Source organism: Lissotriton vulgaris, chromosome 6 (genome assembly GCF_964263255.1).
Source record: "Lissotriton vulgaris chromosome 6, aLisVul1.2, whole genome shotgun sequence".
Classification (NCBI taxonomy): Eukaryota; Metazoa; Chordata; class Amphibia; order Caudata; family Salamandridae; genus Lissotriton; species Lissotriton vulgaris.
Window position 1 is genome coordinate 692,181,345 of NC_141694.1, and position 72,089 is coordinate 692,253,433.

Here is a 72,089-nt window from a genome sequence, read left to right on the forward strand (position 1 = left end):
GCTTCTTGGCGGGTGTGTTGGCGGGTCTTGGGGCATTCCTGGCAAGGTCTAATACCGGGTAGAAGTGGTTGGGACAAAATCCAGGCCGATTTTTTATTTGCTATTTCTGACATTTTGCTCAATGTAGCGTTTTCGGGGGCCTGTTTGTGGGGCTTCCTGGTGTTTGTGGGTGAGTTTCGGGGTCTGGGAGCACTGCTGGGACACTCTAATCTTGATTGCATTTGCTTTTCAGGAAATCCGTGGTGGCAACCCCGACTTATGGCCTAGCTACGCAGCGCGTTTGGACCGAAGGCCGAGAAATATTGCAAGTATGAGATTTTGCTTTTGGCCTGTTTGGGGGTGTTAAGCTTCTTGGCGGGTGTGTTGGCGGGTCTTGGGGCATTCCTGGGAAGGTCTAATACCGGGTAGAAGTGGTTGGGACAAAATCCAGGCCAATTTTTTTTGTTGCTATTTCTGACATTTTGCTCAATGTAGCGTTTTCGGGGGCCTGTTTGTGGGGCTTCCTGGTGTTTGTGGGTGAGTTTCGGGGTCTGGGAGCACTGCTGGGACACTCTAATCTTGATTGCATTTGCTTTTCAGGAAATCCGTGGTGGCAACCCTGACTTATGGCCTAGCTACGCAGCGCGTTAGGACCGAAGGCCGAGAAATATTGCAAGTATGAGATTTTGCTTTTGGCCTGTTTGGGGGTGTTATGCTTCTTGGCGGGTGTGTTGGCGGGTCTTGGGGCATTCCTGGGAAGGTCTAATACCGGGTAGAAGTGGTTGGGATAAAATCCAGGCCGATTTTTTTTTTGCTATTTCTGACATTTTGCTCAATGTAGCGTTTTCGGGGGCCTGTTTGTGGGGCTTCCTGGTGTTTGTGGGTGAGTTTCAGGGTCTGGGAGCACTGCTGGCTATGGATACTTTACTTTGCAAGAGGTTTGAAGCAAATCCATGGTGGCAGAGGGGAGTTAGGGCCTAGTTGCAGAGCGCGCGCAGAGTGTTTTGGGAAATTGGAAAGAAAATGACTAAGTCCCCATTTTTGTACTTTTGCTTTTTGGCTGTTTGGGGGTCTTTTACTAGTTTTCTCCTGGGTTGACGGCTCTGGGGCCATTCCTGGGAAGGTCTAATACCGGGTAGAAGTGGTTGGGACAAAATCCAGGCCGATTTTTTTTTTGGCTATTTCTGATATTTTGCTCAATGTAGCGTTTTCGGGGGCCTGTTTGGGGGGCTTCCTGGTGTTTATGGGTGGGTTTCGGGGTCTGGGCGCACTGCTGGCTATATATACTTTACTTTGCAAGAGGTTTGAAGCAAATCCATGGTGGCAGAGGGGAGTTAGGGCCTAGCTGCAGAGCGCGCGCGGAGTGATTTGGGAAATTTGTGAAAAACTGACAAAGTCCCCATTTTTGTACTTTTGCTCTTTGGCTGTTTGGGGGTCTTCTACTCGTTTTCTCCTGGGTTGACGGCTCTGGGGCCATTGCTGGGAAGCTCTAATACCGGATAAAAGTGGTTTGGACCAAATCCCAGGCGGAATTCTTTTTGTGTTTTTGATGACTTGCTTGCCTTTGAGGTGCTCTTAGGGGGGGTTCCGTCTGTTTGTGGGTGAGTTTCGTGGTCTGGGAGCACTGCTGGGACACTCTAATCTTGATTGCATTTGCTTTTCAGGAAATCCGTTGTGGCAACCCCGACTTATGGCCTAGCTACGCAGCGCGTTTGGACCGAAGGCAGAGAAATATTGCAAGTATGAGATTTTGCTTTTGGCCTGTTTGGGGGTGTTATGCTTCTTGGCGGGTGGGTTGGCGGGTCTTGGGGCATTCCTGGGAAGGTCTAATACCGGGTAGAAGTGGTTGGGACAAAATCCTCGCGGAAAAGCCTTTTGGCACTTTTTGTAACTTAGGGTTCGTTAGGGTTCGCCCTAGCAGCAGGATTGCATGTGTTTCGGGGTGTTCTAGATTTTTGCAACTGAGTTCTGGGGTCTTAGAGCACTCGTGAGAATGTGTAATTTTGGTTGCAAGTCATTTGAAGAAAATCCATGGTGGGAAAGGGGGGATTTGGCATAGTTAAAGAAAGCCTTTGCCACTATTCTTAACTTAGGGTTCGTTAGGGTTAGCAGTATTTCTATTGCATGTGTTTGAGTGGGGGGGATTTCGAGTCTTGGAGCGATGCTGGCTATGGATACTTTTGCTTGGTTGCTTGCAAGTGGTTTGAATGCAATCCACGGTGGGTAAGGGGTAATTAGGAAGGGGGTACTTCGGCCTACTTTTACTTTCAAAGTAAGTTTTGTCACCAGTTTTCTGCTAGGCCTCGTTTTTTGAGATTTGATTGGGGGTCTTCTACATTTTTGCGACTGGCTTTAGTAAGGGTCTGGGTGGGAGCACTGCTAGGAAGATCTAATTTTGTTCTAAAACACAGTTTACAGTACACCTAGCTTGAGGGGAAAGATCCGCTACATTAATTTGCCCCTACTTATTTATCCTTCAAAAGGTGACTCAGACAGAGTACGCACTTTCAAAAATATTGTACTGTCTACTAGGAAAATCAAATTGTGACTTTTTGCACTCCACAGCCTACATACCTTATATTTATTTATCAGTGGTGTTGTAATATTATATCACTTCCTGTTTTTCGTTGAATAATTACAGGCCGGGTTTCAGTCTCTGCAATGGGGAAAAAAGGATGGAGTCAGGCTTCACATTAGCGAGCCACAATTCAGCATCAGGCAGGCAGTGGACAGGGTGTCTTCTGGTGACCAACATCGATGGACGAAGCGTCGGCTGCAATGGAGGAGTGACGCTAATAAGAGGATTTTTTTTCTGCAGGCAACTTACTTACCACTTCCAACAGGACAACTACAACAACATAGATACAGTATCCCTTGCCTTTTTCTCTGACTGTGACTGCATTTCTTGGATCTCTCTCTGCTTCTAAATTGATCCCTTAACACATCACTTAGTCCATTCCACTATCACATCTGCACCACACATAGTCATTTGTAAGTGCTCCTACGTAATTCGCAAGTCGCAGCACGCCCCAGCCCGTAGAGGACTGGGATGGCCCCAATGATGAAGCATGTCACCAAGGGGCAACCCTGGTGAGTGAGGGGACACCTAGAAAAAAAGCAATTTCTCCTTTTCTATCTACTATACCTTCCAGACCAACCCCATTGAGTGTTGTTGTGAATGGATTTATAGTGACCAGCAAGGCTCTCAGGTATCTGGCTACAGAGACCATATGTTGAATATAGTTATCAATAATTCCACACACGCCCTGTACTGTCGCATTCTTTCTTCCACAGTTGTCGAAAGTACTACTTACTTTTCACTGACATGCATGCAGTAGTGCATGCACTTTCAAAGATTGATGGATAGGTTTTTACCCAAATAATTGTTTTTGTTCAATTGTTTGTCTATGCTGTGCTTTTTTTACAGGGTGTCTTCTGGTGACCAACATCGATGGACGAAGCGTCGGCTGCAATGGAGGAGTGCCGCTAATAAGAGGATTTTTTTTCTGCAGGCAACTTACTTACCACTTCCAACAGGACAACTACAACAACATAGATACAGTATCCCTTGCCTTTTTCTCTGACTGTGACTGCATTTCTTGGATCTCTCTCTGCTTCTAAATTGATCCCTTAACACATCACTTAGTCCACTCCACTATTACATCTGCACCACACATAGTCATTTGTAAGTGCTCCTACGTAATTCGCAAGTCGCAGCACGCCCCAGCCCGTAGAGGACTGGGATGGCCCCAATGATGAAGCATGTCACCAAGGGGCAACCCTGGTGAGTGAGGGGACACCTAGAAAAAAAGCAATTTCTCCTTTTCTATCTACTATACCTTCCAGACCAACCCCATTGAGTGTTGTTGTGAATGGATTTATAGTGACCAGCAAGGCTCTCTGGTATCTGGCTACAGAGACCTTATGTTGAATATAGTTATCAATAATTCCACACAGGCCCTGTACTGTCGCATTCTTTCTTCCACAGTTGTCAAAAGTACTACTTACTTTTCACTGACATGCATGCAGTAGTGCATGCACTTTCAAAGATTGATGGATAGGTTTGTACCCAAAGATTTGTTTATGTTCACAATTGTTTGTCCATGCTGTGCTATTTTTTCTTGTCTCCCAAAACCTTTCCCAAAAACCCCCGTACCCATCCATTTTTCCAACCCTAACCCTCTTCCCCCGGGCTGTGTGGTTTTGATTGATGTGTGACTAAATTACAGCAATAAATCCACACACTTGCTGGGGAGGATAAGGTGATAGCAACAGGCTGGTGAAGAAATCCGAGGATATATTCTTACTCTGCTTGACAAAGACCCATGGCTAATGTCAAAGAACTTCAACCGAATTAGTAGTTATACTTTACCATTTGTTAGGCTACAATGTGGCACTGTTCTAGTGTACTTCTGTCACCTGCTATATTCTCTATTGTACCGTTGAATTGCTCAGGAGGACAAACCAGATTTAATTTTCTTTTTTTTCATAGGCATGCAACTGCCACTGTGTCACACCACTAGTACCACCGCTATGAGGAAATTTTATCCGACCAAGATTGCCAACCTTATTCGCTGTTTCCCGTGGAGCCAGCCCTGGGTCTAGCCCTACTTTCAAACACAAATTACAGGTAAGATAAGCGTTTGGTGGTTTGGGGGGATAATGGAGTATTAGTAGGAGAGACGAGAGACTGACGGTAGTACTACTAAAGTCCTAGGACTCTTGGATTCACTTCACTTACTCTGTGAGAGGTACTTAGTGTTGAAAACATTTGGGCATTTACACTTAAAGGAAGAAAATGGAACTAAACTTTCAGGAAAACAAAGTCACTGTTAAACCCCCACCCACCAGTCAAGCAGTAAGAAACGGGTATGCTCAGATAAAGTTTGAAAAGTATATTTATATCCCTAACAAAATAATCTCCCTCAAGACCCTCCCTAACCCCAACGATTGTCCTTCAAAAGTCCCCAAAAACCCAACTCCCAATTCCCACCCCCCAAAAGTCTCTAAAAAAGGGGCAAGGGACACTATGGGTGGATGCTGTCTACTTTTTGGGCCAGGGCATCATGCTCCTGGCGGAGCAAGGCGTGCTCTACACGGAGCCCCTCCAACACGTTTGAAAAGTGGTGGAGCTCCTGCTGGAGGCGGGACACCATCAGGGTACTGCGGCGCAGGCGTGCCTTCACTGCCTTGCAGGTGCAACGGCTGTGAGAGGAAGCAGTTGTCCTTGCTACTCGGCGGTGGCGTTTGGCTTTGGCAGCCCGGCTCAGTCTGGGTGGACCACTGTGCTGGGTGGCAGCCCGTGGGGGCACGGAGGCCGATGCAGACGACGTTGTTGTTGTGGTCGACTGCACACTTTCTTCATCCTCCAGGGCCACCAGCCACCGATATTCGGCCACAGGGGCAGCGATCCTCCGTTGCCGGGCCGCTCTAGCCAGCTCCTTCCTCCTTGTTCGTTTGGAAGGAGAACCTATATGAAGAAAGAAAGACATAGTCTGTAACCAATGCTCTTTAAGATTAACTCAATCATTCAGCAGAAATTTGTGTTGCAGTACAACTAGCAACTTGCAAGCGCATTACATAACTATTGAGGCCAGTATCTATCTAACCTCACACTTCTTCATCCTTGCTCTAACATTAGTGGGAGTTTAAGGAACAAATTCTACGAGCACTATGGACTTCCATTGGAGTCGACTATGAAAGTACACCAGTCTTATTCTTCTTCTTGTCTCTTGTTTAGGAAAATTGGTACGTTATCTTCTGCAAGCCGGCATAATGCCAGCGCAGTAAACTTGCACCCGAGAAAAAGAGACGCACGCCATGATGAGTGACCTAGACTTGCGTTGCGTTACTGTACCCGTCCAGTACATGCAGGTGGTGAAGCTCTTACTTTTCTATTACAGGTGGCACTGAGAATACTCTGTTACAACTCAAGGGCTACTGCTTAATTAATTTAACTTTCACCCTACAGTGGAAATGAGTACTAGAAATGGAAAATTGAAGAAGATAAATAATCGGATTATCTATCACTTCACATGGGATGTTTTTGCTTATATATGGGATGACTTTAGGTGCTTTGCTTTTTATTGAGTGACCAGTGATACATCCACACATGAATGACTGAGTACTACTAAACTTATTAAGAGAGGTAGGGAGTGGCCACCGTAATAACCGGATCTATGCTGTGCTTGCAATACAAACTACTGCTACTATTGATGGTAGTATTTGGACAAAATTAAAACTTCTTTTCCTTGCCTTTCCTACACTGGAACGGACGTGCGGGTGCAGTGTTACATGCTCTTCAAAGTTACACTTAGTTCATCCACTGACCGTCTACTCTCTCTAGATCATGGGTACTCACAAACTTTCTCTCAGGGGCTAAATTTACAGTGTAGTTTGTGGCCGAGGGCTGCACTGGTGGGGGCGGAGTCAGAGGGGGCGGGGCTAAAGCAAAACGAAAACTTGTGACCATGAGGTTGCACACAGGTCCCTGCAGCAGATGCCTTCATCCACTGAGCCACCAGACCCAGCATTTACATACATCTCTCTCACTCATGCTCTCCCTCCTGCCCTCCCTCTCCATCTCTCTCTCCCTCCTGCCCTCCCTCTCCCTCCCCCTCTGTCATCTCACTGTGTGTGTGTCTGTCTGTGTCAGCCTTCAGCCCGGGCTGAGACAGCTTCCTCAACGCGCACACACAGACAGCCACACCAAAGTACTTAACAGGTCTTTAAAAGACCATTAACATATTATTGAGGCTTTGTTTGTTGTAGCGCCCCTGCATCTCCACCCTGACAATCACTGCTTGCCCGGCCCCACAGAGCAGAGGCTTTGTTCTATTTCACCTCTTTGTGGCCCTGCATCTCCACTCTGCTCTGTGGGGGCCGGGGGAGCAGTAATTGTCTGCAAGGTCGGCACACCGCCAAGGAAGGCTTGCCGGGCCGCCACCGGCCCGCGGGCCGTACTATGAGTACCCCTGCTCTAGATACACATATGCTATCTAAGAGTCAGATAGTAGCATGATCCAGGTATATGGACACATACAGTTTCTGTGTCACCCACCCAGGCTGTTGTCCTTCCACCAATCATTGCTTCATCATTCACCCAGCCATGCATCTCATATTCTTTCCTTCCCAGCCACGTCTTCAATCTCAATAAGTAAGGAATATATAAGAGCTTACCTCTGCCCGCCACCACCACTGTCTGAACTCTCACAGCCGGCACTGGAACCGCCGCATCCTCCCCTGAGGAATTGCCCTCCGCCTCCATGTCGAGCACCACCACCTCCGCATTGGCCCCGCCACCAGATGTTCCACCTACAAAGTACATTTAAGAATGTTAGAATAAACCACTCACTAGTATTTGGTCAAGGAATGAAGACATGTGAAAACAATGTAATGCAGCACTTTTTGGCACAACTGATGAAGGCTGGCTTTTTAACACGCACCATTTTTTTCCACACAGACAGAAGATGGACTTCTAACAACAAGATCAAGTTGAAACAAGGTGAGAGCTCGGCTCGACCACAAGAAATGTCTTCAATTAATCGTCAGCACTAACCACTTTTACATTCTCAGTTAAACGTTTCTTTTTTTTATTATGACTTCATTTTAATAAATGTGTTTACTTTTAATAAAGCTTTTAAACTTAGAGAGACTCTGTGTTTTTTGGTCCAGAGTGATTAGAGTGACTGAGCGAAAGGTTTTGCAATTTTTGCAAGCATGAGTCCGTGCCTCTGACACTTCTTGACTCTGACTCCGTACTCTTCAGCTACGTTGGATAATAATCATCATTGGCGATCAATGATCGATGAATTCGGGAGGTAAATGACTGTGCCACACTATGTAGTCAGTCAGTAAGGACATTGGGGGTTCAAAGTCTGTTATCACAGAGGTATGTGGAAACTCTAACAGCGCCTATTATAATTGATAAGCAATGCACTATTTATTGTCCATAGTTCTGTTTCTGCAGAAGAATTGTCCGCGCCACTGTAGTGGTATGGATTGTTCTCCTATCCAAACCAAAAGGTAGTATCTTATTCTTTCTTGGTGGTCATTCACATTTTATAGTTGGGAATTTTCAAAGCAGATAGAACACTTCAAAAGACATTATGGACAATCCCAGAGGACTGCACTAAGTTGATAGAGCTATTGCTGACTAGAATGGGAGTTTCGCCAACCGTGCAATCTTAGTTAGCTACACAGACAGACTAATAAGAATAATCTAGTAATACCACAGGGAGTCATAGTAGAGGCAGGATAAGAATTTAGATACAGTCTACAAGAAGATCAAAGACGATTTTGAAAAAATCAAATGAGGAACGCTAGGGAAAATAGGTACTAGTCTAAAATGAAAACTTACTGGGGCCAGCAAAAGAGCCCTCGCCTGCCCGATTCTGGCCCTGTTCAACAGCATCCGCCGCCTGCTGCTCCTGTGTCCTCCCCTCGCCCCTGGGGGGAGCTGACGTACAACATGAAAGAAAGAACAGAAAACATGGATGATTGTTGCTTGTCAATGTCAACCAAATCAAACATTTCAAAAGAACAATAACAAAATATTTCCGCGAAATTATATTGATTAGGGTTAGTTTTCATTTATTTGCGGACCTGTGACTTCAAAAGTCACGTAACTCACTAAACAAAGTACTGAAAGGTTCACCTAGGACTGGCAGGCAGCAGTCCGCAGGCAAGACGCAAAGTGACAGACAAACTCCATTGTGATTTCAGTCAGATCAGTGACAACACTAACAGTTGCCTGCTACATTACCAGTCATTTAAATAGTCAAACTATCAATCCACCGCCGCTATTTTTCTTATTGTAAGGGGTACAAAGGAAGGGGCAGATTTAAGCCCCTTGCGGCTCTTTTGCTCCGTTCTTGCGTGACTTTTGTGACGCAGCAGCTAAACAAAAAAGGGCGCCATGGTGCGGCGTATAATATTATAACAACGTGACGCATTTGGGATATGCATCCCGTTATAAAGCCCTGCGCCATCAGGGGGCGTTCCGGCGCAAGGGAGGGGATTCCTGCGCTGGAACACATCCTAAAAGTGGCTGAGGGAAATCTACAAAATTTCAATCAGTCACCTTTAGGACAATGATGCGTCACACAAACCCTGCACCTGCTTGAAGCAGACGTACGGCTTGACCCAGCATTGAGGAGATAGGGTACCCCAGAGCATTGCTGGAGCTGCGCCATCGTAGCGACGCAACTCCAGCAGTAAAGCTTCGGTGACGTTTTGGGCCCATGGTGCGCCGCATTGCAAATACGGCGCACCATGTTTGGTGGTGGTAGCGGGCCGCACAATTAATGGCGCATCCCTGCTACTTTGCAGGGATGCAACGGTAATTGCAATTCTGCCCCTTAGGGGCATACTTACTTACGCGTTCTGGCGCATCTCCAGAGATGCGCCAGATCAAATGCGTCACGCAAAACTACCGTTGCGGCACGGCAGATGCGCCTCATTTACAATGCCGCGTGCCCTGGCGCAAGGGTAGGCACTTGCGTGACGCATCTCGTCACGTAAGAGCGGCGCATCTCTGGAGTCACGTCGCCAATGCAATGCAACTCCAGTAATGCTCAGGGCCACCCAATACTTAACATGCTGTGTCAGTCCTTTCGCCTGCTTCAAGCAGGCATAAGGAATTGAATTGACGTAGCAGCGTCGCAGAAGTGCCTGCGTTAAATCTTGTAGATTTCACGCAGGCAATTTTGCGAGGCGCACAGCCGCCGGTCCGCCCACCCTGCGTACTAGGAACGCACCCATTGTGGTGCAGGCCCATGGCTTTATAACGTGACGCATCTCCCTAGATGCGTCATGCTGTAAATGGCTCGCAGGGATGCGGCACGTTTACGCCGCTGTTGCGTCACGCAAGGCAACGTAAACGTGGCGCAAGGGGCTTGTAAATGTAATCTGCCCCCTAGTGTCTAGCATTACGCAGTTCTGTAAAGTACACTCATACATAATAGTTACTCAGGCCAATGAGACCACAAAATAGAAAACAAATAAGCATAGTAGCAACGCCACTGAGAAGGAGAGCAGTGCACCTGAAATGCACAGAAGATTTTGAAATATAATTTAACTACAATGTAATCGTCATCAGCGGCATTATTGGCTTGCTCCATGTAAAAAACAAATATTTGCAATACAACAACACAGAGCAGGAGAAAACATCATAGTAGTGAGTGATGAAATGGCTACTACTACTCACCAAGCCCGGGGATCTCCAAGCCGAGCTGGTCCAGCAGGTCGCGCTCCCGGTCCAGGAGGTCCGTCCAGCGATGGGTGACCTGGCTGTAGGTGCGCTGGACCCCGTAGAGGTGGGATATGGCCCAGCACACCTTCTCCCACCGCTTCCGGCGCTCCCGCATGTTGTAGCCGCCGGCCGCGATCCTGCCGCCTCCCGCGATGGTCCTGGGCAGGCGGCGCTGGACGAAGTAGACCAGCGCGCCCACTTCCTCCGGGCTGAAGATCTCCCGTCGCATCACCTGCTCCCCCCTCAATCGACCGCATGGTGTCCTGGCACGGGGTCCAGGACTCCTCCTCCCCGCCGCCGCTGCCGCCCTCAAGTGCCTTCACGGCGCCTGGCTTCACCATGGTCTTGGCAGGTAAGGTAGGAAGTAGAAAATTAAGAAGGAATAGGATAGGGAAGAAGAAAAGAAAAGAGTTTAAAAAAGTAGTTTAAAAGTAAAGAAAAATAGCAGAAAAGACAAAAATATACAGCTAGGAAAAGAGAGGGATAGATAAGAAGCAAAATCGTTAAAAAAAAAACTGAAAACAAGCAAAGGATGGCAAAGATAGCAAGAGGATTAAACACCATGCCCAGACACAGGAAATGAATGAAAAACAAGATGGCCGGCGCCCGTTCACGAGCGCGAAAGTAAGTTTGCGCGAGATTTCCCTCGCGATCTCGTGCGAACTTCTACTCGCAATGCCCTTACTGCGCGAGATTATACATAGCGGGCGGAAACGGAAATACGTCACGCAAACAGAATGGCCGCGCCCGTACTCGACCTTGGGGTAAATTCGCGTGTTGCGCTGCAAGAGGCTCGCGAATACTGCAAAAAAACTCGCGAAACAACAAGCCGCAAAAAAATAAAAAGCTCATTCGCACGAATTGGCGGCTTCCGCGGTCGGTTTCGCACGACGCCGCGCCCCGCGAATAGCGCGAAAAAACCGAAAAACGATTTTTGCAAAAGCAAAAGCAATGAGCAGGTGCAAAAGGTCAACCTCATGATTTGTAACGATTCCCTGTAGTGCTTCCTGAGGGGGCCCTCCAGAATTCGGTTGCCTGCTTGCAACTATTGTGTGACCCTGCTCTGACCTTAACTGTATGCCACAAAGGTCCTGATTTACAGCTAAGGGAGCAGACAAGCAGGTGCCAGGCTGGAACTTCAAATTCAGTGACACATTAATTAGCCCCTAATTCATTATTGTCAGTTGGGGCAGGGCAGGTGTTGTTAATAAACTAACCCCAAATTAATTCATGTCAGTTCAAGCAGGGCAGGTGGGCTTGCTTTTCCCCCCCATCTTCTACAGTGATGATGAACCAGAGGGTGGCATTGATGTAACAGAGGGTGGCATGGGTCAAAGAGAGGGTGCCAGTGGTGAAACAGAGGGTGCTGGGAGGCTGTGATGATGAACCAGACGTAGAAACAACATAGTCGCGACCGTTGCGAGCCGACAAGTAAGTTCGCAATTGCGAACTAGTACCAAATCCTCGCGAACTGGCAGAAACACTTGCGAACACAAAAAAAAAATCCGCAAATTCGCGAGAATTCGCGGATTTTGCGGATTGCGAATTCGCAAATCCGCAAAATTCGCGAACGCGAGATTCGCAAAATTCGCCCATGCTTACCTTCTATATTGTGTCATGGCATGGGCTCTTCGGGTGTTTGGAGGACTTTCCTCAATCATTTTCTTAGTCCAATTCCTATGTATTGACTGGGCTTAATTCATTTTTGGCCAGATTTTCCATTATCACGCGGCAAAGTTCTTCTACGTCCTTTGCAGTGGCCCCTTTCCAATTTAATTTCTTCTGCCCACTACATGTTTGCCATAGTCCCAGACAGGGACTACAACTGCATGATCACTGTTGGCCTGGCCAGTGCTGAACCTATCATCTGCCTGACTGGGACTTCAACTGCTATGGCCACCCTTGGCCTAGCATGGTCCACTTCTCTCCTCAGCCCAGGAGGGGCTGCATTACAGCAGCCCTGGGAGACTGCCATGACGGATCTGAAATTTCACTGGCATTGTGGGTTCTACAGATTAAGGCTGGGCAGATATGCAGCCACATACCGGCTGTGTCTGGCCAACTAGGTGACTGTTCAGACTATGAGCTCACCGTGGCTTCAGAAGACACATGGGAGGGCTGCCAGACAACGCACCACCCCAAGCACTACAGCAAAGCTCTGCAGCCACAAAATACTACAGTGTAACAGTACAAAAAATAACGAGCCCGAGAATTTAGTTTAATTTCGAAACTCAGGAGCTTGTTGAGAAGGTTGAATGGCACGCCAAGCACGCAGCTACGAAACGCGCCGCGATGTGCCTCACAGTCACGCCCTACTACTATGCTACGTATTAGTATGAGAGCCGTATTCCTTTAAAAACCGTCATCAGGAATGTGTGCACCCTTTGACAAACCAGGCATTAAGTCACATAACACGCCACCTCAAGCTCCGTAGCCAAGTTCTATAGCTATGTAAATATTGAAAATTACTGGCACTAAACGAGAAGATCTTTGTTGACTAAGAAGTAACATTAGTCACCAGGATCTTTACAAGATATAGCGGAGCAAATAACAGTTAAATTGCGACCCACATATGAAAATAAACACAGTAGAATTCACAGACAACTGTAGAACTTAAAGAGAGAATTTGCCATCTACATACCGATTTCTGTGCAATGATTTAGAATGAGAGAGAATTATTCTGCCTAACGGACGGTGGTCCCACGATAAAGAATTGCCTTATTAATGTTGTTGCTTTATATAAATTCACGCACTACAGAAAGCACTGATAGAAAGCTGACCAATATCACCCTTCTCTTCCTAGCTGTGCTTCTTATTTCCCACCCTCTATTATTATTTATACAGGTACTACTGGACCCCACCGGATACCGATTAATATATCTAAAATACTCACATTTCCTCAAGAAACATAATTCCAGAGGAAAACCAATGACAGAGACACCCCCAGTGTCAATCACACTTAACCACCTTGGTCCTGAAGAAAGCCCACCTGACCCATAGAGGCAACACAAGGGCTGAAACATGTGGACTATTCTTTTTTAATGCAATTTTTAAGCACAAGAGATCTGCAACTCAATCTCAGTACGCACTTTATACAACCTTTTAATCAATATCTCGAATCCAGATCTATTAAAATTCAAACTTGGCTGTACGAGTATTTTATAACCTCAGACACTAGTATTCCTGATCACTACTGCACTAACCAGGGATATACCTCTGGGTGGAGGAAGCATGAACACTAACCCGAACCAACACCGGACAACTTGACCACCCTCAAGCATGCCACTCGGAAGCACCACCAAATGATCCGCGCCGCCAAGAAAACTGCTTCAAAGACCGGCAGGACAACAACGCACACAACTGCAAGGAACTCTTCAACATCGTGAAAGAGCTCTCCAACCCCAACGCCGGAAACAACAACATCACCCCTTCGCAAGACCTCTGCAACTCCCTCGCCTCCTACTTCCACAACAAGATCGCGGACATACACAACAGCTTCAGCATTCAACCGACGCACGCCACGACCACAGCAACGCCGCCCACCACCACCCTCCGAGCCTGGACTCCAATCAGCACCGAAGACACCGTCCGCATGATGAACTCCGTCCACTCCGGATCTCCGACCGACCCCTGCCCTCACCACGTCTTCAACAAGGCCGACGCTGTCATAGCACCCCACCTGCGGGACATTATCAACACCTCCTTCGACACCGCCACCTTCCCTGAGAGCTGGAAGCACGCCGAACTCAGCGCTCTACTCAAGAAACCTACAGCAGACCCCACCGAACTCAAGAATTACCGCCCCATCTCGCTCCTCCCGTTTCCAGCCAAAGTCATCGAGAAGACCGTCAACAAACAGCTGGCCGCCTTCCTCGAGACGAACGGATCCCTCGACCCCTCACAGTGTGGCTTCCGAGCCAACCACAGCACCGAGACCGCCCTCATCGCCACCACCGACGGCATCCGAGCCCTGATGGACAACGGAGAAACAGCGGACCTCATCCTCCTAGACCTCTCCGCGGCATTCGACACTGTCTGCCACCGCACCCTAGTGCAGCGCCTCAGCACCGTCTGAATCCAGGAGAAGGCACTGGAATGGATCGTCTCCTTCCTCGACGGAAGAACACAGAGAGTCCGCCTACCACCGTACAAGTCAGAGGCAACCGAAGTCATCTGCGGCATCCCTCAAGGATCCTCGCTGAGCCCTACCCTCTTCAACGTCTACATGAGCCCCCTCGTGGCCATCGCACGCCAACACAACCTCAACATAATCTCCTACGCCGACGACACCCAGCTGATCCTCTCCCTGACCAACGACCCCGCCGCCGCCAGAGCCAACCTGCACGAAGGGATGAAAGATGTAGCCGAGTGGATGACGACCAGCCGCCTGAAACTGAACTCAGACAAGACGGAGGTCCTCATCCTGGGCTCCTCGCCCTCCGCCTGGGACGACTCCTGGTGGCCCCCCGCCCTGGGCACCGCACCCAAACCGACGGACCACGCACGCAACCTGGGCTTCATCCTGGACTCCTCCCTCTCCATTACCAGACAAGTCAACGCCGTCTCCTCGTCATGCTTCAACATCCTGCGCATGCTACGGAAGATCTTCTGGTGGATCCCCACGGAGACCAGGAAGACCGTCACCAAGGCCCTCGTCACCAGCCGACTGGACTACGGCAACGCCCTCTACGCCGGAACCACCGCCAAGCTCCAGAAGAGACTCCAGCGGATCCAGAACGCCTCAGCAAGACTCATCCTCGACATCCCACGAAACAGCCACATCTCCGGACACCTGAGAGACCTGCATTGGCTCCCCGTCAACAAAAGAATCACCTTCCGTCTCCTCACCCACGCACACAAAGCCCTACACGATCAAGGCCTGAGCTACCTCAACAACCGAATCAACTTCTACGCTCCCAAACGCCACCTCCGATCAGCCAGCCACGCTCTCGCCGCCGTCCCACGCATCCGAAGAGCGACAACAGGAGGAAGGTCCTTCTCCTACCTGGCCGCCAAGACCTGGAACTCCCTCCCGGCCGACCTGCGCCTGACCCAAGACCACCTCTCCTTCAGGAAGAAGCTCAAGACCTGGCTGTTCGAGCAGTAACGGCACCCCCCCACCCCCAAGCGCCTTGAGACCCTACGGGTAAGTAGTGCGCTCTATAAATGTCTTTGATTGATTGATTGATTGATGATGATGCTGTAACGTGATGAACAGTAGGGTGGGGAATCAAGATATACCACCACATCTACCATCTGCACGTGAATGAGGGTTTTTTATTGGGACACGAACCACAAAGAAATGCTAACCCAAGTTATGCAGGACAAGTGATCCATTGTCCACTTGAAATTTTGGTACTGATTTAGGAAACTGGATGGATCACAGCTTCTTCTTTTTCCCCCTTGTTGACTTTTTGGGCTGCCTCCTCTACAAGAGATGAACAAGGATTTAACAGTTAGTATGCATGAAAATTTGGAACGTTATTTCTGTGACGTGACGGATTAATATGAATAGAACATTGAATACAAATTGGATGAACACAAGTTTACTACTGAATACGTGTTTAAATTGGATACAAATGTGCATAGGGCTGTGCAACTCCTTTGTGACATTCAAGTTTCGTGTCACAACTTCGCAAATGAAATTGCCAGAATCGTGCACTAAAAGGAACAGAGTGCACTTGGAGTGTATGCACGCCGAAATTGAGTAAAATGGTGTGGTTCACATCAAGGAGAAAACAAAGGGTGTGCTGCAGACTTTTTGCAATTAATCAAGGATTCAACAATGCCACCTGCATCAAGAGGGGTATGACTAAAAGACAATGGGCCTGACTCACAAAGTTTACGCTTTTGAGTAGGTTTGCCACTTTTGTGCATTCATAAACTGCACTTTTGTAATAGCTTACCCTTGTTATAGTAACTTGCCCTTTTGTAGTACTACACACATCCAACCATTGGTACTGAAACACCATCCTGTAGGATTATTGGGGTAGACACTTACGACAAAAGAGTATGTTATCATAAAAGTGTAAGTTACTACCAAAGTTCAATTTGTGAATAGCACTTTTTAGTACATTTTGTAGTATGTTTGGTAGTACTACTGTAGTAATACAAAATGTAACATGAAGTGCAGTTTGTGAATAAGGCCCTTAGTGTGCATTTGACATTGGGCCTGAAATCTGCACCCATGCTTGATTCATGCTATCTTTTGACGTCTGGTGCAGAGGGGTGGGTGACATAAGAGAGCCTATAAAAGGGAGTGGGTAGGGTGTAGTGCCTTGAAAAATAATTGCACTCAAGGAGACTGACCAATGTGATTATTAGGATTGTGTAGTATTTAGTCCAACTATGTGATTACAGTACTTTCTTTTTTTTAAAGAGAAGCACTGGGCTAAGCTTTGGAATTACTGTGTCTGTTAATTGTTTGTTACATTCTGAGCTCAAACACCCCACACTTTCACCCTGGACAGCCTGTGGCTTCTAGCCCACCCTTCGCTGAGGTTCCAGTGCAAAAGGTGGGGCACTCAGCAATGGATATCTTTCAGCGGTCTTGTTTTTCAACTCTTGGCACTGCCTTTTCAGCCCAAGTCCTCAGAGGTAACACAATCAGGGCCAAGAACACAACTTGGCTCCACATTCCTTTTTTTTGCCCACTTTTCATTATACTAATAGTGAATAATATTTTACGTGTCACTATTAGTGTAATAAAAAATGGAACACACAGCTGAAAAGGTACCTTCGGTGGCAGCTTTCATAAGAAAAATCATGTTATATGGTTTTAAAAGTATGTGAGGGGTGACAGTGTATTTATGTGAAAACGTGTGTATGTGTGAGCATGTTTGTCTGTATGTGTATGCATGTCAGCGAAAGTGAGTGGGAGCCAGTGACAGATAGTGAGCGACATTGCATGAGACTAATTGCAACATTGTGTCGAAGGGAGAGAGAAAAATGTGCCGAATCTATTCTAATCCCGAGTGTGAGGGAGTGCAAAAGGTTAGACTGAGAATGAATGATTGAGCATGAGAGAGAGAATATGTGTCAGTGAGTGAATGTAAGTACGAATAAGAAGGGAATGTGATGCTTGCAATCTTGTCATTGGCCTTGGCATACTGAAGATCATTATTGTCTTTTAGAGAAACACAGGGCAAAATATTCGGTCTGGCATACTTGCAGCAATTCCTAGCATGAGAGACACCAGTGACAAAATACTAGCACTGGTACACTGTGGGTAATCCTTACCATAGAGGGCACCAATTCTAAAATCCTGGTAGAGGTAATTCATGGCATACAGAGTACTCGTGGAAACATACTAGAATATTTCAGGAAATTCTTGGCATATGAAAACCAGTGGCTAAATGCTGGTACTAGCTCAATGGAGGTAATTGGTACATACACATGGATGATTTTGTATATGGCAGGGTGTCAAACAAGACAAAATGCTGGCCCTAAAATGCTGACGTCATTTTTGACATAAGGGTCACCTAAGGTATATGGGTGTATACATTGCAAAATTCTGGCATTAAAAGATTTTATGTAATTTTTGATATAAGGGGGCACCCATGGAATATGGAGTCACCCACTACACAATGCTGGCCCTGGCACAATGGAGGTTATTTGTGACATAAGGGGGTGACCCGTGCCACATTTTGGAACAATTGGGATCAATTCATAGAGAATGTCGGATTTCACTGGCTTGGCAACCTAAAGTTTATGGAAATTTAATGAGTACCCTTCCAGTGCTTAGAGCCTTTTAGCAAATTTATGTGAAACGTGTGCTTTAAAATACACCATCGGTACAAAAGGGGGTGGTGATGGACGGAGCATCTGAATCAATCAAACACTCACACCCAGTCAAAAGATCTGGGTTTAATCCATCACCGTTCTGTAGCCCACTCTGCCACCCCAGTTCAGATATGGCTATATGCAAATCAGTCTGACCCTGTGCCTCATGGGAACAGTCCAGCCCGAACTGCCAAGTCATGTCTTCCCTGGACCGGAAACAAGCTTCCGAAGACCGGTTTTTGGCATTCCAGCTGTCTTCAGCCCGGCTTTCTTGAATCCAGTGGCAAAGAGGGCAAGGGACTCACAACTGAGCATACCCTGCCACACCTATGGCGGCCAAAAGGGGTATAAAAGGGGGTGGTGATGGACGAAGCATCTTAATCAATCAAACACTCACACCCAGTCAAAAGATCTGGGTTTAATCCATCACCGTTCTTTAGCCCACTCTGCGACCCCAGTTCAGACATGGCTATATGCAAATCAGTCTGACCCTGTGCCTCATGGGAACAGTCCAGCCCGAACTGCCAAGACATGTCTTCCCTGGACCGGATACAAGCTTCCGAGGTCCGGTTTCTGGCATTCCAGCCGTCTTCAGCCTGGCTTGCTTGAATCCAGTGGCAAAGTGAGCAAGGGACTCACGTCTGAGCATACCCTGTGGAGTTCTGGACTTTTTGGTACTGTCCAGAGGTGTCAGGGACAACACCCGAAGACCCCTGAGTTCTACCTGTCTCGGTGCACAAATAAACAGAAACACAGGCTTCTCGATGGTGGCGTCAAAGACCAAAAGTTTATTACTGCAGGGACACAGAAGTCACAGAAACTACACATGGGCAGAATCTAGGAGCCTGTTCGATTTGGACAAAGTGGGTTGCTCCTTAAATACAAAATTTTTAGCTTGGGGCAACATTCTTCACATGCTAGTACATTTCTAAATCTTCATGTCCTAAACAATAAATATTTGGTGTTACACAAGAATCGTCAACAATATCTGATGTCAAAACATTACGAACGAGGGGTTCCCACTGTTCCATCATAATCCCATGTCAACTTTTCATTCAAGAGCCGGACCGCCTCATCGTACATTTCGTTACCTCCCCCTAATAAAGGCCCAGAAGGAAAGGAGCAGAGCCAGGTGCATAAGATAGAAAAGCGGGATAAGAGATGTTTGTGGGTCGTAAATGGGCAAGGCTACCAGCTTCGGCCGCCTAATCATGATCAGGCCAACGAACACAAGAACCAGTATAGCAGGACTGGCCCCGGGCCGGGGAGGCAGCTTTTGCCGAGTCATGCGGCCACAGCGTTTCTGTCCTAAGGTGCACGTATCACTAGCAAGGTGAATCGCCGGTTAAGGCCTACGTGTCCTTAAGTATAATGAATTGATCAGAGGTCACTGTGTGTCCATTGACTATGTGAGGGCAAGAATACAAGATGGATGACAGAATCTAAAATGGATGCCATGGGTAAATCGGAAATGTGGTTATAACAAGAGTGCTCTTGCTCGTAGCGTAGCGAAAACACCAGGATATTCTAAATGGATAATTTGCGGTTCACTGATACCAAAATTATGAGTTTACGACAATGTTGAAAACACGGGTTCAAATCGTCACGGAACCTCACCTGCCACACCTATGGCGGCCAAAAGCGGTACAGAAGGGGGTGGTGATGGACGGAGCATCGGAATCAATCAAGCACTCACACCCAGTCAAAAGATCTGGGTTTAATCCATCACCGTTCTTTAGCCCACTCTGCCACACCAGTTCAGACCTATGGCGGCCAAAAGCGGTACAAACGGGGCTGGTGATGGACGGATCAATTCATAGAGAATGTCAGATTTCACTGGCTTGGCAACCTAAAGTTTATGGAAATTTAATGAGTGTCCTTCCAGTGCCTAGAGCCTTTTAGCAAATTTATGTGAAACGTGTGCTTTAAAATACACTATTTCACCCCATTCTTTTCAAATTCTTCCAGAAGAAAGAAATCTCCTAAAGAGATCTGCCCCCATATGCCTCATGGCCCCGAACGTTCTCTGATAGCATAAAAATTAAACAAATGTGATCAATAAAATACTGCTACAGCTTCAGTTGATGTGGGACACAGAATACATTGGAATCTTGTCTTGGCTCTTAAGCATAATAAAATCATCTTTTTCTTTTAGTAATTCTTGTGAAGTTTGAATTCTTCAAGTTTATTTTAGAGCTTAGCAACATTGAATTGGCTTTTGTCAATTACTTGATTTGAAATATTAAAAATATATACACATAACATAGGTGTATGCAGTTAAGGAGCAATAATCGTGTTTTTCGATTAAGGTATACACCTATAAGCTTATTTGAGAGGGGATGTGACAAAATCAGACATTCAAACATCTCCAGGATGAGTAAAAAAACAGTAAAATGTATTTCTTTGCTCAGAAGTGCCTATGAGCATTCATAAACCAGTTTTCACACATTATTCTTAAATATTGAGCATACTCTTCTTGGAAAGCACACTATTGATAAATCTTATTAAATTGGTAATGTATGCAGAGATGTCTTGTTCTTTAATCAAATGCTGAGGGCTACGATTACCCTAATCAGGTTTACAGTGGCAGGTATGTCACATGCCTTCCTAATGTAATCTTCATTAATTTAAAATTACATACTGACAAAACTGCTGATCTGTTATATTCTGCTACTGCATAATGTTTAACCTGAATAAGCAGTGAATATTTACTTTGAACTTTTTTTCCTATGAATACTTGTTCCATGAAATGTATATATATATATATATATCTGTTCACTGGATTAATCAAAGGTTACAGGGATGTTATAGTTATGCTCAGGATTCACATGTACAAAACAAGTGAAATTTAGCCATTATAGTTAGTGAGCTAACTATAACTCACGCCCCCAAAATGCACTGCTTATGAGCTCAAATATCACATCACTCATGACATTGTCAGTGATATCACAGAAGACTTCTCAAATGACATCACAGATGACATCATCCAGTGACTGAGAGTGCTTTTAAAATGTTTATGGGTGTTATATATATATATATATATATATATATTCACTGAAAAAACCATAGGTTTCACACCAGTTATAGTTAGCTGGAAATCTTACTGATATAAAACCATTGAAATTCCCACGTTATAGTTAGATGGACTCACTATAACTTGCGCGTGCAATGCACTGCTGATGACATCACATATTACATCACTCATGACATGGTCAGTGACATCACTCATGACATCACTGATGACACCATCCAGTGAATGTGTGTTTTTCTGAAAAATAAATATATTTTATATATGTATATGTAAAAGTTGATGGAAGAATAAATGTTTAAATAAGTGTCTAAATGGATGGTTTTTAAAAATTGATTGGTTAACTGGCTTAATAAGACATCATCAGCAGTGCATTGCACGCGCAAGTTATAGTGAGTCCATCTAACTATAACGTGGGAATTTCAATGGTTTTATATCAGTAAAATTTCCAGCTAACTATAACTGGTGTGAAACCTATGGTTTTTTCAGTGAATTTAATAGGTTTTTTAAATGCTAATTCCTAACTATAACTGGTGTGAAACCTATGGTTTTTTCAGTGAATTTCATAGGTTTTTTAAATGCTAATTCCTTTGTATATCGAGTTTCTAACCTTTTTTTTTGTTTACAATTTGCTGTTTTTTTTAAAGTATTCATGTTTTTTTTATATAATTTTTTTCTTTTGCGCTCTGGGTGCGCGCTCCGGGAAGCTTTCAGCTAAGCTCTCCGGTAAGCTTTTCCATGAGCTCATCTGAAAGCGCACCCAGAGCGCAACTGTCGTTCGTGAAAAAAAATATGAATGAAAAGTTAATAATAATGCAAAACATTTCGTACCATACAAATAAAATTAGTTTTTTTTAATAAGGAAAATGATTATGCATTTCTGTAAAAGTTTGATGACGTCACTTCGGCGCGCAACGTAAGTGCCCTCGGAAGCGCCTACGTTCGCGGCGCATAAACGCACGCATAAGCGCCTACGATCGCGCCACGTTTGCGCCCCGGAAGCGCCTACGATCGCGCTGCGTAAACGCACCGGAAGTGCTCCGGAGCACGCAGCGTAAACGCGTCGGGTCATGTGACCCTAAAATAACACTTTTCATTGGTTGCTAACAGTTTTTTTTACAATGAATGAAATCCCCACCCATTTCCTTCACTTCTTCTTTCACTTTTGTGACTGAAAGACCTGCCTTTTTTGCTGTTCCATATTTCTTGATTAATCATGGCTGCCAGACCATCCAGCAGTGAAGATGACTCCAATGATTTCATTGATGAAGAGCCTCCTCAGCCGAAGGTCAAAGAACATTTCATCTGGAAATTTTTTAAGTTTCCAGCAGACCAGAAAAAGGTGAATGCACCAAAAGTAGAGTGCAGGATCTGCAAACAGGTCCTGTCACGGGGTAACCCCCCAAAAAAATACTCTTTTGGCAACTTCACCATGATTCGCCATGTGGAGAGGAGGCACCCCCAGAATTTTGCCCGGGAAAGTGTCAGGGCTCTGGCACAAGAGGTTCCCAGAGATGGGGCCTCTACATCAACAGGAGGAGCAACTTCTTCTGGGAGAGAACAATCGCAGGAGCAGGTGGCAAACATACAACCTGCATTTAACCATGGGGTCGTCAAATGCAGATACTGCAATCAACTCCTCACCTATGGGGAGCAAAGTGTCCTGCTCATGGTTCGAGCATTGGAGAACCATCGCTGCCCTTCCCACCCCTAATTTTTTTCTTTTCTTTTTGCTCCTGTTGAGCAGTTTCCATTCCCTGTTTTTGTTCCTGTTCAGTTAAAAGAAGAAAACCAAAAGTTCTTTTCAGAACTACCTCCAATTCTCATCAAAGAGCTATATTCTTAAAAAAATGAAGAGTAAGTGAAATATAGTGCATTGATAATTGAAAGGAGAATGAGTAAGAAAGAACAGAAAGGTATGAGAGGTGAAAGGAAGTGAAGTAGGAGGAATGAAAGAAGGTGAGTGTTAGAAAAGAAAGTTATGACACAGTGAATAAACTGGAGGCCTCATTTCTGAAAAGTGACGCATCGCTACGTGAAAACAGCGATGCGTCACTTTTCTGGACGCACTCCTTATGACATTCCAGATATGTCATATTTAATATATGACTAATCAATTCGCAAGGAGTTACAGATATGTCAGTATTTCTGACGTATCTGTAAACACAAAAGTAACGCATTGCTGGAGTGCGTCACAAAAGTGACGCAACTCCAGTAATGTGGCCTTTCACATGGAAAAAGCACCATGTGAAAGGTTTGCTGTGAAGCAGGCGCAAGATTTTGGCGCAACAGCATCCTAAAAAAGACGCACTGCGTCATTATTACCAAGCTTTTTGCAGGGGAACACCCCCTCTGCATGCATTATACCTGACACTATTTTTAAAAAGTGACGCATCTAGGTACATGGGTCACTTTTTAAAACTCTGCGCCACATTATATCTGCATCAGGTATAATGTATGCAGAGGGGGCAATCCCTCGCAAAAAGCTTGGTAATAACGACGTACTGAAATCTATGAGATTTCTCTGCGTCACTTTTAGGATGCTGTTGCGTCAAAATCTTGCACCTGCCTCGCGTCACTTTCATGTTTACAGATATGTCAGAAATACTGATGTATCTGTAACTCCTTGCAACATGATTCGTCATACATTAAATATGACACATCTGGAATGTCATAAGGAGTGCGCACAGAAAAGTGACGCATCACAACAGCAGTGTAAAAAAATGTGCCTCGTTGCACTATATTTAAAAAGTGACGCATCTAGATAGATGCGTCACTTTTTAAATATTGCAAAACAATGCGCATTTTTTTACACCGCTGGTGCGTCACAAAAATTGACGCACAGGAGGCGCAAAACTAGCAGCGCAAGGCCTTCATAAATATGGTCCTGGATTTTCCCCGTGCTTCGCCGGTGCGCGTACCATGCGCTTCCCCCGCGCAAAACGAAAAAAAAAATAAAAAATGTAATGCCCTGCAGGACCCTATTTTAGCCCCTACATCAAACCTAGGGGGTCAGAGGGGGTCTACTCTTCCCCCTTATGGTCATTTGCCCCTTTTTTTTTCAAACCCCTTGTGTCTCGATTTTACCGAGACACAAGATGGCGGCCGCTCCAGACTGTTTAGAATGTTTACAGACACCCAAGAGCCAATCAGCTTCCTGCGCGCAAGTCGCGTGTCGCGCCTGGAGCGCACTCCGGTGCGCGCACCGGAGAGCGCCTATAGATATATATATTTTTTTGAACCTAAATTACTCAAAATCCACTGCAGCACATATCTTGAGACATAGCAAAGGCACATCGGGCTACCAGTCCCTTCAATTTGGCCAAGTTTGCTGGAAATCCATTCAGCCGTTCGGGCTAAAAGTGAAATCGACCGCCCTATGGAAATTTACATGGGGAAAACGCGTTTTGGGACCCCCCTTTTATCTCGGCCCCCGCTTGACGTATCCCCCCCAAACTTTCAAGGAAGGACCCGAGCTCGACGAGGCCATTTTCAGGAAATTTTCAGGCAGATTCGTCAACCGGTGCCAAAGTTATTCCAAATAGAATTTTGAGATTTAACATTGAAAATCCTAACTATAACTACCTACTGGCGACCGCCAGTAGGTAATATATATATATATATATATATATATATATATATATATATATATATATATATATATATATATATATATATATATATATATATATATATATATATATATATATATACCAAGGTGTATTGGTGAATCAGTCAGTGAATGAGTGCCTGATTGGATGATTCAGCGGATGAATGATTAACTGTATAAGTGAGTGATTAGGTGTCTCAGCGAATGTAAGGGTGAGTGACTGGTTGTGTGAATGTCTGTATCGGTCTGTCAGTTATTGTCTAATTGCCTGTATAGGTGTGTGAGTGGGTACGTGAGTGGCTGCATTGGCGAGTGATTGGTAGTCTGGGTACATGTATGGTTGTCTGAGTGTCTCTCTGGGTGGGTTAGGAAGTATGTGACTGCCTCTATGGATGAGTGAGTGAGTGAGCGAGTGAGTGAGTGAGTGAGTGAGTGAGTGAGTTGAGTGAGCCAATGTCTGTATCGATTAGTGAGTGCATGTGTGAAGTGCAGTATGGGTGAGTGAGTGTGTTTATGTCTATATGGGTGACGAAGTGGATGTGTCAGTGGTATATGGGTGAGTAACTGGATATGTGGAAGCTAGTGTTGGTGAGTAAAGAGTATATGAGTAACTGTATGGGTGAGTGAGTAATTTGAGAATTTGTGAGTGGATGTATGGTTGAGTGTGTGTTTGTGTCAGTGACTGTATAGGTGAGTGAGTATATGCTAGTATCTGTATGAGTAAGTGAGTGTAACTGTATAGCAAGTAAGCAGCTGTGGGATTGACTGTATGTGTGAGTGACTAGGTTTGTGAGTGGCTGTGAGGGTGTATGAGTGGGTATGTCAGTGGCTGTATGGGTGAGTGAGTGGCTGCATGTATACATCTAAGAATCAGTGAGTGGGTGTATAAGTACTTTTATGGGTCTGTGAATGGGTTTGTGAATGGTTGTGTGGGAGAGGGTGTATTACCGGTTCTATGGGTGTGTGAGTGAGTGTGTCAGTGATTCTGTGGATCATGTCATCAGTGATATCAATTGAAATCTCATCAGTTATGTAATGAGTGATGTCACTGATCATGTTATGAGTGATGTAATATGTGAGGTCATAAGCAGTGCATTGTGGGGGGCACGAGTTATAGTCAGCTCAGCTAACTATAACTGCTGAATTTCACTGGTTTTACATGAGTGAACCTGAGCCTAACTATAAATTCCCAGTGACCTTTGATTTTTTCAGTGAATTTCTAAGATTTTTTTAATTCCATTTCCTAACTATATCATCCCTGTAACCTTTGTTTTTTTCAGTGAATTTCTATGTTTTTTTAAAGTATTAAAAGCATTTGCAGAGTGGTGGAGAAAGGAGGGGGTCTCTATCCAGCTCTTAGGAATCCCACTGTATAGGACTTACAGAAAGTACCCAGAGGGCTTCTTGGCACCCAAGGTCCCTCAGCATTCAAAAGTAATTCATTCCCCAACCAGAAGTGTGCCAGGAGACACACTTGCAGAGTGATGGAGAAACGGGTCTTGGCCTCCTAAGACCTCTTAGCAATCCCACTGTATGGGGCTTAGGGGAAGTAAAGGAGGGGTTGTTCAACCCCAACAGTCCTCAGCAGCCAAGGAGACTTCATCCTCTAACTAGCAGTGCATCAGGAGGCATTTTGTCATAGAGAAAGAGATCAAGTCACGAAGATCTCCCAGCAATCCTTCAGTGTGGGACTATCTGAAGGTAATCGGAGGGGTGGTTGGTCCACAAGGACCTTCCGCTGAACTGAATTACACCACATTTGGCAGAAAGCTATATGTTGGTCCAGAAAGTGTGCTTTTTGTGATTTTGTGTAAAATATGTTCAGTATTTTTAAGCTATTTAAGTTTGAAAAATATTGATATCTGGGAGCCCAAGTCCTTGCAGTGGACTTGTGGATCCTATTAAAGTTTGATTGACTGTCAACACTTCAGCCAGGCAGTGTCATCTTTTGACTCTGCTTGAAACTGAGTCCCACAGAGAAAGTTAAAAATGAAGAACAGGGGGCAGGGTAGGACTACAATGACCCCCAGATATTATTAAAACAAAATTAAAACATTTTGCCTCACAAAAAAAAACGATGCATGGATTCCCATGTGTCTTTTTTATGAATCCCACAGTTGGTTCAAATCCTAGGGGCAGTATTTATTCATTTAGTGGGAAGTGCCCGAGGGACTGCCACTGCCCCAGGGCAAACAATACAATTAGTGTGGAGGAGGACTGTATGACCTCTTCCTCAGCCCCGGGGACAGCCATCTCCCTGGGGCTAGCATAATAACAAAGCTGGGTCCGCTTGGACTCCCCCAAAGCATCAGAGGCCGCCACCTCCCTGGGGCTTTAGATAAAATAAATGTGAGGGCGCCAAGCCTCCCCCACAGCCCTGTGGACCACCACCTCACAGGGGCTTCAACTTTATTAATAATGGGGGCCATGCAGACCCCACAAGCCCCGGGGACCACCAGCTCCTGGGGCAATTAAACAGAGAAATGTGGGAGGGGCCTGCTGTCAGACCAGGAAACACCAATAACCTGAACCTCAAAAGCCAGAATCCAGAGGAACAAAGATAGTCCCCCAATCTCCCAAAAGGCAGTGCTCCAATGAGGCTAAATAATAACTCAATTGCAGACTAATTGCTTCTGGGAGAGAGGACAAATATTCATGTGAAGGACCACACGAAAGGGAGACAGGACTGCATAAACTAATTCAAAAGCGAAAGCCCTTCACCCATCACATGTAAGGACAAAAATCTGCAGAAAGAAAAAAACAGTAAAAGAGAGAGAGAAATAAAGGAAAAACACTTTTAGTCTGATAATGACTCCATGTGTGTTTTAATATTGTCCCCCCTTTCTTGTGTGTTCTCCTTATATGACAAATACTCACTTAACATAAATCTCCCAATCGACAGGTGAGTAAGTTTAAGGAGTTAATCTCCCTCCTAAAAGTATTCTTGTAGCACTCCTATTTTCCAGAAATGCCAATATGATACAATGTCCAAGTAATCAAATCCAATGCAAGGATCTATATATAAAATAAAAGGTTTTCTTCGTCAGTGAACTGACCTTGTAGGATTTACAGCGTCACAGGTCTCTCCCGGTTCCAAGAAACGTAGCTGTGAATATAGTAACAGCCGCTTCTCAGCTTGTCTCCAAACTGCCGACAAATAGCATGACAAGGAACTGACAGATGAGGCGCGGGCAGAACGTCTGGCCCTAGGCATCTAATGGGGACAGGGACGCGGAATCACCCTATTCGTCCGCATAGCCTCAAAACAGTGCACTGAAGTAGGAAACGTCCCACCGCAGGAGTTATACAGGGAAGGAGATGTGGAGTAAGCTGACTCAACAGCGGAGCCTGAGGACAACACACGGAAACAAGCACCAGGTAAACGGCAATCAGACTACATCAGGAAATTCTGGAAACAGAAGACGCAGCACAACATCTTCATAAGAAGGGGCGTGGTCCAAATCCAAAGCAGGAAATATAAGCCCAGCACGGTTGCTGGGCTAAGACGCCCTTTATATATGATTCCGCAGGTACATAATATAAAGTGTCACAATCCCATTCACAGTATTGGTGAGATTCTGGTCAAAACTCAAAGAAGGTACTCTACTCTCTAGAACAAAACTAATATGTGCCCTACAGAGGAGCTAACACACATTACAAATGTGTGCATCTGCCCCATGTGATGGTATATACTGCTCGAGGCGTAACAACTGCATGGCCCACCCCTGAGACTGCCACCTCCCCAGGGACAATTTGAATGAAAAAAGAAGGGGTCTGTCCTGGACCCCTGGTGCGGGAACCACCACCACCCCGGGGCCATACAAAACAAAGAAGGGGGTCATGCACACCCCAAGGCCAGCTCCTGCAATGTCCTGGGTGCTCACCCCTGGGACATTGCAGTTTGCTATGGCTTGGTGGAATCTCTGCTCCACTTACATACAAACAAGAGCAAGTAAAATACTCTCACTTGCACGAAACAGAACAGAATTGCAAAAGCAATGCTGGCTACAGCAGGATGTGGATATCTGGCAAGGACTGGGTGGGCCTTCAGGCTCCCCCAGTGGTCCCCAATGTGAGAAACTGGGTGTCCAGGGCAGGACTAAGGCACCCAGCATTGTGGCCAGGCCCGAGGATGGGGTCCCAGGAGCCAAAATCAGCTTGGAAGAAGGGTTGTGGCACCTCACCCATGTTTTAAAACTATATTTAGATAGAAAATAAAGGGCAGGCCCCAGGGATGGGGTCCCAGAAGCAAAATTTGCCCCTTTGTTTATTAAAAAAGCTCAAAAATTAAAAAGCCGGGCCTTAGGTGATGGTGTTCCTAGGGCTGTAATCGGCTTGACTCAGGGGGCCCTATGGCCACCCTCCCCATTCTAAAAATACCTGGCCCCGGGAAAGGAGGGCCTCACTGCCCTCATTCCGTTGTAATAATAAAACAAAGAAAAAGCTATCTGCATGACACTGGAGGCACTGCACACCTTTCTGCACCACTCTGCAATTGCACCTCCAGGTGAACTACTGTGTGAGGGATGAAGTCCCTGTGGTACCTGAGGGCCACATGACTTTAATGGTCATCTTCCCCCAACCAGGAGTGTGCCTGGAAGTGGTTTCGCAGAGAAGTGGAGTTATTACACACATTATACATATTACTCATGACATGGTGTTAGATTAGAAATGTTAACCTTTGCACATTGCTCTATGTAAGTTAGCGTTTGCTGCGCTATTTTCTTTGCAGGTGTCATTTTAGGTTCTTTGAACTGATCTAGTTTGATTCCGGGAAATGTTTATTACAAGTTTTGTTTTCTGCCATGTAGGCTTGTTCCGGTAATGAGTACACTGTTCCTATTAGCGCATACCTTTCTTACTAGATAGAGGCCCTCTCCCACTTGTCTGGTGGTGGGTCCGAATGGAACAACCTTGGATTCTGTAATGTTGTGCAAGGTATGAGCGCTGATGCTGTTTCTTTCTGTTTTTTTGCCACTGCTAAGCTGCATCTGCCTGGAAAATTCCACTGTGGGCATAATTAGCGGTGGGCTGAAAATGTGTTCCGTTCGCGAAATTTGCGGATTTTCCACGATTTTGCGATCCGCGAATCTCGCGAAATCGCAGTAAAATCCGCAAATAAGCGGGACGAATTTTCAGCCAAGCACTTAAAGGGTTACAGCAGCAGGTGCAAAAGTTGAAGCTAATTTTTTGTAACCTTTTACAAAAGGGTTACAAAGAAATTAACTTCAACTTGGGCACCTGCTGCTGTAAGCTTGTAAGTGCTTCCTGGTGCCTCGTTGCCTACTTGCAACTATTCTCTGACCCTGCTCTGACCCTTGAAGCAGGGTCAGAGAATACTTACAAGTAGGCAATGAGGCGCCTGTCGCGAAAATTAAACCTCAACAGGAAGCAGTGACAGATATAAAAACAATCATTTGAAATGCAATAGGGCTCGCATTAGGAAAGTTTGAGCTATTGGTCTTGTAAATGACAATTTTTTTATTTATGTGTTGGTTTTGAAAATAGCTAAATTAATAGCTTTGTCATTTACAATGCCAATAGTTATAACTTTCGCAAATGTGACACCTATAGCATTTGTAATGCAACATGTTTTGTATTGACGTGACTTAGATGTATTGATATTACAAATTACAATGGCTTTTAATTTTTTTAAATAATTAATACTTAAATAAAAGTGATTTTAATTTATAATGGCAATAGCTTAAACTTTTGTAAATAACGTTTGTGAAGAATATGTTCAGTGTATTTTATTGTGACGAAAATCCAAGAACAGAAGTGAAATATTAACATTTGTAATAAAGCTTGAAACATTGAGAGAACCTATTTGAACTAGTTGTTGTTGAATGGTTGCGCAGATTTATGCTGGGGTGGCGCTGAGTGGTGCTGTGGTGGTGCTGAGTGATAGTGGGATGGTGCTAAGTGATGCTGGGGTGGTGCCGAGTGGTGCTGTGGTGGTGCTGAGTGATACTGTGGTGGTGCTTAGTGATGTTGTGGTGGTGCTGAGTGGTGCTGTGGTGGTGCTGAGTGATAATGTGGTGGTGCTGAGTGATGCTGGGGTGGTGCTGAGTGATGCTGTGGTGGCGCTGAGTGGTGCTGTGGTGGTGCTGAGTGATGCTGTGGTGGTGCTGTGGTGGTGCTGGGTGATAATATGGTGGCGCTGAGTGATGCTGTGGTGGTGCTGAGTGATGCTGTGGTGGCACTGAGTGGTGCTGTGGTGGTGCTGAGTGATGCTGTTGTGGTGCTGAGTGATGCTGTGGTGGCGCTGAGTGGTGCTGAGTCATACTGTGGTGTTGCTGAGTGATGCTGTGGTGGTGCTGAGTGATGCTGTGGTGGTGCTGAGTGGTGCTGTGGTGGTGCTGAGTGATAATGTGGTGGCACTGAGTGATGCTGTGGTGGCGCTGAGTGATGCTGTGGTGCCGCTGAGTGGTGCTGTGGTGGTGCTGAGTGGTGCTGTGGTGGTGCTGAGTGATGCTGTGGTGGTGCTGAGTGATGCCGTGCTGGTGCTGAGTGGTGCTGTGGTGGTGCTGAGTGAGGCTGTGGTGGTGCTGAGTGATGCTGTGGTGGTGCTGAGTGGTGCTGTGGTGGTGCTGATTGATAATGTGGTGGTGCTGAGTGATGCTGTGGTGGTGCTGAGTGATGCTGTGGTGGCACTGAGTGGTGCTGTGGTGGTGCTGAGTGGTGCTGTGGTGGTGCTGAGTGATGCTGTGGTGGTGCTGAGTGATGCTGTGGTGGTGCTGAGTGGTGCTGTGGTGTGGCTGAGTGATAATGTGGTGGTGCTGAGTGATAATGTGGTGGTGCTGAGTGATGCTGGTGTAGCGTTGAGTGATGATGTGGTGATGCAGAGGGCAGAAAGGCACAAAAAGCAGTCTAACAAAGGGCAGAAGGGCAGTAAAACAAGGGGAAAACGAGTCTAACAGAGGGCAGAAGGGCACAAAAAAACAGTCTACAGAGGACAGAAGGACACAAAAAACGAGTCTAACAGGGGGCAAAAAGGCACAAAAACGAGTCTAACAGAGGGCAGAACGGCACAAAAAAACGAGTCTAACAGAGGGCAGAGCAGAAGGGCAGAAAAACAAGGGAATAACAGAGGGTAGAAGGGCACAAAAAACGAGTCTAACAGAGGGCAGAAGGGCAGAAAAACAAGGGAAAATGAGTCTAACAGAGGGCAGAAGGGCACAAAAAACGAGTCTAACAGGGGGCAGAAGGGCAGAAAAACAAGGGAAAAACGAGTCTAACAGAGGGCAGAAGGGCAGAAAAACAAGGGAAAAACGAGTCTAACAGAGGGCAGAAGGGCACAAAAAAACGAGTCTAACGGGGCAGAATGAATCCCGCCCTGCGCGTTAGTCCACGAATATGCCACCATTTTGTGCAATACCTCTACTCAACTGGAGTACTTTCTACTGTCTAATCAGTAAGTGCTCCCTCGTTGGCTAAATGTATAAGCGCAGATTTACAATAACTGGTGCTCCCCAGGGATGCGCCAGTTATTGTGCGCCGCAGCTCCTCCACCCATGGTGTGCCGCATTTACAATGCGGCGCACCATGTGGCAAAAATGGCGCAGATGCATCACGCATTTGTGCCGTAAATGCAGCGCATTCCTGGAGCTGCGTCACAAGCGCGACGCAGCTCCAGCAATGCTCTGGAGGGGCCTATCTCCCCAATGCTGCATCAAGCCTTGTGCCTGCTTCAAGCAGGCGCAGCGTTTTGACGTAGCATTGGCCTATAAGTGACTGAGTGAAATCTTGTAGATTTCACTCAGCCACTTTTAGGAGGCGTTCCTGCGTAGGAACGCCCTCCCCTGCGCCGGAACGCCTCCTGATGGCGCAGGGCTTTACAACGTGACGCATCTCTCAGATGCGTCACGATGGAAATACCCAGCACCATGATGCATCTTTTGTGCTGCCGCTGCGTCACATAAGTGACGCAACTGCAGCGCAAAAAAGGCGCAAGCGGCTTGTAAATCTGCCCCATAGTGCTTTTCCTACACTGTAGCTGCGTAAAGGGCCAGGAGATGTGTCTCCAGTGACCATGTGTGCCTGTGCCTGTGTTACAGGCACACATGGTCACTGGAGACACAACTTCTGACCCTTTGCGCAGCTGCAGTGTAGTAAAAGCACTATACATTTACCCAATGAGGGAGCACTTACTGGATTAGCCAGTAGAAAGTACTCCAGGGCAAAATGCCAAAAAAATCCACCATTTCGCAGGAAAATTCGCGAATTCACGAATTTTTTTGCGATTTCGCAGGGAAATCCACGAATTCACGGAACGCAAATTCGCAAATTTCGCCCATGCTTAGGCATGGTTTAGCCCAGTTAAGAAATGCACATAATGTATCTTTATGTTTGTTGAGTTCAGTCGTCTCTGCAGCACTCCTAGCAAATGGGCAGAACGGGCTCCGCTCTGAGTGTATAAGAATAAACAGTTATTGGTTTGTATTCTCTACTGACAGTTGGCACCTGAACATGAACTCCTTTGGGTGACTAATCCAGCCCATTTAGGCAAACAGGGAGGCCGAGGACATCGTTGGGTCAGACTGATGGCTGAGGGATCCCTGCAAGAAGAGTAATATTTGCTCGCAGCTGCCTCTTTTGTCCTGCCGGACAGTGCCTTGCCCAATGGTCATCTCGACTGGAATCCTGAATGGCAAAACCCTTGGATCTGACCATTTGGTCTGAAGGGTCGGCAGTGGAGAAGTGGTCCGTTTGTGCTACTGTTATCGGGTGAGTTTGTTTTTGTTCTTTGTGGATATGGTACGATTGTGGTTTCAGTTTAGTACAGTCTGAGGATTGTTTTGATAAAAGTACTTGCAACTACTTTGCCAGGTCAAAATAACAAACTTGTTTTCCTTTTAAAATGCCTGGATTTAGGAAGATTTGGACTTTGTGTTGTTGTTGTAGATACTTGATTGGAAGAAGCTCAGTCTACGCCTCCAGAAGGCAGCCCTAATGTTGATATGTATGTGAAGCATGGCCTTGGCCCTATTATGTTTCGAACATTATGGCACAAAAATACGAGGGACAACTCCATATTGCATTGGCAGTTAACAGGCACTTTTGAGTAACAAAAAATAAGGTTTTTACAGGAGCAATTATTTAAGAAAAGAGGAGACAGTCAATGTTTGATTCCCTCAGAACTTGGCAGAAGGAGGCCAGACAGAGGCGGTTAAAGATGGAGAGGGATGCACGGAAAGGGAAAATGCAAACATTGACACAGAAAGATTTAGCATATGATAGGGAAAAATAAGAGTCTGGAATTGAATATGAAGATAGGAGATTTAGGTTGCATATTGATAATTCTTATTTGGTCAAAGAAGACAATGAGACTTTTGTGGAGAAGTTGTTAGATACCCGACTCCCGCACCCTTATGCCCTGCAGAGGATATATCCTGCTGCTCCCTTACATTCCCAGCAGCCTGTCACATCTGCTCTGGTTATTCCCGCATCTATGGCTGTTATTTCAATGGCTTTGGCTAAGGCACCTCCTGTTCCTTTTTTGTCCTTGCCATCTTTGACAACTGTGACCTCTAGCACATCTACTGTTTTAACTCCTCCTGTGCAAGCGCTAACATTGATTGTGCCTGTTACCTCTGTTGCTTCTGCTTCTATGGTCTTTCATCCTCTGACGCCTTTGAATGCTGAGACGCCAGTACGTGGGTTTGAGGATAAAGATTGCATGAAATTCAAGGAGAAAAATGGCCTGTTAGTGCAATCTGGGGTGGGGGATGAAGAGAAACAAGTACTAGCTGACCAGGCAGTGGGCTCGTAATGCGATTTATAGTATGGAGGATGTTTGGGAAGTTATATGAGATTTTGAACCCTTTATACAGCAACATGCCCTTAAGCATATGTCTGCTACATTGATTAGTGTTTGGCAGAAACACATTGGGACAGAAGCACCTCACATTTTATTTGATATTAGTGATCGTGTTTATGCTACTGCCAGGCCAAGTATTTGGGAATGTTACAACTTTAGTTGCCTATAGGGGTAGACTACATGAGAGGAGTCCTACTCAGATAACTCAGTTTCTGATGCTGGAGGTTCACCCCATATATCAGCCAGAGATAACGGATCAGCGTGGTAATGTTACTAAGCCGGCTGTCGCATCCCATTTTCAGAAGCAATGGGTTCATACTCCATGGAAAAGGAGTGAGGCTTTAGGACTAAAACTCATTTGCCCGATCCTAGGAAAAATCCTACAGCTTATTATAAAGAATTAACAGAGGCTGCCTCTTCTACTGTAATGACTCTTGTTGATATTGAAATGTTTTTGGTCTTCTGGTTCCAGTGGAAGTTTGGAGATAGGTTCATACTCAAGATCATGTAGCGAAATTGTGTGGTACATGGGATATGATTAAGGGATGGGATCAGGAAAGGAAGCCAGGCAATATTATTTCATACGTGCATTCCCTTATTCTACCTAAGAAGGTGAGCTGGAATAAATTGATGGCTGGTTGACAGAAGAAGGATGAAGAACACAAGAACAAGAACACAAGAACACCATCCGCATCACGACCAACTCAGACAACACCCTCACAGCCGCCGAACATCTTCACTTCCAGATACACACTGACCCCAAGACCACACTCAGAGGCACCCTCATCTACAGACCCCCAGGACCTCGCACACAATTCAACGAAGACATCGCAGACTTCATCAGCCCGCACGCCCTCGCCTCCGCTGACTACATCCTCCTAGGGGACCTCAACTTCCACCTGGAGAACAACAACGACAACAACAGCACCACCCTGCTGGACAACCTCGACAACCACGGGCTCAAGCAACTGGGGAGCACCCCCACCCACTACGTCGGACACACGCTTGACCCAGACTTCTCCTCCAGCAAGTACATCTCCTTCAGCCACTCCACCGGACTCCACTGGACAGACCTCAGCTGCGTCCACTTCAGCTTCAGAAAGACCACGACTCACCACCACCCGCAACAGGTTCCCAGCAGGAGCTGGAACAAGATCACCACCGACCAGCTCACCACTTCACTGAGCCAGAACCCTCCCGCCAGCTCAACGGACCCCAACCAAACAGCCAACAACCTCACACAGTGGATCACCAACTGCGCTGACGACCTTGCACTTCTGAAAAACCATCCCAGCAGGCCCGGCAGCAAGAAAGCCTCCTGGTTCAACGACGACCTCAAGAACTCCAAGAACTGCCATACCCTCGAGAAAGCCTGGCAAAAAAACCTAACTACAGACAACATGACCGCCCTCAAGCACGCCACCCGCTAACACCACCAGCTGATCCACACCACCAAGAAGACAGCATTCAAGGAACGTCTCGACAACAACGCACACAACAGCAAGAAACTCTTCAGCATCGTCAAAGAGCTCTCCAACCCCAGCGCCGGAAACAACAACATCACTCCCTCGCAAGACCACCGAACCGACACCCCCCACGACCACCCTCCGCGACTGGACCCCGGTCAGCACCGAAGACACCATCCACACGATGAACACCATCCACTCAGGATCACCAACCGACCCATGCCCCCACCACGTCTTCAACAAGGCCGACTCCGTCATCGCACCCCAACTCCGGGACATCATCAACTGCTCCTTCAGCACCGCCACCTTCCCGGAGAGCTGGAAGCATGCCGAACTCAGCGCCCTCCTGAAGAAACCATCAGTGGACCCCGCCGACCTCACGAACTACCGCCCCATCTCGCTCCTCCCCTTTCCTGCCAAAGTCATCGAGAAGACCATCAGCAGACAGCTTGCTGCCTTCCTCGAGATGAACAGATCCCTCGACCACTCGCAGTCCAGCATCCGCGCCCACCACAGCACCGAGACTGCCCTCATAGCAGCCACTGACGACATCCGAGCCCTGCTCGACAACGGGGAAACAGCGGCCCTCATCCTCCTGGACCTCTCCGCAGCATTCGATACTGTCTGCCACCGCACCCTAGTGCAGCGCCTCAGCAACATCGGAATCCAAGAGAAGGCACTGGAGTGGATCATCTCGTTCCTTACCGGAAGAACCCAAAGAGTCTGTCTCCCCCGTACAGATCCAAGGCCACCGAAGTCATCTGCGGCGTACCACAAGGATCATCACTCAGCCCCACCCTCTTCAACGTCTACATGAGCCCCCTCGCAGCCATCGTAAGCCAACACAACCTCAACATCATCTCCTACGCCGACGACACCCAGCTGATCCTCTTCCTCACCAATGACCCAGCCACCGCCAGAACCAACCTACACGAAGGGATGAAAGACGTAGCCGAGTGGATGAGGAACAGCCGCCTGAAACTGAACTCAGACAAGACGGAACGGAAGTCCTCATCCTTGGATCATCACCCTCCGCCTGGGACAACTCCTGGTGGCCCCCTGCCCTGGGCAGCGCACCGAAACCAACGGACCACGCACGCAACCTGGGCTTCATCCTGGTCTCCTCCCTCTCGATGACCAGACAAGTCAACGCCGTCTCATCATCATGCTTCAACATCCTACGCATGCTCCGAAAGATCTTCCGATGGCTCCCCACCGAAACCAAGGAAGATGGTCACACAGGCACTCCTTACCAGCCTACTGGACTTCGGAACACCCTCTATACCGGAACCACAGCCAAACTCCAGAAAAGACTCCAACGCATCCAGAACGCCTCCGCACGACTCATCTTGGACATCCCCCGACACAGCCATATCTCCGGACACCTGAGAGACCTTCACTGGCTCCCCGTCAGCAAGAGAATCATGTTCCAACTCCTCAACCACGCACACAAGGCCCTCAACGACCTGGGCCCCAGGTACCTCAACACCCGCCTGACCTTCTACACTCCCACCCGCCAGCTACGATCGACCATCCACGCCCTCGCTGCCGTGCCACGCATCCGAAGATCCACCATGGGAGGAAGATCCTTCTCCTACCTGGCAGCCAAGACTTGGAACTCCCTCCCCATCCACCTTCGCCTGACCCAAGACCACCATGCTTCAGTAAGCAACTCAGGACATGGCTGTTCGAGCAGTAGCAGACCCCCCTCCCCCAAGCGCCTTGAGACCCTCTAGGTGAGTAGCGTGCTATACAAATATCCTGATTGATTGATTGATTGATTGCCTGCATGCTCGGGATGTGTAGCGCGCGAAGTTACCCATGAGGTTTGTCCCGCCCGCTCGTGTCCCCTTATTTCCGGTCACTACTAACGTGTTCGCGAGTTATTCTGTGCCAGATTGCAGTTTCTGAGTGTTCGGCAACTCGATCTTACCGACAAGCATCCTCGCGCACGTGAAAATGCTATTGAGCGCGCGAGAACTACGCTACGCAGCAGTTTGCGGAGTATTCGACAACTTCGCGTTCTCCGCGGAGCGCGGAGTTGCCGAAACTCCGCAAACTCCGCGAACGGAGCGTAGTTCTTCGCCCAGGGTTAATTACGACTCGTTTACAGGCATATGAGGGTTCTTGGTCTACGTCTTCTTCCTCTGTTATTTTGAATATGGCCCAGTATTATGAACACCGAGATCAGGAGGAAAAGGATAGGATTGATAAGAAACACAAGGAGTTGAAAATGAAGGTGTTGTTGCAACAAGCGTTTAGGGTAAATAGTAGGTGATGAGGGGGTCCTTCTAGACAGCGTCCATGTACCAATAGTCAGACTGACACCTTTAGGTCCAAATCAGTGTGTGTATTGTAAGGAGGAAGCCAATTGGCATAGCCAGTCTCCTGTGCTTTTATAGAAAATTGCAGCTCCTTGAGGGCAAGGTTCTGGTGGAAGAGGTCATGGGACAGAGAGATCTCAAAATGCTATGCTTTCACAAGGTTGTTCTGATAATATTTACTTTGATGGCCCTTGTGATGGCCAGTATTACCATGATGGTTACGATATGGACGAGGTGACAGGTATGTCCTATAGCTAGGACAGCCAGGGATAGGGAGAGGGACCAGTTCGGATACCTGTAGATCAGCGTGGTCCTTATGTCATAGCTGATTTGCAAGGCTCAACTAAGGAATCTTTGGTGGACGCAGGTGCGACAAAAGTCTCTGCTTCTCGACATATGGTACCTGGGGTGGCCCTGTCTGGCCTCAATAATATTTCGGTAGGTTTTTTAGGTGTAGCAGTTGTAAGCCTCATTTCACACCCCCTTGCATTGACTGTAATTTTACTGTGGAATCTCTGTTTTTGTTGACATCCAACTGTGCTGAAAATTTGATGGGTTTGGATTTGCTGAAGAAGTTGCATGCTACTATCGATTGGTCTCCTGCGGGTGTCTATATTACTATGGGTCGGGATGTGGGTACTAAACATTGTTTATCCCAGGATGCACCCCTCCCAGCTGAATTTGCTGACGTCCCACCCACTCTGTGGGCTACAGGTGATACAGATGTAGAGCTGTTGCATAAACCACCAGTTTCTATACAAGTTAAAGAGAATGTTGTTTTACCTCACATTCCTTACAACAAGCTACCGCAGCAGGAGAACAGGCTATTCTCCAGATTATTCAGGATTTGATACAAAAGGGAGTGGTTGAGGAAACGTCTGCCAATATTTGTAATAGTTCTATTCTTCTGATTCTTAAGAGGGCACCCTCAGGCTCCTCTGAGGATACTAATAATGTTTATCATTTTGTGATTGATCTGCGTGAGGTTAATAAAATAGTAGTTCCACAGTTCCCTATGGTTTCTGATATCACTATGCTTTTGACGATGATTCCTTCTAGTGCTCAATTCTTTTCTGTAATTGACTTGAAAAATGCTTTCTTTAGTATTCCCATCCATCCAGACAGTAGATATTTGTTTGGGTTGACAGTGGCTGGTAGGAGTTTTGGATTCTGTCCCGCTCCTCAGGGCTATACAGAGAGTCTGAGTATTTATAGTCAAGCATTAAAAGGTCAGTTGGATTCCTTATCTCTTCCTCCAGTTAATGTATTTATGCTGTATGTTGATGACCTCCTTATTGCTTCTGATGCGGAACAGGGTTACAAAGATAGTACAGTCAAATTGTTGTTGCATTTGGTCCATCATGGACAGAAGGTTTCCCTTTCTAAATTTCAGTATTGTCTACAGGAGGTCACTTATTTAGGTCATCTGCTGTAGAAGGAGAGTAGGAGGTTGACCCCTGAGTGCATCAGTTCCATCGTTAAAATGCCCATTTCACGAACCCAAAAAGATGTGCATATGTATATAGGTATCACTTCCTACTGTTGTCAGTGCATACCTAACTATTCCTTACTAATTAAACTTTGCTTGCATTAACAATGAAAACAGTGCATGAGCCTTAGCCTTGGACGCCCAAATGCCAGCAATCTTTTCAGCAATTGAAAACTGCACTTTGTTCAGCAGCTCCAGTGCTTGGTACACCTAACTATGGCAAACCGTTTGTGCTCTATGTCCGCGAGATGGCTGCCTGCCCGCCTTCTGTCCTAACACAAAATATTGGGGATAAGCAGAGGCTGTGTGCCTATTTCTCTGCTGTGCTTGATCTCATCTCAACGGCACTCCCTAGTTGTCTGAGAGCAGTAGCGTCTGTGGCCACTTCCGTCAGACAATCGGCTGGACTCATGCTTTATACTGATCTCACAGTTATGGTACCCCATGCTGTGGATACACTTTTAAATAAGACAAAGACACAGCACCTCACCAGGGCACGTCTCACTGGTTATGAATTGACACTCTTTGTTAAGCATATTACGATTAAAAGATATGCCACTCTGAATCCAGCCACGTTACTACCTCTCCCTCTTGAGAATGATGCAGTTGAAAACATGACTGCATCTTTCGGACTGAAGTAGAGACAAAAGGACTGGTAGACCTGACTGATGTTCTCTTATCTGACCCTCAAGTATAACTATATGTTGATAGCTCTTGCTTTAAATTACCAGATGGCACCATGACCGCAGCTCATGCTGTCGCTACATTGCACACAGTGGTAGAGACATTGCGGGTCCCTTATCAGTTGCCTCAAGCTACTGAGCTCGCTGCTCTCATTCAAGCTTGTGAGTTGAGCGAAGTGCTGGTCGTCAATATTTATTCTGACAGCCAGTATGCCTTTGGGGTTGCGCATCATTTTGGACTACTCTGGGCTGAAAGAGGGTTCCTTACTTCTCATGGCACCAAGATTCAGCATGGGCACCTCATATTGAGGCTTTATTCTGCTTTACCGGTCCCTAATAAATTGGCCATAATTAAATGTGGTGCCCCAGGTAGTTTACTGATGATGTGGGTAGAGGAAATGCTTTTACAGATCAAGTAGCTAAGGAAACGACCCGAACAAAGATAAAACCCATGTTTGTAGCAGGCCCAGCTAGGTGGGTCCCTGAAGTTGTCATGTTTGAGAATACCCTTGAAAATATAAAGGAGATACAAAGCAAAGCCACAATGGAATAATTAGCGGAATTGCAGGAAAGTACAGCACAGCTGAAAGAGGAAGTTTGGTGAATCAATAAATCAGGGAAACAGAGATGGATGTTGCCAGATGCATATGTTCTACCTGTGGTTACTATGGCACATGGTCCAGCTCATATTAGTACCAAATGTATTAGTAAGCTGTTAGCCCCTGTGTGGGAGAATGACAATATCTCTAGGACGGCTGCGTATTTAGTGAAATATTGCATGGTCTGTATGCATGGTCTGTATGATGCATAATCCATCGAAGGGTACTCCAATACCACCTGGTAATTTTGCACCACCCACTTTTCCTTTTGAAGTACTTCAAATGGACTATATTGAATTAGAGAGCTGCAATAATCTAAGTATGTTTTGGTTGTTGTGTGTGCGTTCAGTAAATGGGTTGAGGCTTACCCCACTAAAGATAATACAGCCATTATGACTGCAAAGGAACTCCTGAAGGAGTTCATTCCTCGTTTCGACTTACCCCAAGTCATCAGGAGTGACAATGGAAGTCATTTTAATGCGAAAGTGATTCAATTGATTTGTGAGGGTCTCCATGTAAAACAAAAATGTCATGTTGCCAATCATCCACAGTCAGCTGGCTTGGTTGAGAAGTACAATGATAGTCTCAAACTGAAATTGGCAAAAATTCAGTAGACAACAGGGTTAAAATGGGAGGATGCTTAACCATTAGCTCTTTTCTCAACAAGAACGATAGCACATTCTAGGACTGGATTTTCTCCTCACTAGGTCGTGGTCGGGTGCCCGGCAAATGTCTGTGGCGTTCTGCGTCCCAGTTGGTTCTCTGATATTGAGTGCCTTCTGTTGCTTGATTACCTTGGCCAGTTAACTGAAAGTTTACGTTCTGTTCGACAACTGGTCAGGTAGTCCCTACCTTCTACAACAGAGGGACCTGCCAATGATATCCAGCCTGGCGACTTTGTTTTACTGCGTAACTTGAAGAGGAGAAAGTTTGGAGCCACCCTGGAAAGGTCCTGGGCAGGTTTTGTTGGTGACACGTACTCTCATGAAGGTTGCTGGATGTAAGGACTGAGTCCATGCGACCCACTTTTGAAGGATTCCTTTACCATTACCCAATGGCCAGTGGGTCAAAGACAGCATAGGGGACACGGAGTTAGAGCAGGTGCCTAGGTTTGTCCCTTTCAGCGATTCCCAGCTAACCTGGACACAGATAGATAAAGAAAATGAGAATGTGTTGAACAAGGCTGTTCCTCTGGAAATACGAGCTGTCTAAGAGCCTTTGTTCACTGATCATACAGTGCCTGGGGCTACCTGTACAATTTGCGACCTCGGTTGAGGGACACTGAATTTAAGAAAAAATAAGAGTAGGTATGGACTGAACACAATAGGTTGTACCGAGTTATGGTACCAACAGAATCAGCTGAAATTAGTGAAGGATTCTTTTGCTTACTGTATTCTAGTTGTTTGAACATTAGTTAGGAAAGACCAAAGTATATCTTGAAGGTATACCATCTTGATTGATGTGGGATACATTAAAAGAGCTTAGGACAGAGCAAGTTCCACCGCCGGTGTTCAAGAGTGCCAACCTATTGATTGACAGTAGGAGTCTTTACCAGTAAGGCTCTGCTGGACACTAGGAACTTGTATATTTTCTTTTCATTTTCCCCTTTTTTCCATCCGTTATGCATCCCTTTGGAAGACAGGTTGCTGAGAAAGAGCCGTGATTCTTGTTGCCCAACATAACAAATATGGCTCATTACATCGTGCTGTATTACATCGCATGCTTTTACAACGTGGTCGTTACGACGACCCTGTTGTTAGTAGGCAATGCATTTACATCGCAAGTCATTACAACAATTTGCACTAGGTGGCGTGCTGGACTTAGGAATAGTATTAATTACTATTCCTGCACCAGTTTATGCAACAGGAGGGAAGGTGTTGGAATTCATTTCCAATACCTCAGCGTCCACTAGTGCAAGTCGTTGTAATGACTCACGGTGTAAATGCACCGCGTGCTAACAATCCAGTCACTGTTGTAACGACCGCGTTTTAATAGTAGTGCGATGTAATGACAGCATTGTAAACAATGTTTCCCAGCATAACATGGTGTGGACCCACAAACAGAAAATAGCACGTGTTGCTCTTGTGGTTTTGGTGCTAATAATATTATGTGGGGTGTCATGGGTTTTTGGAAAAAGATCAGGATTACCTTTATGTAACAAGGGTATGGTTGTAAATTGTAAAATGTAAATTGATACTTGTATAGCGCACTACTCACCTGCAAGGGTCTCAAGGCGCTTGTATGAATACCGCTGTGGAAGCCATCCTGGTTTTCCCTGTGAGGCGTCCACTCCTGGGCACCCCCAAGGTGGAGGCCAGGCATCCTTAGCGTTGTGGGGGCCGTTGTGGAGATTAAGCAAGCTATTGCCCAGAGTTGCAGAGTGGGACTCCATGATTGGAATAGGCACGAGGCGAGAATTATCAGGTCCGTCGAATTTTTGAGCCCAAGACCCGCCGAGGCGGGGAATTGAACCCTGTTCCCGGGCCAGACCTCTGCATCAGAGTCTGGCCCGGGACAAGAAAGAAAAGTACAGCCCATAGAAATGTATTTCTAGACACACAGAGATTCTTTGGAGAAGGAACAGCATGCTACCCAACTGAATCTGTCGCTACTTTATAGACTGCATATCCATTGTCACTTGTCAATTATACATATACTTGTCCACAGCAATTTATAGAAGAGAAGGGAGTTTTTGGCTATCCAGGATCTTGTTTATATTATAGAAAGACACTAGAAATGGGTTATCCAGGTTGTGTTAACAACACATATTGCAACAATTTTCATATGGAGGCTCAAATGTCACTTTGATGGGATGGCATTACAAGGAATTGATAGTTACACTGGAGGCTGGTTATTATCCTGCTTGTTGCCCTATCGTGAATAGCACAGACACTTCTTCGTACATCAATTGTTCCGGAATAGTGCTGTACACAAATACGATCCTTTCAGTGAATGACAAAGATATAAGTACTTTCGGAATGGCCACAAGATATGCTGCAGTAGATTTTGAAGGGCTGATTTATGTTCACCTGGGGTTTTACTTTTTGTTTAATGTTACATATTCCAATGTTCATAACGGTACAGACAACGTGGCTTTTGGAATGGTATTGCCCTTAGGTGTGCCCTGTAAATATGCTAACTCAAAGGTCTGTTGGGTTAAAAGGACTTAAACAAAGGAATTCTGTGAGGGAGTGACCGATATGGAGGTTAACAATTATAGTAATGGGATTACGTTTGGATGCATCCTTTTTCACTTTGGGTGGTACTTCAATGGCCAGGGGAAAAAAAGCTAGAGAATATTTTGACTGCAAGTTGCAAATTTTATCTAATACTACCGTAGCAGCTTTACACGACATCGCCACTCAGTTGGAGAGTATTCAAATATATTCAGAACAGACTAGATATGCTGTTGATTTTATCTTAGCGAAGAGTGGTGGTGTGTGCACAGTAGTGGTAGATCAATGTGTGGTCGGGATCAAGAATATGAAAAAGAATATTACCAAGCACATTCTCGATATACTTGAGAATGTCAAGGGAATGGAGAGTGTAAATTGGAGTTGATCTCTTTTCAGTAATTGGAGCTGGATTCTTGAAAAGGGGATTTACATGATTGTGATATTGTTGCTCTGCTGTCCTATTCAGTGTCTTCCCTTCTGTTGCTCATATTGCCCCACGATTCTCACCCCTAAACGGAAAATATCGATTCATGAGACCAATGCTGCAATAAAGGTACAGAAAGAAGTAGAGGACCTCATGAATATTGATGAAGGCAGTTTCGGAAATTCTTCCCTCCTCGCAATTTCCTTTCCTGATATTGAAAATATGGAGTGCTCATGAGGCTCTATTGCTCTGAATTTGTATTATTGCTTATAGTTTTCTGATTTCTTTGTTGCTGTTAGAAAATGTGTTAGCTCATGCTAAAAGGAGGGTCTGTAAGATGAGAAATGTTCAAGTTCTTCTTCCCCCAACCAGGAGTGTGCCCGGAAGTGGTTTTGCAGAGAAGTAGAGTTATTATACACATTATGCATATTACACATGACAAGGTGTTAGATTAGAAATGTAAACCTTTGCACATTGCCCTATGTAATTTAGCATTTGCTGCACCATTTTCTTTGCAGGGGCCATTTTAGGCTGTTCGAAACTGATCTAGTTTGATTCTGAGAAATGCTCATTATAAGTTTAGATTCTGCCATGTAGGCCTGGTCCCATAATTAGTGCATGGTTCATATTAGCTCATACCTTTCTCACTTAATAGAGGCCCTCTTCCACTTGTCTGATGGAGAGCCCGAATGGAATAACTTTGGACTCTGTAACTTTGTGTAAGATATGAGCACTGAAGCTGTTTCTTTCTGTGTTTTGCATTCCACTGCTTATCTGCACCTGCTTGGAATATTTCACTGTGGGCGTTTTTTAGCCCAGTTAGAAAATGTACATAATGCATCCTTATGCTTGTTGATTTCAGTCCTCTCTGAAGCACTACTAGAGACTGGGCAGACCAGGCTCCGCTCTGAGTGTATAAGAATAAATAGTTGTTTGTTTGTATTCTCTACTGACTGACCGACTCTTCATTTGGTATGAAATGCTGAGAGGTGGTCATTAGTGATCTAATCAGGCCACTTCCTTCAATGATCAGTGATATCACTGATGACATCATCCAAAGAATCTCTGATGCACCCACTCACATCCCATATAACCTTTCACACACCCACTCAAACCGCCACACTACCATTCTCAAACATATTCATACACCCATACGAGTCCTTATTATATACCCACTGACTGATTCTTAGGATTACACACACATCCACTCACTCACCCATACAGCCTCCCATACACCCACTCACTTACTAATAGGCCTGGGTGTAGGACTACGCTACGCTTGCATAGTTGGCGTGGTTTGCGCAACTACACAGTCGGCGAATTGCACATAGCACAGTGCAAAAACTCGGAGCGGGCATTTTTTGCTTGCTTGCGGCCCTCAAAATCAAGTTGGCAACCCCGAGCGAGCAAAATAACATCCCGGCGAGACTTTTTTCTCTTTTTTTCTGATCAACAACATCAAGTTGTCAATTGCGAGCGTGGAAAATAAATCTCCCAGCAAGATTCTCAACGAGGGTAGGTCAGGTTCTCGTTGCGAGTGGTCGCGTATGCTGTTGACTGCTGTCGATGAAAAACTACCAGTCCACGTTGAAAAAGCTGCCACTCGAGTACAAATCTACTAGAGCGGCAGAAAACGACCACTTGCACTGTCCAAGATGCGGTTTGCAATGATTTCATAGTGCGGACAAGCATCCGGCACTGTGCAATCAGTGCGAACAGCATTTTGCACAGCGCACTATGCAGTTTTTGCAGCTACGCATAGTGCTACTACGCAAACTACGCCCAGTGTTACTTACTAATACAGCCACTGACACGTCTACTCCTACACCCATTTAGCAATTCCCACAGTGAGTCAGTCATCCATACAGCTACTCACACACCCAATCATTCACCCAGCCACTTACTCACACATACACTTACGCACACACACATTCATTTATTCATATAGATACTAACATGTACTCACTCACCTAAACAGTCATTGACACAAGCACACACTCACCCACATAGAGCCACTCTCACAATCATTCATTCACCCATACAGTCACTCATGTACCCTATCACTCACCTATGCTTCCTGTCACATATGCAGTTACTCACCCATAAACCAGTGACACTTCCAATTCATCACCCACATAGCTATATACACACTTATTTGCCCATACTGCACTTCACACATGCACTCACTATTCCATACAGCCACTCACTCACCCACTCACTTTTTGATACAGGCAGTAACACACCTCCTAACCCACCTAGACAGACACTCAGAAAACCATACATGTACCCAGGCAACCAATAACTCACCAAATAGCCAAGCACATACCCACTCACACACCCATACAGCCACATAGACACCGACTGACAGACTGATACAGACATTAACACAGCCAGTCTCTCATCCATACATTCATTGAGACACCTAGTCATTCACTTATATAGTTAGTCATGCATCCACTGAATCATCCAATCAGGTACTCATACACCCACTGATTCATCAATACACCTTAGTATATATATTTAACATCCATAAACTTTGAAAAACACTCACAGTCACTGGATGATGTAATCTGGGATGTCATTTGAGATGTCATCAGTAATGACACTGACCATATCATGAATGATGTAATATGTTAGCTCATAAGCTGTGCATTGTGGGGGTGCAAGTTATCACTAACTATAACAGCTGAATTTAATTGGTTTTGAACGAGTAAATCCTTACCCCAATTATAACACCCCTAAAACCTTTGATTTTTTTCGGATCACTGATGTCATCATCAGGAGAGTGTAAGTGTTTTGAAGAGTTTACGGGTGTTATACATCTATACTAAACTACTACACAAGTTAATTAGTATGCTATGTGCACTACTACTGAGTCATACTACTTCTAACATATTATGTGAGTGGCTCTGTGACAGTATGCATCCTTGTGTGTATCCGTATGTGAGTGGCAGTACGGGTGTATAAGTGTGTGTCTGTGTAGCTGCATGGGTGAGTGATATGCTGTGTGATTGATGATTGAGTGGGTGTGTCAGTGGCTTTATGAGCGAGTGAGGGGCAGTGTGAGTGGCTCTATTGGTGAGTAAGTGGGTGTGTAGTTTCTGTATGGACGAGTGAGTAGGTGTCTGAATGGCTGTATGAGTGAGTGACTCAGTGAGTAAGTGGCTGTGTGGGTGAGTGAGTAGCTGTTTGACTGAGTATTTGGTTAAGGAAGTTGATGTGTGAGTGGCTGTATTGGAGAGTATGTGTGAATGGCTATAAGGGTGAGAACTTTTAAGGATGTGTGAATGGGTATGTAAGTGGTTGTGTGGGTGTGTGAGTGAGTATGTGAGTGTTTGTTTGGGTGAGTGAGTATTTGTGTTGAGAGGCTGAATGGGTAAGTGAGTGGGTGTGTGAGTAACTGTATAGGTAAATGAGTGGGTGTATGGGTGAGTGTCTGGATATGCGAGTGGGTATATGGGTGAATGACTGAATATATAAGTGGCTACATGGGTGAGTGAATGGTTGTGTGAGTGGTTGACTGAGTGAATGAGTGAGTGGGTGGGTGGGTGGATATGTGACTACCTCTATGGAGGAGTGAGAGAGTATGTGAGTGCTGGTATGGGTCTGTGAATGGGTAAATGAGTGGTTTTGTGGGTGTGTCAGTGAGAGTGCAAGTGGTTCCATGGGGGTTTGAGGGGTTCTCTGGATGATGTCAGCAGTGATGTTATCAGCAAGGTCATTTAAGATGTCATCAGTGATGTCACTGACCATGGCATCTGTGATGTAAAATAAGAGGTCATAAGCAGTGCATTGCAGGGACGTAAGTTACAGTTAGCTCAGATGACTATAACTGCTGAATTTTACTTGTTTTGTTCAAGTGAAATCTCAGCCTACCTATAATATCCCTGTAAACCTTTTATTTAGTGAAAATATATATACACAGTCACCAGTAGGTAGTTATAGTTAGGATCATGTTTCCATAGGAAAATCATTTTATGACTTGCTTATAACTTTGACTTTGTTTGATCAATCTTCATGAAATTGTCCCAAAAAAGTGTCAGGGTAGGTTCTGGTTATCTTGGAAAGTTTAGGGGTGACCCATGCAGTGGGGTCCAAGAATTTGGGGTGCAAAATAAGGGTGCATTTGTAATGTTAATTCCCATAGGATCTTTAGCTACACCTATAGCCCGAACCGCTGAACGAGTATACTCCAAATTTGGCAGGGAGGTAGATGTTAGTTCAAGGAAGTTTGTGTTAATCTGTTCAGTAGTTTTTGAGAAATGTAAGCTGAAAATTATAGTGATATCTCTGCCTGTGGATATTTAATGACGGTTTTGTGATCACTCGGGAATGCACACGCCTAATGGAAATGCTCTGATTGGCTGGACACAACCTGAACAGAAAGTTGTGGCTGCCATTTTATCTATCGGGAATGGTTCCCAGGGCTTACTATTTGTGTGAAAGCCCACATAAGGAGTCAGAGTGGAGATTCTCCGACCCCATGGTTGAGAAATGGGGGTGTTAGTGACACAAGTTATGTGTCCAAAATTGATATTTTTAATTGTGCACGATATTCGTGATGCCGCCATGACTGGCAGCGCAGCGCCCCATGTACCATCATAGGGATGGCATGACTATCAACGTCTGGAAAAATAGGGGCCCCTGCCTAATTGGATAAACCCTAGCAAGGTAAAGTATTATTTGGAAAAGTCTGCACACCGGGTTATGTGTACTGATAGTTCATGAGTAACTTAGACAAGATAATTATAATAACAAATCATTCTCAACTCATAGAAATCTGATCAAGCTTGTTTATTTTTTGTGTGTATTTGATATTTTAGCCGTTATTACTTATAATCATTTTTTTTCTTCCTTTCTTTTTTTTGTTCTTTTTTTTCCTTTTTCTTTATATCTACTCTTACTTATCTCATTACAAAAAACATGCTATACATACAAAACATATCAGATAATTTCACATTAAAACATTTTTTTAAAACATCATCATCACTATTTAATATCACAGCAGAGTTAATTCCTTCAACGCGTTTCGGCCCGTTGCCTTCCTCAGGAAATCTGCCTTGTTTGCTGTTATGATACCCGTAGCTAAAATGATGAAAAGCAATATTTTAGTATTTTATCCTATGCATAGACTCATATAATTCTCTTGTCTAGCCATTTACTTCTACCAGTTGTATCTCTATAAGTAATTACATCTTTTAATGATACATTTTTGCAAATCCCTTAGTGAGTAGCGAGCCCTCACTAGCTAGGTGCTGTCGTAACTGCATACATATACATTTATTTACATAACATATACATGCTTTACAACTCTTTCATCATATCGATGCTTTTCTATACAATATTTACATCTCCGTCACATTTTACTTTATATTTCTTTAGACATAGTTTGCCTGTTGCTTGCAGATGGGAGCTTTAAAGGTAGACTCATAGGGTACTAAGGGAGCTCATAACTATTTGGCCCAGGGTAGGGGAGAGATCTCATTTAGAACAGTTTATAGGAGTTCCTGCGCTATCTCCCATTACAGATGGTGTCACTTAAATACCTGTTTTAGTCTGTATTGGAGCGCCGTAACTATAATGGGTGTATCTCTGTACTTTTGTCCGGATTATCGAGGAACTGGATGTTAGTACCTAGGGCAGGTGGAGATATGTCTATTAACATCTAACCCTTCTTTTAGATTCGTTATATTCCCATCCCTTTAGCCGTTTTACCTTAGATGAAGGGTATCTTTGACAGTGATTAAAAGCCTGTCTGTCTTTATCCCCAGATGTAACGTCTGATACTTTTAGATCCAGGCCACTGTAGCCGATAAAGATGCTTTTTCCTACACACAAAAACATAAGGTGCATCTTTTCTTATTAGGGCTTGTTACTAATAGGTGTACTATGTGGCCATTGTATGGACGGTGCACCAAGTTACCTGCAGATTATCAATATGCTCCGTTGCGCTTGCCGGTAAACCACGATGTTTTAATTTAGGTAGTGTGTACCCTTGATGGCTGTCGCTTGTGACCTATGACAAGAGGCACAGGGCAATGCTTAAAAATTAGGTTACCACTAATTTACACGTGTGCTAACTTGTCACTGAAACAGTATGTCCCTTACCTGAAACAAGTGTTCAGAGTATTTTACTGTTTACTCTTAATGTCGACTCCTAGGTGCGACTCTTTTCTAATCTCCTGGTGATTCTTCTGAGCGTATGTGTCTGCATCATGACAAGGGGAGGGAGGGGGAACAGGGGAAGAAAAGCGGATGCTTAGTTAATTAGTTTGGGAAGCCATTGTCTCTTAAGGAGACCTCTAGCTAGCGCCTCTGTTCGTTTCGGTTTGCGTGACTCACCTGATGTATACTCTTCGGTGCCCTTGCGATGTGCCTCTCGTTCTGGTCTTACTGACGGTCATTTAACTGAGCCTTTTCATACTCAGTATTTTGGCGCCATACTTACGTCATTGCTGCATCCTCTCGTGAGGTTACGTTTAGGGGCGAAGCTGTCCTGATGTTTACCTATCTTTCTTTACTAATAGTGCCGCCATTATATCCTGTTCATTAGTGCTACATATCTATTCCGGCTCAGTTTGTATAATGTTATTCAATCGCTCCGGTCGCTCTACCCACCTGATATCCTATTTGGGTGATTTCTTGGAGGAGCCGATTTTAAATATTTGACGCGAGTCTTTTTTTATTATGTTAACACCAAGGGTTGCTATACACAATTAAATTATCCCTAACTTGTGTTCTGCATTAAAGGAACTCGATATGTTTATCCTATTAGGTGGTTATATTTGCATTAGAGTTAGTTGGAGTGGATACGAAGGTAATAAGGGGACGTTTATTTAAATGAAATACTGCCATCTGCAGGCAACATTTGGCATCTATAGTGGTGCAATGTAAAACTTCAGCTGTTGAGGTTCTGTCTCTGAACATGGTACACCTGTTCCTGAATTTTACTCTCTCCCATCAGTCTGCTACTATTCTATTTTACGCCACTGTGGCGGATGCATCCTGTATTTTTAGCATTGTTGTGGGCGGTGCTCTCAGCACCGCTCGCCACAATGCTAAAGATGCACTTTTACATTTGCATACACAAAGCGGCAGGCACCGCGCAGTGCCTGCCACTTTGTTAATGCAAATGCAGGGGGGTACCACAGGTACCCCCCGTGTGCACCCCCCACCTCTCCTTCACTCCGGGGGCCCCCAGAGTGAAGACAGCATGCCTTTCCGTGGCGGCATTGCCGCCACAGAAAGGCATCGCCCTAAGCCCATTGTAATATGGCTGGCGGTGTCTAAGACACTTCCACCAAATTAATCCTTGCGGCCAGGGCGGAAAAGCGGCGGACGGTCTTTCCATCTGCCAAGGTCCCCCCATACTAATATGTCGGGGGGAATTCGAATGCGGATGTCGGGCCGATTGCCCCCGCCAGGCTAGCGGTAGCCACCGCCAGCCTGGCAGGGGCAATCCGCCCGACATCCTAATGGGCCCCCTAGTGTGTAAAATACTGTAGTATGTGTGGATATATGTGTTTTAGACTTTACTGAAAAGGAGCGACCGTCGTGGTTTCGTCATCGCAATATCCGGAATATCGACGAGAACGGACAATAGGTCTTAGAGATGGATTTTGAAGGAAACGTAGTCCAAAAACATGAGTTTAAACATGTTTTTAAAGAAATGTGTACAAAGTATCATGTGTAGGGTAATATTCAGAATGGATTTCTTTACATATTGTTTTTGACTGTGTTGGTGGTCATTGAATGCCTGTTTTTTTTTCAGTTTTCATGCCTTTCTGTGGGTTTTGCGTTGTTGTAATGAAGATTGTCAAAAACTAAGGAAACAATAACCCTTTAGGAAAACAATTCACAATATGTTTGGTCCTAGGGTGGCTCTGAAATGAGTTGCTGTGCTGGTTGTGTGTATATGTTGCTAATCATTAAACCGGATGCAGAGTTTAAGGTTACATAGAAAAACCCTGTTGCCTTCATTTGTGAATTACACTCCATCTTTTCCATAAATTCTATGCATGTCAAAACACATATTGTTGTTATAGATACAGCCCATGTAATGGTCCCAAAGGAATGCAGAAACAGTTTTAGTAACATGATTCCTGGATTTGTCAATCTGTGGACAGAATTAATTTGACCACTTCCTTTTCTGTCTTTGGCATATATTAGAGTACATCAAGGGAGTGTGAGGGAAAAGCAGCATCAGTTCGGCAAAGGTTTCTTTTATTAGGATTTCCAGTCCTAACCCAGTGAATGTGCAGAGATCATTGTCACCACAGTGCACAATCATGAGGTGAGGAGCCTGGGAATCCACAATGGATTTAACCAAAGCCAAAACCTAATGAAACTTTAACCCTCTATGCCAAACCAAGTAATCTGCACATTTGGCGCACCTATGTGTCTGTCAATATCTCTATTTTTTTGCAGACTCTTTAGCACAGTAGATATAGCTGTGGCCCGTAATCCATACTGTAAGCATATTGAAGTGAAGGAGAAATAGTAGTCTGGAGAAGGCTGGAACTGGATGGGGTAATTTTCTAAAGGAAAAGCATAACCCTGGGCGAAGGACTTTGCTACACCCACGGAGTGGGCGTAGGGTTGCCTACTTTGCCCTTTGCAAAGTAGGCGTAGCAGGCAACACTACGCCCAATCCATGGGCGTAGCCAAGTTGCCCGCCACCGGCCTCCCTCCCGCCCTCCTCTACATACCTAACTTTTGTATAGGCTGAAATAAAAGTAAATAAAAGGCACTTACCTTGTCAGCTACGCCCCGGGGCTCCCTCTGCTCGTTCGTGCCGCCGCCGCCGCCGCCGTTGCCGCCGTCTTGGATACCAATGCGTATGTGTGTCCGCCCGCGCATGCGCATTTCTCGCGAGAAATGGGCATGTGCAGGCGACCGCGCATGCGCATTGCTATCCAAGATGGCGGCGACGGCGGCGAGAACGAGCAGAGGGAGCACCGGGATGCAGCTGACAAGGTAAGTGCCTTTTATTTACTTTTATTTCAGCCTTTACAAAAGTTAGGTATGTAGGGGAGGGCAGGAGGGAGGCGCGTAGTGGGGCTACGTGAAGTGCGTAGGTGGGCGTAGTTTCTCGCCCACTTTGCTTAGCTTCGCGTAGCCCCACTACGCATACTACGCCCAGGGTTAAAAAGGCGTTTTAAAAAAGGAAAAACATATATATTTTATTGCATGCTGTCAGCATGAAAGTGAATACAATGAAGTAGTGTGTTGGATGCCTTAGCAAGAACTCTTTTTATTGGCTGGTGTTTCAAAAAAGAAATCTAATGCAGACATGGATAAGCTATAAAATATATGGAGTAAAGCACAACTGCTGTATCTTATTTGGAAGCAGCATAATGCTTCTAGAATGTGCTATAAACTCGTGACCTACTGGTTCCACTAGGTTGCTAGGTACACTGAGATAATTGTGTAATGGGAAAGGGTGTTAAGGAGGCAAAAAAAAATTGAGAAGTGATGACACAATTTAAGTAATGGCAAGTTTTCATTTCCAACTCAGGACTTTGTAATAAACTGTTGTGTAGTATTTAAATTTCAGAAAAATTAACCTAGAAATGCATTTGAACTCTAATTGATTTTCACGATTACTCCACAATCATCGTGAAGACATTGCGAAATAGCAGCGACAGGAACCTTGTTATGAAAGAGAGGGACAGGGTTAACAGATGCGAACCATTCTAATAAAAAGAAGATGCCTTTGTAAAGTATAACAAAGCATCTTTATTCAGACCCACTGGCATCTCTAGACCATTAACATTTCCTTGATGACATCTAGCATTCTTAACAAAGAATGCTACACCCTAAGGAGAAGATACAACACATCTCCCTTTTCATAATAAAATTGAGAAAAATAAACAAAGAACAAAACAAGTAATAAAAGGAAATCAACACAGGTAAAGCAAAAAGAATTTCAATATTACCAAGCACAATACTTTTGGAAATGTAAGGAATCTGTGAGATATCACTTAGCACAATAATCTTGTAAATACAAAGGAGGTCTTCTAGCTCTAGTGCTGCAGAAAGGAACGCTCAGTGATAAACCTTTCGGCTTTATGCGGAAAGGAACGCTCTGGGGTAAACCTTTCGGCTTCACACAAACATCAGAACATTCCACCTTACTATCCTCCTCCTCACATTTTGAAAGGCGAGACATACTCCAAACATCGCCCCCATCAAGCATAACAACATTCTTCATGACTTTCACAATATGCCTGGGCCCAAAATACTTTGAGTCACCCTTTGGTGACCCAACAGCTTTCTTCACAAAAACAAAATCACAGACCTTCCATGGAATCTCCTTCACCCCTTTTTTGACGTCAAACCTCCACTTGTAATTATTATGATAATTTCTCACTCTCCAATTATTGACCACACAACCCCTGTCTTTCACACTCAGCACAAAGGATTTAATTCGGAACCAGCCACCCTGCCCTTCAATTTTTTAAAGGGAAATAAACCTGTCACGCTGTTAGGAGTGTTTCTGTGCGCCCACAACTTTTCCCTGAGAACAGGTTTAAGAGGAACTCTCAATTCTAACGCAGTCTCGGCGGAAGCCCTAATCAACCTATTCATGCTCTTGACCAAGCCATTGTCCTGGGGAGCATAAAGAGCAGTCTTCTGGTGGGTGATTGACAAATCACTCAAGAAATCGGCCATCTCTTGTGAGGGGAATTGTACCCCATTATCAGAAATCAGGATGTCAGGGATCCCCTCACAAGTGAAAGCATCTTTAGGAAATTCTATAATGTTCCTGGATAACACTGAGCCCATACAAGAAGCAGATAACCATTTGGACGTATAATCCACCAGGACAACAACAAATCTCTCAGAAGGAGCCAAATTATCAAAAGGGCCAACAATATCCACAGCCAATTTAGACCAAGGACGTTCTGGAATAGCAACAGGAGAAAGAGGAGTGGTTCTCACTTTTCTTGACTTATCATTCCCTGCACAAATGGTGCAATCCCTGATGGTTAACTTAACTTGTCGGTCCACCTCAGGCCACCAATAGGACTCCCTAACCCTAGCCTTAGTAAGACTACGCCCAAGATGTCCCTCATGAGCCAGATTTATTATATTCTCCCTCATCAACAAAGGAGGAATCAATCTGTCACCACGAAATAACTCACCTTGAACAATATTGAGCTCATCCCTGACATTCCAATAACCCTTAGCTGAATCAGGAACATCTTTTAAAACTGGCCAACCATTGACAGTAAACTCCATAACAACAACCCTGGCTTCATCACTCGAAAAGCAGTTCCGCCATTCCTTCTCATTCAATGCAGATTCTTTCACACAGGAAACACACTGAGACTCCGAATCAATAACCACATGTTTCTGAAGAGGTGACCTCGAAAGAAAATCTGCAGGAACATTTTTAAGGCCAGGTAAGTAGTCTACACTAAAATTGTACTCCATAAGTCCCTCAATCCACCTCTTGATCCTTGGAGTGGTGCACTCAAAGGAGAAGATACAACACATTCACAAGTGGAGATGCAGTAGTATAAAATTAAATAAATGATTTCATTTGCTGCCTTTCTCATGATTGTAGAGTGGACAGTTGAAGAAGTTGCCATTTTAGAGTTGCTTTGTATGAGAGTGGTGTACCATTCTTGTGCTCAGTTTTTTCAAATCCTAACAGTATCAAAAGTATCCACAGAGCACTAAAACAACTATACAATCTATGAACTCTATTTACTAGTATGTACATAACTTTTTAATCCTTTAAAAAATCTACATTAGAAATCAAGATGTATATGGGAATTTGATTAAAAAAAGAGTGTCACAGTGATGTGAAAAATTATATGAGATCAACTGTATCTATTAGCAGGTATCTGTTTAAGAGGTTAGTGGTGAATGTTTTGGGAAGTTATGAAAAATGAATTATTGCCTCTCTATTACTTTGTGTATTTTATTGAAAAATAACAGTATAGTCTTGTGGAAAGTTGCAATGAGAAACTAAGAATGTTTTAAATGTCTAAATATTATGTGCAGAATAGATACATCTGTTATTTGCATTCTGGGATTTGTAGTACTTATACTAACATTATTAAACAGGAATAGCACAGTGAGAAATAAAAGAGGAGAACATGTTGTCCATCTGTAAATGAATTAGAAAGAAGTAATACTTGTTAGGTATGTATTGGGAAGTGTTTGTCAATGTGGTTTTTAACTTATATAATCGCTTTGCATATGCTAAGATTGTGAGATAGGGTTTTTGTGCTTGCACAGAGCTATGAAAAAACAAGGAGAGGGGCTCGTTAAATCTGAAGGGATGGAGCACCAGAAACAGTATTAGTTAAAAAAAGTTTACCCTTGGAATTCTCAAATTCATATTCTCATTTTCATATACTCATTAACATCACACATTCAAATATTAAACTCCAAAGGTCAGAACTATAAACATATGACAAAGTTTATTATTTACAAAGCATATGATATTTAAAAATGATCAATTGATCATGATCAGTACAGTACACTTTAAGAGATAGTGCAGAGAGCACAATTATAAAACAATAAAAATCAATAATTCACAAAAAAACAACATAAATGGCAGCAAATTTCACGCAATATTATAATGTGCTAAATGGAAAGAAACCTACAACAGGAAACAACAATGTATCCTTACTGCATTAATCTGTTAATAACTAGGAACATAGCATGAGACAAAGAATCCATCGCTATGCCAATTGTCCTGTTACAGATTTAACTGGTGTGTTGCGTCGACGCGTTTTGGTGGATCTAAAAGTTTATTTCCACCATCTTCAGGACAATATATAACGAGATCCTTCCAACATGTCTTCCATAAATATATCTTAGTACATAGTATTGAAAACGGATCCTGATACCTTATCCTTGTAGTGTTTTATTCTGGCAGTATTTCCAGATGTCTGCCTATTTCTTACCCATCCTTGTCCTTTATAGGGTTACATTCAGATGGCTGTCTTTGTATTTAAAAACTATCTTCTCACACCTATACACCTCATTAATAGCTGAACAGAAAATCACAGTCTGAAGGATATTGGCAGTACGACATCTCCAAAAGGCCCGGGTCTGGCCAATGTTTATTCCAAATGTACGGCTCTATTGCTCCTCATAGCCTGGATAGTCAGGGAGAGCGTACGGTTTCCGTGTTCTATTTTGCCGCCATAAAGACAAGTCTTTATGGCAGCGAAATAGAACACAAAAACCGTACGGACATCTGGGAATACTGCCAGAATAAAACACTAAGAAATCCCATATTGTCATGATCTGTCAAGCTCCATGACCTTTTCCCAGTACCTTCCTTGGCCTTGGTGTACCTTGCTGATTTGATCTATATCTTATTGGGCCTTACTATTGTTTGCCTATGACATTTTGCCTTATTTATGTACCTTTTGTTCGCTGATAACAATGTATGCCATATTATCCCACTGATACTGGTAATACTGTTAGTTTATTCTTTGGGCCAATGCTTGTTTCACTGAATCATTGCTTACTCGTTAATTTACTTGGGCCAATGCTTGTTTTGTAGTTAGTTGCTGCTAAGGACCTTTTGTTCCTTCGCAGCCACCATAGTTGCTCTTGGGTCTATAAAAAGGGACCACGCCCTTGGAACCGTGCAGATTATTCTGGAGTGTTCTGCAGAGGTGACTTCTCCCTGCTCTGCTTCCTGAGGCTCCGGTCATCTTTCGAGGACTTCGTTTCCAGTTTCCTGCAATTTGGTGGTTTCCTACCACAGAGATTCGCTAGAAGACGCCACAGGTAGGATCCATCCTATTTTCTTTCGCCCCCATCGTGGAAGAAACCTTCTGACCTGCGTGTCTTGGTGCAATCCCGATCGAGACCTTCATTTGGCGTGTTTTGGTGCAATTAATCACTCCTTTGCAGGCCTTTATTTCAGAACGGATGTCTTTCGGCTGAAAGCTCTAAGTTTACATATATTTCATGTTTTGGCAGTCAAAGTATTACTAGCAGACTAAACATTAGAAGTTACTCGTTAATAAGAAAAAATTTACGCAATACAATTGTGAAACTCTTTAACATCGAGATTTCTTTTGCCACAAGCGAGTCTTTGGTTTATTTATATTTCTCTTGACATAATCTTTGCAGACAGTATTTTGGCAGAGGTTAATTACACAAGAAGTATCTTTTGTGACAAACGAATCAAACAAAGAACAAGTAATCTTTTGAGTTCTTTTAGCATTCAGTTTCATTGGAAATATAAACAAATGTGGTTATTTGATGTCATTTAATTGCATAAACCTATGTAGTAGATCTGAACTGCAAGAGTCTACTTAAATACTTCTACTCATTATTCTGAATAGAAGAATATCATTAAGGAGAAGAACATATTATTATTGTGTAAAGAATAACTTTAATTTCAGGAATTCAGGGATTTAGCATCAATAATTCCAACTTAGACACTACAGTGGACCTACGCTCCTGTGTTCCAGTTTTTTGTGTTTATCTCGTTCCAGATCTCCCTCCCCGCAGTACCCTCCCTTACCTCCCCTCATCTAGCCACTTCGATCCTCTGCGGAACTCATAGTGCAGAGTCGGAGCTGCTGGAAGGTGGGCTTTTGGGTACTGCTCCTGAGGAACAAAAAAACTGCGAACCTTATATTAGGTTCCTGACAGAATAATCCGCCCAAGAATTCAGTTCCTCCCCAGCAGTACACAAAATATGGCCACCATGAACGATCTCTGTGCCTTGATGAATAATCTCCAGAAGGAGCTTACGGCTAGCCGTCAAGAAACTGCAGCCTTAGCTGGTAAAGTAATCCAATTACAAACACGATTGGATTCTGGTCATACCGCAAGCCCTTCCCAAACAATTGTTACAGTTTTTTGTGTTTATCTCGTTCCAGATCTCCCTCCCCGCAGTACCCTCCCTTACCTCCCCTCATCTAGCCACTTCGATCCTCTGCGGAACTCATAGTGCAGAGTCGGAGCTGCTGGAAGGTGGGCTTTTGGGTACTGCTCCTGAGGAACAAAAAAACTGCGAACCTTATATTAGGTTCCTGACAGAATAATCCGCCCAAGAATTCAGTTCCTCCCCAGCAGTACACAAAATATGGCCACCATGAACGATCTCTGTGCCTTGATGAATAATCTCCAGAAGGAGCTTACGGCTAGCCGTCAAGAAACTGCAGCCTTAGCTGGTAAAGTAATCCAATTACAAACACGATTGGATTCTGGTCATACCGCAAGCCCTTCCCAAACAATTGTTACAGGCTCCTCTTTGTCTATTTCTGTGTCAGTACCTACACCTGTTCCTCTTGCGCCACCTGAGAGATTTGCTGGGGAACCAAATACATTTCAGACCTTTTTGACTCAAGTGCAATTGCATTTTATGGTTAAACCAGCTCCTGGTGCTCAATCCCATATAGCTTTCCTAATTTCCTATCTTAGTGGGGATGCAGCAATGTGGGCAGTTCCTTTGGTTCAAGCTGATGATCCTTTGCTTTATAATTGGACACACTTTAAACATGAATTTGAGAAGATTTTTGACAGAAGGACTATTACAGGATCTGCTGATAGAGAGTTACTTGAACTAAAACAGGGGAATAAGGATCTCGTTCATTACCTTACACAGTTTAACCGTCTGGTAGCAGAAACTGAGTGGCCCGAGGAAAAAAGGGCAGCCTTATACTATCAAGGTCTTAGGGATGAACTTAAAGATCTCATTGCCCCTATAGATCCTCAACCCCGGTCTTGCACCGATTTAATAGCCATTAGTTTACGATTGGATCATCAGGTTGCGGATCGCAAAGGTGATAAAAGAAAAACTGATGTTAGGATTTTTACTAGAGCAAAGGAAAAATCACACCAAGACGGTGGAGACCCCATGGAAGTTGGTAGTTTAAGAAAACCATTAACCACAGAGGAAAAAGACAATAGAAGAAAAAGCGGTCTCTGCCTCTATTGTGGGAAAAAAGGTCACTTTGTCAGAGGCTGTCTTCTTAAGCCAAAAGGTTCCTGGCCCCGTGTTAAAGCTGTGAATAAATCGGAAAACTAGGAAACTCGAGATTGGATCAGGAGGCTTTTTCGAGTTCATTACCCTCTCCTGCACAGTCGATTGCTAATACTTTACAGTTAACTGTACCACACTTAATTCTTAATGTCGGATCAAGATTACTAAGCAGAAAAGTCAGCAGGTAGCGGCCATGATAGACTCAGGGGCGACCGGGAACTTTATTGATACCCAGTTTGCTAAAGAAAGAGACATACCGATTTTAGAAAAATCTAAACCAGAACTGGTGTACGCTGTAGATGGGACACATTTAACATCAGGAATGATAACTCACTGTACTAGTGCTCTTCTTATGACTTGTGACACGAATGGTAAAAAGCATCAAGAAAGTATTTCATTCAAAGTGATTAATGCACCGCAGTTTGGAATAATTTTGGGTATACCCTGGTTAACCTTACACAACCCGGCAATAGACTGGGTAAACCGTGCTGTTGATTTCTCTTCTCAGTGGTGCCAACAGGAGTGTTTTTGTTCAAACAAACAATCTAGAGATACTCCATGTGCCTTGTTGCGTAGTGCTTCAGCTCTTTTTGTATCCACTGCTGCTGAAAAAGATATCGAGTTACCACCTGTTTATGAATCTTTTGCTGATGTCTTTAGCGAGCAGAAAGCTGAAAGTTTACCTCTTCATAGGGATCATGACTGTGCTATTGATCTAGTGCCTGGGGCCAAAATTCCTTGCAGCAGGATTTACGCTCTAACTGAACAGGAAAACCAACATCTCCGAGAATATTTGGATACATTTTTAAAAAATGGCTTTATTCGACCCTCCAAGTCTCCAGCTGCCTCGCCTCTTTTTTTTTTGCCCAAAAGTAGTGGAGAATTACGCACTTGCATAGACTATCGAGCGCTCAATAATATCACCATTAAGAATCGGTATCCACTACCATTAATACCAGTTCTCTTGGACCAAGTGAGATCAGCTACTATCTATACCAAACTTGACTTGTGAGGAGCCTACCACTTAGTCCGCATAAGACCTGGCCACGAGTGGAAGACGGCCTTTGGAACTCGTTTTGGCTTGTTCGAATATTGTGTAATGCCATTTGGCCTATGCAATGCCCCAGCCGCATTTCAATTTTTCATTAATGATGTACTTAGGGATTATCTAGATAGATTTGTCATTGCTTATAGTGATGACCTCTTAATTTTTTCATCTTCCATGGAAGAACATGTACAACATGTCAAAACCATTTTATCCACTCTAAGAACATCTGGTTTGTTTTGTAAACTGTCAAAATGTGAGTTTCACACTAAAAAAGTTGAATTTCTGGGTTTCTTTCTTTCCCCATCTGACATAACTATGGCTCCTAGAAAAATCCAAGCAGTAATGGAGTGGCCCACTCCATCCTCAGTGAAAGACATCCAACGGTTTCTAGGATTTGCTAATTTTTACCGCTGATTCATTAAAAACTTTTCAACTTTGGCTACTCCCTTAACCCATCTTTTGAGAAAGAATGTGAAATTCACTTGGACTCCGGAAGCAGAACGATCGTTTCAAGATCTCAAAAGATCTTTTACACAAGCACCGGTTAAACGACACCCTGACACTGAAAAACCCTTCATAGTTGAAGCCGATGCTTCTGACTACGCCATTGGAGCAATTTTGTCGCATAAGGATGTAGAAAGCAATGAATTACATCCGATTGCTATTCTTTCAAAAAAAATCCTTCCTGCAGAAGTCAACTATACAGTAGCAGAAAAAGAACTCCTAGCTATTCGAGACGCTTTCAAAGAATGGCGTCATTATTTACTTGGGGCCAAACATACCATAAATGTTTATACGGACCATCAGAACTTACAATCTTTATGATGTGCAAAAGCTTTGACTCCCAGACAACTTCGTTGGACATTGTTTTTTGCAGAATTCGATTTTGTAATTACCTTTAGACCAGGGATCAAGAACAATAAAGCTGATTCATTACTGCGGTATAACATAAAACCTGATGATGCACTTCCTATTCCCAAACCTACGAACATGCTGTCTAGTAACCATGTTATTGGGGCCACAATGTCAGATATTTTTTTTGAACAAATAAGACAAGCTATGCCAATACCAAAACTGTTATCATGGGTCCAAGAAGAACCAAATAGATTCATCCATCAACATTTACCCTTTTACTCAGATTGTCTATATGTACCAACAAAAAGTATACAAACACAGGTTTTTTTTCAGTGGTGTCATACAAGACAATTAGCTGGCCATCCAGGAATTGCAAAAACCAAAGAACTAGTATGAAGAAATTTCTGGTGGCCAACCTGGAGTAGAGATGTAACTTCTTTTATTCAACTGTGTGACATTTGTGCTCAAGCCAAGACAGAACATTGAAGTAAAAAGGGTTTGTTACTTCCTCTTCCTACTTCAACTGAGGTTTGGGAAGATATTGCAATGGATTTTATCACCGACTTGCCAGAAGATCAGGGAATGACAACTGTTTTAGTTGAAGTGTATCGTCTATCAAAGATGGCACATTTTGTAGCTTGCAAGAAACTTTCTACTGCTTCCCAACTAGTACAAATTCTTTTACATCATGTAGTGCGATTACACGGTTTACCACAATCTATTACTACAGACCGTGGGCCACAGTTTATCGCACAAGTTTGGAAGAATTGGTGTGCTTCCTTGAATATCAAAAGCAATACTTCCACAAGTTTCCATCCCGAAACAGATGGACAAACGGAATGGGTTAACCAGATTCTGAAACAATATTTAAGGTGCTACCTATTCAAGAAACAAGGTTCTTGGACGAGTTTTTTATGGGAAGCAGAATTTGCATACAACAACTTGCAAAACTCATCAACAGGAATGTCCCCGTTTTTTGCTGTTAATGGCCAACATCCACATTTCTCACCTCTATTACTGACTCAATCAAAAACAAACATACCTTCGTTGGATACACATTTCCAAGAAATGAGAAAGGTCACTGAATCATTGCAGAAAAATTTACTGAAAGCCAAAGCTTCTTATAAGAAGTTTGTGGATAGAAAAAGAAAGAAAGCCCCAGAGTATCAACCAGGAGACATGGTCTGGCTTTCTACTAAAAACTTTCAGTTTAGGAGACATCATAAATTCCATCCAAAGTTCATCGGACCTTATAAAATAGAACTATGTGTAAATCTGGTAACTTATAAGTTACTTCTTCCAAAGACTATGAGAATCTATCCAGTGTTTCATACCTCTCTCTTGAAACCAGCTTCCACCAGAAAGAGACCTCGTCCACCTGCAATACTCGTGAGCAATCAAGAAGAGTTCGAGGTTCGCTGCATTAAGGATAGCAAACGAACTAGAGGGAAGTTATGGTACCTTTTGTCCTGGAAAGGTTATGGACCAGAGGAAGACTCTTGGGTTTCTCAGGAAAACATTCATGCTCCCCGTTTGATACGGCAATTTCATGCTCGTCACCCAGATGCTGTGACTTAAAATTCTGCTTGAGAGGGGTGTCCCCATTTTTGTTGGGGGGTACTGTCAGGATCTGTCAAGCTCCATGACCTTTTCCCAGTACCGTCCTTGGCCTTGATGTACCTTGCTGATTTGATCTATATCTTTTTGGGCCTTACTATTGTTTGTCTATGACATTTTGCCTTATTTATGCACATTTTGTTCGCTGATAACAATGTATGCCATATTATTCCACTGATACTGGTAATACTGTTAGTTTATTCTTTGGGCCAATGCTTGTTTCACTGAATCATTGCTTACTCGTTAATTTACTTGGGCCAATGCTTGTTTTGTAGTTAGTTGCTGCTAAGGACCTTTTGTTCCTTCGCAGCCACCATAGTTGCTCTTGGGTCTATAAAAAGGGACCACGCCCTTGGAACCGTGCGGATTATTCTGGAGTGTTCTGCAGAGGTGACTTCTCCCTGCTGTGCTTCCTGAGGCTTAGGTCATCTTCCGAAGACTTCGTTTCCAGTTTCCTGCAATTTGGTGGTTTCCTACCACAGAGATTCGCTAGAAGACGCCACAGGTAGGATCACATAGCCCAGAGAAAACCATACATAGTGTAAAACAGATAGTTTGATACTAACAGATGGATATAACCAATGAGTAAGAAATATATTGATAACTGTTATGTATCTAACATCAATGAAGGTACTTTCACAGTCATTCGGGCAGGATTCAGGCACTATGCAAACACCAGCCACTAGTCAGGCAGTCATCAAATCATTGATTCACTGTCCATGGAGTTATTCAATTACACAGACACGACACATGTACTCTTGAAATCAGACAGGAAGAAAGTATGTAGTCATTGAACTATGCAGGCATTTTCAGTGCATTCATCTAATCGCCTAGGTGCTAACTATTTGCTTATGTAATTAACAAGGCTGTGACTATGAAATCATTATAACATTTGCGCAGAACATATGCAGCCATCTAAGTACCCTTTTATAACCCATGCATTCATTGAAATACTGAGGCACACACGTGCACTGATGAAACACCCAGGCATTACTCATGCACTCATCTAATTATGTAGAGGGTACCATTGTAGTAAACCTAACACCCATCCACTACCTATGCAATCATTTAATTACTGAGGCAGTAGTCTTGCACTAATACAATCACCTCAGCTGTGCACTTACTTTCAAATAATCCCTCAAGCTTTAACAATGTACTCATGCAGTCACTCAGACACTAGTCAAGCACTCATCCAATTTTCCAGGGATGCGCCACTGGTTCTGGCCACTTGCCTGCTGTCTCCACCCATCGTGACCCAGGAGGAGGGATCCCCAAGGCCAAGGTCACGCTGCAAGAGAGCTGGCCTCTTTCTGTGACACGGGACGCACCGCTGGTTCTGGCCGTTTGCCTGCTGTCTCCACCTTACATGACCTAGGAGGAGGGGTCACTAAAATCAAGGTTGTGGTACGAGTGCTGGTCTCTTTCCTCAGCGTGGTACGCGCTGCTAGTTCTGGCCGCTTGCCTGCTGTCTCCACCTTATGTGACCCAGGAGGAGGGGTCCCCAAAGCCAAGGTCATGCTACAAGAGCACAGGCTCTTTCCCTGCACGGGATGTGTCCGAGCAAAGCTGGACCAAGGGTGGACCCATCTGGGCTTGTCATTGCATGGAAGAGGCTGGGCTGGACCACCCCCAAGTCCTGTTCTACGGTCTTGAAAGGTATAGTCCATTTACGACTAGCTGGTGCTTAGTCACTTTTGTCTTGTGTTTGTGCCCCTTCTCCTAACAACTCAGGCCTCTTGACGTTTACATCTACTTGGTCATGGGGAAAAGGAAAGCTGTTGAGAGGGGATCAGGGAAAGCGCACAATAAAACTTAAAAGGCCCAAAAAGCCATGAAGCATGCTTGGGGGAACTGTGTACTAGATGGAACAGATAAGCTTTTAACTGAATGTGAGGAAATTCAAGACAGGTTATAACTCACTGTCAGCTTCAGCCTCAAGAGTTCTACACTTGCAGCAAGCTCTAGAACACCCAAATGTATTACTCACACATTTTGGAAGCACAACATACATAGCCCTAGGCCCCCTGCCCTCAAACCATCAGATACTGGGGTGATTAGTTCAGTAAGTTCTGTTACCTTCACGACCAAAGATTTCCCTGGACTAGATGCCATTTGTAGCAATAGATTTGAACCACTTTTAGCTATGATAGAAAAGCTACAAGTTGGGGAGGACAGCGAGGGAAAGGGTGAGGGTTCGGGTGAGGGTTCGGAGGGCCGAATGAATGCCGTCTAAGGGGCAGGCCAAGCGGGATGTTGATGTTGATGTTTTAATAATTATAAACAACCTAAGAGTAGAAATCTAGTAACCTTCTCCTGGCAACAAGTGGGAGTACTACCTCACAATCAAATATTCTGGCCCTATGGATTAGCAGTCCCCTCTGTCTGTAATCAGATCAATATGAATTATGTTCAGAAAAACAACACCTATTAGAGGTACGAAGGAGAAGACTCTCTTAAGAATAAAGCAAGCCATTGGATTAGACATTTGAGAGGTTGAAGGTCGGTGATCAGGGATGATCAGGGATGATATTCTGCTAGTGAGAAGGCACTCCCTCCTCAACTGCCCTTTGGATTGCATAGAAATGTTCTAAGCATATGGTAGAGTGGCCCATAGTCTAATCACACTAGAAATAAGAACTTGCCCCCCTGATCGAACTAGTATCCAACTAAAGTACCAACCTCCTAACTACCATCGGCTAACTAATACCCCTTTATCAGTCCTATTCTTGGCCAAGACTAGACCCTAGCCTCAAATGATTGACTGTATTGGTGAGATATACATCCTATTTCGGTGAGCCAGCTAGTCCCTTTAACATGACCAGGGTCCAGCAGCGTAACTACTTATGGCCAAGGGGACCAGGACATCAGAGGGCCAACCATATCTAGTGAAGTGTTCCCGGTTGGAGTAACATCTACTATTCCTTCTCATCGCCGGGCCTGTGTAGAAATCCTAACTTTAATACCTTTTTTACAAAGGGCACTTGACAAATGATATGCGTAAGCTCCAGGTGGTGTTGTGGATGTGGCTGGGGTGAGGTTGAAGATGATACTCCTGCACTGGATCAAATGTATGGAAGCTTTCAACATCTGCATTCTCCAAGAAACCTGGAGCATTATTCCATTACACATGCCAGGCTACTTTACATACCACTGCCCTGCTATTCGGAGCAAGTCAGGACACCCAGAGGGGGTACTGTTTGTTTGGGTTAAGATAGAGTTCAATTGTAAGGTTTGTGAGCTCCCCTGTAAAAACCCAACATCTTAGGAATCGAAGGCAGAGACAGGCACTATCCTTGACATTTTTAATGTTTATGCAAGAGGCACCAAGGGGGGTGGCAGATCCACCACCTTATAGGAACTTGAGGAGCTTTTAGGGAGAAGGAGTTGTTTGCAACCTCTGATCCTAGCAGGTGATTTTGAAGTGACGTTTAGACCCCTGGAGAGGGAGGATGTTTGTGAGGCACTAGAGGAGGGTGACCTCTGGTTAGTTCCCCAAATCCACCTGCCCCCATCTAAAAATTGTCACAAGTGGCGTTGAGAATAGGTGGAAGCTTATTGGGGGGGCATGTGCCCACAAATGCTCAAAAATGATTTGGCTCCTAGAGACAAGAAGGGACATTAGGAGGCCCCCAAACAATGATAACATTTCCAAATCCACCTGGTGCAGTAATTTTTAACTATTGTATGTGGGATTTGCTTGTCTGACCTGCTAACACCCCCAGTTAGATTCACCTCTTATTTCGTCCAAGGACCTCTTTACGAGAAGCAAAAGTCTGCCATCAATTAAATCTGCCAAGCTAATGCTTCTGGCTCTGATGGCATCCCAGAGATTTATTATTATATGACAGTGAAAATAGGTTGGCTTACATCTTGACCCTGTCCAACGCTATTGCAGGGGGTGTCCCAGTAGCTCAGGCATGGAAGGTAGCAGAGGTGATCCCCATCTACAACAAAGGTGACAGGTACAATAACTACAGACGCATTAGGCTCATTGACTAAATCCAAAAAGTGGACTGTCAAGCGCTCCTAGTTAAGATACAGGACTGGATTTGTGAGACTAGCATCTTCCTTCCAAGCCGTTTTAGAGACAAGACAGGAACAATAGACCAGGTGTTGGGCTTTCTCCTCCTTTTCAGTAAGGCTGTGATCACTGGTCGGTGGAGTTTATATGTGGCTTTCATCGATCTAAAAACTACCTTTTACCTTGTCCCCAGACAGAAACTGTAGCAAGTCCTAACAGATATGGGGTTGCCACCGGAGATTTTATCTTTAGTTATGTGCCTCCATGTTGCAAACTTCTCTAAAGTCTGCTGGGGTAATCAAGTCCAGTTCACTGATTTAAGTGACGTCAGCAGGGGCGTCCGCCAAGGGGGTGTTTTGGCTCCCATACTCTTTTCCCTCTATATGAACAATGTTGTGCTGTATCTACAGCAGGTATCACCCATGCCGGGGAGCGAAAGGATTGTGACACTTCTGTTTGCAGACGACACCCTGCTAGTGTCCAAAATTTCAGGGGGACTACCGCTATAGCTTAACTTATTTCATGATTTCTGTAGCTTATGTGGTATGGAGATTAATACTTCAAAATCAAAAATTTTGACAATCAACCCCACAAATACTACAAGGGCAGATAAACTCTGGGTGACACTCTGCTTGACAGAGTGTTAGCACCTTGTGTTACACCTGGGTGTAACTCTAGCCGAAGATAAGTCCAGGAAGCAACATTTGGCAAAATCGGTTTTGAAGCTCAGGCAAATAGCAGGGGCCCTCATTAATGAGCATAGTACTTCCTACATCACACCAGTGGCAGCCCCACTGCAGATATATAGGAATCTAAAGCTGTGGGTTCAGCTCTATATGGGGCAGAATTATGGGGCTTGGAAAAGACAGTTGGTCTCTCAAGAGCTGAGAAAATATTTCTAAGTAGTATAGTTCACTTACCTCAGAGCACATCCCTCTATCCATTAAGGTTAGACCTGGCCAGGAAATCGATTGCTCCCAAAGCTAAGGTAAGACCACCACTGTTTTGGCAGAAAATTAGGTCCACCCTGAGTTGGGTTCTTATGTCAAGGCCCTTAAAGAAGTCCTCTTCTTAGACAAACAGAGTAAGATAGGGTGGCTAAGGAATGTAAAACGCATATTAGCCAACATAAGGTTAGACGGCTACTGGGAAAATAGGGACCTAACATCACTCCCTACCAAAAACTCATTAAAGCGCAATACTGGGTTTGGGTAGCTCATTCTATAGCCATTAACCCCACTGGGAGCTCGGATTATCTTGGAATTCACAGATTTTAAATCCTTTGCCTCCCTGGAAAATTTTTGGGACATACTTCAGGTACCTACTGATAGGAAGTTATATATAGAGTTCAGGTTTGGCACATTTCATCTCAAGGCCATCACTAGCTCCGTGCACAAAACTCTAGTCATTTCAGTTTTGTTCTATTTGTACTGCTACAAGTTGGGGACAAGCAATTATGCAAAAGCCCTTGATCGGACCCAAGACCAGTGGTAACCTGTGCAGTTGCAAATTTCTTGGGTCACATGTGGGGCATAAGGAGGAAGCTGCTGATAAGAGGTTGAGGATGAGGAGAATATTGCTTTTAAACTATTTAAAACATCAGCAGTATAGAACACTATTGTGGACGACTTCAAGATGTGCATTGGCGCATGTCAAATGAACAACAGCAAAATAGCGGATCCCACTAGAAGATTATGGCTTCATAGAGATTTGTGTTGCTTCTGTTCTGATTGTACTATATAGACAGGTGCCCAGCACGTGAACTACAAACTTGATTCCAGTCCGATTTGGCTTGTTGCTCCTACTATGAAATGTATGTATTAATCTATTCACAAATCGCAAGGTTTAGGTGTAGATGCAGGTCTTGTAAATATTGGTAGAAGTGTATTCAAATAAAGAATGTCATCTGATGCTTTGTCACCAATTAGAACATTGTCTGGTCTATTTCTAATTCATTATAATATAAAATTGGTTAAGAGCTCAATGTGCTCCTCATTTAGGCCAGCATCATGTGGCTAAAAAAGCAATACGGTGTCCAAAGTGGAAAATATTAAAGCAGTCTATCAGAGTTGTACAGAAAGATCAACAGAAAGAAAATCAGTAAGGAGGAAAGAAAAGAAAACTACAGCACAATTAGGAAATGCAAGGCTATCACTTTGACAATAAATCTTGAGTGAACTGTTATGCAAATGTACCGTTGAATGGACTATATCATGTGCTTCATTTTACAAATTCTAATAAAGAAATGGTAGATAAAAGAAATTCTTCACACCTATGTAGTTTATTTGAAGAATTAGGAAGCAACAGTAGTATTATACACTGCTTAGGGAAAGGGGTCAAGGGAGACCCAATCCGGGCCCCCAAAGTCCCTTTCTGCCTGTCTTTTTATGGTGGGTTACCCGCCATGAAATGACGGGTGGAAAGGGACATCATATTCCTTACAGCGGTTCCTGGCAGGGACCGCCACAATTAGAGGGATTGGATGTCCCTCTGATGCACTGGCAGACTCAAGGTTCCTGTTGGATGTGTGGCAATCGGCCTTTCCAACCCCCAACCATCCACCCACAATGGTAATGTGTAGGATGGACTACATGGTTCCGATGGTGGTGGGACCACCACCGAAGGGCTGTCTGTGGCGGTCCCACTGCTATCGTAATCACCCCCCTAATGAGGAACTGAAATTACAAACGTTAAAGCTGCACAAAGTTCCATCTTAAAATGAACTTTCACAATTATATCAATAATTTTTCATGAAGGAATTAATATTACATCTGGACACTACACAATATACAGGATGGACAAAGTGCAATGACTTACAAGGGACATTCACATCAAGACTACATAAAAAGTTACCAAACTCATATATGCTATTTCTAGAACCAAAGTTCTAAGGAGAATCCAGGATAAGAAAATGTGGTATTGAGTTGACATATATATGGACTATGTGTTTCTGAGACATTATTCGTCTAATAGGGTCACTACCCTTGCACTCATCCATTCAATGAGGGGCTGTCTTTGCACTCATCCAATTACCCAGGTGCTTCTCTAGCACTCATCCAGTCACCCAGGCACTACCCACACACTCATATAATCAATTAGGCACTACCCATGCACTAAACAAATCACCTAGGCAGTACCCATGCACTCATCCATTCAATCAGGCGCTATCCACGCACTCAAACAATCAATCAAGCACTACCCATGCACTAGTCCAGTCGCCCAAACTGTACCCAATTACCCATCCATTCACTCAGGCACTACCAATGCACTCATCCATTTACTCAGGCACTATCCATGCACACATCCATTCACCCAGGCACTATAGATTTGCACATACAATCATCCAGGCACAACCCTTGCTCTCATCCATTCACTGAGGCACTAACCATACACTCATGCACTCACACAGGCACTACTAATGCACTCATTCAATCACCCAGGCACTATCCATGCATTCATCCAATTACCCAGGCCCTACCCTTGTACTCATCCATTCAATAAGGCGGTACCCATGCACTCATCTATCATGCAGACACTACATTTGCACTCACCCACTAACTCAGGTACTAAGCATGTACTTATCCATTTACTCAGGCACTAACCATGCATTCATCCATTCAGAAAGGCATTGACAATTACCCAGGTACTACCTTTGCACCCATCCATCCATTCAATCACTACCCATGCACTCATCCATTCACTCCGACAATATCCATGTGCTTATCAAATTACCCAGGCACAATCCATGCACTCACTCAATCAGCCACACTCTAGCCATATACCCATTCCATCACCCAGGCACTAGCCTTGCACTCATCCATTCAATGAGGTGCAACCTATGCACTCATTAAATCACCCAGGTGCTACTATGGCACTCATCCAGTCAACCAGGTGCTACCCTCACATTCATACAATCATCCAGTCACTGCCCATCCACCAA